This window comes from Lygodium microphyllum, chromosome 13 (genome assembly GCF_053477565.2).
Source record: "Lygodium microphyllum isolate KBCC chromosome 13, Lygodium_microphyllum_v1.1.10, whole genome shotgun sequence".
NCBI classification, from domain to species: domain Eukaryota; kingdom Viridiplantae; phylum Streptophyta; class Polypodiopsida; order Schizaeales; family Lygodiaceae; genus Lygodium; species Lygodium microphyllum.
The window spans coordinates 146,493,403-146,565,491 of NC_141147.1; the positions used below are offsets into that span (position 1 = coordinate 146,493,403).

The 72,089-nt window shown below is 42.2% G+C and overlaps 1 pseudogene; it reads left to right on the forward strand.

The window, feature by feature from the left end:
• The first annotated feature begins 13,210 nt into the window (after positions 1-13,210).
• Positions 13,211-44,597, forward strand: LOC148027317 (uncharacterized; annotated as a pseudogene).
• Positions 44,598-72,089: the final 27,492 nt, after the last annotated feature.

Sequence of the window (72,089 nt, forward strand, 5' to 3'; positions counted from 1 at the left end):
CCCCATCAAGTCCACCCTGCTTCTTCCCACGAACGACGTCATCTACCTCCAAGCCATTACGTCGCTGATGTCTGAGTTAGAAGCTTCTCTAGGAAGCTTCTAAGGGGCTTCCCTAAGCCCCCCTTCCCACCAATCACCCACAAGCCCATCCCGAGACTTTGAATAAGAGGAAGCTTATAAAGCCCACTTCCCACCAATCATCCCTACCCCTCGGTCTTTGAAGAGAAGAAGAGGGGCTTCCTTAAACCCCCTTCTCATTGAATCCCCCAATAAGCCCATCCCTAGCCAGGATTTTGAAGAGAAGGAGAGGAAGCTTATAAAGCCCTCTTTCCACCAATCATCCCTAGCTCGGGATTTTGAAAGAAGAAGAAGAAGAACTCTCAAGCCTCCATTTCCGCAAGGCCATTCACAAGAACACTTTCACGAACCCCCTCTTTTTCCGAAAGAAAGAAGTCCCAAGCTCCGAATCCTAAGGCCTTCCATAAGCCAAATTCCGCAAGTCGGTACTTCTATCAAGGATCCGTACTTCAAAGGAAATCTCCGCGTACGAGGGAAATGAGCAAAGATCTTAAGGCTACAAACCAAGGCAAGTAATTCATAATCCGCGAAGGCAAACCAGAAGCTGAAATCACAATGGCCCCTAAAAAGTCACAAGACACACCTACAGGAGGGTCATCTCCTAGTATTCATGTGGATATCTCATCGAGCCCACAAGTCTAGGTTTTCTTCCTATTTTTGATTTACGTAGAAGTATTGCAATTATGCATGGTTATTTCATGGAACTAGAATGCACTTATGCTTGTCAAATCCACCTAGCTAAATGCGATTGAAATAAATTGGCTATTTGAAATTTACTAGAAGTAACTCACGATATGAAGATTGGTCATTGGTACTTTCAATGGAATGAATGAAAAAACATAAGGTGTTTATGCATTTTAAGGCCTTATTAGCAAGTTGCTTTATTGGTGCATTTCAAAATGACGATCTAGAAAGCCTATTGCCTAGCTTTACAAGGTCAAAATTATTAAACCACACCTTTGATTAGGCATGGAAATATTAAATCGCATGTTACATTTTTAGACAAATCTTCTTTGTAATGATTCATTAAGGAAGTCATTATCAGCCGTAGGAAATAGCAAATCATGGAAAAGATTCTAAGGGTTGCATGAAATAGGTTAACTCTAGCTTCAATTGGCGTGAATCTCATTTAACTACGTAGTAGTTAGGAAAGGTTGTAGAATGCAAATTCATCGTATGAAGAACCTCATTCGTCAAGAGATGTAGTTAGGGAAAGGCTGCATGGTTCATTTAAGCATAAAATCTTAAAAACTTAGTGGCATGATTCATGAATGCAAGTCCTAGTAGGATCAATGGGAATTATACCGTAATTTAACATATGTTTTGGTCTTAACAAGAAAAGTTAGGGATTGTGAATCTAGTCATACGTAGAGGCAATGAATCATGTGCTTATGTGAATTGCGATGTAATGCAACTAGTTTTCCCCTTTTAAATCAAATTAACACCCCTAGGATTGGTTCGACCTTGTCGCAAGACAAGTAAACTGGATTACCTAAATCACCTAAACCGCAAAGGATTCGCGATGGTTAAATGGATACAATAAAATACTCCAAGTGGTAACTAGGGTTTAGCACGTTGAGGAGTTGACCTAGTTTCGCACTTGTTGCCAAGTCGAAACCCCCATACCCAAAGGTCCTACCCACATTCACAGAATGTAGGGACAATTGGACGCTCTTGTGAGGAATGATCTAGGGTTTCCACCCTAAGGATCGCTCGATCAAATGTTGAAACTCGGATTGAGATGGAAACCCTAGGACTAAATGTTGTGGGCCTAGTGCAATTGGAAATGGGTTGGATAAGAAGACACCCTAAACCTTTCTTCTTGTCTAATCATGATTCCGTGACGAGAAGACGCCGTTCAATGGGTGAAATGATCCCATGGAATAGATGCGACACTTGTGAAACAAGTTGCAACGTTGTATGATCTTGTGGTTTGATCACAAGAGAGTTGCCAATTTCTTGGAATGAGATTTGCAGATTCTTGCGCAAGTTTGACTTGCAAGAGGATGACTAGCCGTCCTGCTACAACACCTTTCTTGGGGAAACATTGCCAAGATAAGGGAATTAGGTATTTGCTTGGAAGCAAAGGATTAGTCAACAATTTGGAGCGACATGGTCACCAGGATTTACGTTAATGTATGAAACCTAAGGTATTGGTTAAGTTGGGTTAATAGGGTATGGCCCCAACCCAAGGACAAAAGGGAGAACAGACAAACCCTTGGGGATCTTGCCAAGTCCCAATTGATCCCGGATTGAATGTTGGGTGCATTCAGAGAGAAGAATTCACTCCTTAGCAATTGGCCAAATAAACAACCACTGGAATTGATTGTGCTTGTAACAGTTTAGAAAGCATTGTTTGCATTGTTTGCTCAAGGAACTAAAGGTTAGAAAGATATTTAATACTTCAGGTTGAAGGCCTGAAGGGAGAGGCAGTCTCAGTTACCCCTGACTGTCTGCCTGACCCTAACCAAGGGGGTTATTAGCCGCTCCCAGAACATGGACTGAACCCACCATGTGAGGTCTCTCCATTGAGCGCTACTTGGAGCAGGAGGATGCTTGGGTGCCAGGGGGCTGTGGCCATAAATCCCTCGCCTTCCAAGCCCTGCACAAGAGGTCAACGTGACTCGGGATTGGATCTCGAGCCCCGCATACTAGTCTACGGGTGGAATCTTGGATTAGTAATCCCTGTGGATTGCTAGACAGCCTTCGGGCAGATTATGGATAGCCTTCGGGCGCATTATGGATAGCCTTTGGGCAGATTATGGATGAGCCTGCAAGCTGGTCTTTATGGATGTATTCCAAAGATAAATAACATAACCTGTTGAAAAGGAACTTGTTTGACATTGTTTTTCTATGTCAAGTGCTAAGATTATGTGAAGGAACCAGTGTCTAACGAGCTAATTAAGGAAGTTGCTTGATGCATGTCCAACTAAATGTGGTAGGTAATTAAACAACTAAAGCAACCTTGAGGAAAGTGCACTGGATGTGGCCATGGGCCGTCCTACGGAGTGGTCTTGATTGGTCGGGAACTTTTCTCAATCGTAATGGATAGCAAAGAGATCTTCTCAATGGAAATGAACAGCAAAGGCACTGACCTAGAGTTTAGAAATCCTGATTTATGCTGTTTTAGGGGAACAGAATGGGACTATGCCTCATGGGCAGAGACGTCAAACCTTGCATCCCTCTCATTTCCCATTCTCCTTGAACCAAGTGCAGCATGAATCCACTTCGTCCCTAGCATTTCTGTGTAAAGTAGTTCGCTTGGGGTTCAGCGCTAGTTGCCATTTAGGAAAATGACCATTAGGGGAAACCCTGATTTAGGTCAGTCCTAACTGGGAACAGCCGGAATACTTCCGCTACGTGGCAGACGTGGAAAGTCCTAGACCGCAAACCCCGTAACATTCCATGGGAGTGCCGAGTGGAGCTTTCTAGACTCTCTTTCCAATGGACTGCTAAGACATGTCCTGGAAGGGAATAGGTGGATACGTTACAGTTGGTATTAGAGCGAACCAACAAAGGATCTGTCTTTATAAAAAATCTTAATAAGAAGAATTTAAGCAAATGTTGTTGTTAAGAACATTTCCTTACTTTTGACGTTGTCTTGCAGAATTATGAAGAATGAACAAGTTCTTAGTGTTCCAAGTCATGTTTATGACCGCGATGCATTCCCCAGATTATCAACAAAGGATCGATATGATGAACATCCTAGACTGTATTTATAATCCATTGCCTTTGTACATGGAACGGAGGTGGACGGGTGACTCAGGAATCTACTACATAGTTGCCCACCGATTTGCGTACCTTCGAACCAACCTAAAGAGGATCAAGTGGTTGGAGGACCTGAAGATCATGAAGCTATTCAATTTTTTTGAAGCTCACGTAAACATAACTTTACATGTCGAAGGTCGAAGGGCTGAGCTGAACTCATATGTATACGAGGAAGTGACCCGCATAATCCCCAGTGACAAGATCAAGGTGTTGGGATGCTACGAGAACAATGGGTACCAAAGGAAAGGATACCCTAACCTTCTGATGACTTATCCATTCCTGAAGATGCATGACCCGAAACCATACTATTATCCAGTTCTCATAGCTAAATGTAACACAACATTATTCTCCCCAAACTAATGTAACAGTTGCTCTATCATCCCAATAAATATTGTACTTTCGAAAGGGCTATGCCCATATAAATGAAATAAGACTTCTTTTCCCAAAAATCACTCTTTTTGTCAGATCTCAGGCATTTAGAACCCAATTCAGGCAAGGTAAGAGTCTAAGTTGTGGTTTTGGAACACTCTGGAAACGATGGTGGTGTCAGATTTTCCAAATTTTGATGAAAGAATATTTTGCAACTGATTTCAGGTCTGAGACAGCATGTATTTGTATGCCTATGGCTTATGTGATCCTTCTACTGATGTCTAATGATACCGGATCACTTGTGGATGTTATGCCTCTTATGTGAGACACATTTGGGCTGATTTAACTCAGTCATTGACTATTTTGAACAATCCCAGATCTATCCAAAATAGGGCAGCTACCTGTTACTTCAATTTTATGCTTACAAGTCTTGGCATTTGATGCCCGATTATGCCCGGTTGGTGCCTATACATACGGGTATGGTTTGCCTATGGATTTGAGATTGGATTGAGCACTGATTTGCTCAGTTTATAGAGGTTATATGCTGATGGAAACTTCAGGGCTGAAGCTATTTATGCTACAGTTGGGTTATGCCTATTGGTCACGGGGTGCTCTCAGCTACTCAGTATGATGTCATGATGTATTTGGACTATGCATACCACATGTCTTGTTTATGCTCTGGAATGCTTTTGAGCTTAGATTAGAGCTTGATTTAGGTTTGACTATCACTTCTTTGCAGCTAGCATTTCATCTATGACATGGTTTATGCCTAGGCTACCCAATACGGGTTATGATGTCTTGGTGAATGCTTTATGCTTTGGCTGTGGATGGCAGTTGTTTGAGCTCATCTCAACATTCATTTGAGTATTCCCTTGAGCAGTTGGACATTGACTTGGATTTCACCGTTACGACTTGACTTTTTCCATTATGACCTTGGATGCTATTGAGCGTGTCTTGGTTACCTGTGTTTGGTACTTTGACTTGGTTTGCTTGAGTTGTTGAGCTCATTTATTCACCTTTTGAGCCATTGGGAGCATCTTGTACGCTTGATCAACATTGAGCAGGAGGTTTATGCTATTTTGAGTATTTTACAGATACTTGAGATTTTCGGATTTCTTACACTTAAATGTTGCATGGTTCATGCACTAATATCTTGGAGTTGCTTTTGACCTGAGCTTAAACTTTGCAATCTTGTGAGTATACACTTATTGGTGTCTTGCTAGTGTTATGTATACTTTGCCCTATTGTCCAAGGGGTATGCCTACTCACACTGATGGATGCTTTGGTGACATATTTGGGTTTTGCTCAGGGTCTTGATTACTATTTGGTGCTAATTTATGCTCGTTTATGGCTAGTCATGTCTTGGCTATCATTTCTTGACTTGATGCAGTGATTTGGTCCGCAATTGCCTCTCACATTACCCTGCTGTCATTTATTACAGCAAGCATATAACTCCAGACTGACATGGATTTTTCATGCTGAAATATTTTGAAATGATGTACTTTCACTAGTATTTGGTGGGAAGTAGCTTTGGTTACACTTTTCTCACTATTTTGTCTCGATTTTGGTGATTCTTTGGTCATTTTTTGCAATAAACTCCAAGCAGTTTTGCACTATCTACAGTCTTTCAACCTGTATTATGGCAAGTTCATCCACTGATCATGCTATTTTCAACATCACTAAGCTTGATGATATGAATTAATCTTATTGGAAGAGCCAAATTTGTTGGTGCAGAAATCACAGATTAGACCATTGAGGTTGAGTGGGCATCCTCCTACAACTATGCCAGATGAGGAATGGCTTGAGCTTAATGAGTTATGCAAGTCCACTATTGTATTATCTCTCACAGAACAGGTTCATTACAATGTATTTGAGGAAGAACAGAGTGCATGGCAGTTGTGGGATAAAATCAAGAATCTCTATGATAAGAAAAGTTCAGCGAGTCAGGTGTATTGGCTGAAGCAGCTTATGGATTTGCGCATGAAGGAGAATGTGACTATGTCTGCTCACTTGAGCCAGTTCCATGCTATACTCAAGAACTTGACTTTGCAAGACATCACTTTTGCAGAGGATGTCACTCCTCTTTTCTTGCTTGGTACTCTTAATGAGTCATGGGATGTATTCCGCACTGCATTGTGTGCCTCTACTGCTACCTTGAAATTATCTGATGTTGAGAGTGATCTTCTGCAGGAAGAGGTTAACCGTAAGAATTTGGATGTCTCTCGTGTGTCGCATGCAATGACAGTTAGAGGCAAGTTTGATGGATATGGAAAGCATGGCAGTGGCAGTGGTCGTCGACGGGATTCTTAGAAATCTCGATCCAAGTCTCGTGGGAAGTCACGTAGCAAATCCCATGGTAGGAATGCAGATGTTACTTGTCACCATTGTGGGAAAAAGGGCCATATTAGGCCACAATGCCATGAACTGCGCAATGAAAGACACAAAGATAAGGGGAAAGACAAAGTGCAGGATAAGTCTTCTGAATGTAGCATAGTACCTGCAAAGTCTAGTGTTAAAATTGAAGAGATCAATGTTATGCAGCCGGAGGATGTTGATGATGATTATATCCTTGTAGCTTATTCTAGTGCTTTGCAGATGACGGAGATACACTCTATGTATGCACAGTGTTGGCTCTTGGACTTAGGTGCATCCTTTCATGTGACACCTTACAGAGAGTGGTTTCATTCATACCGTACTATTTCGGGTTCTGTGTGCTTGGGTGATGATAGCTCTCTTGATATTATGGGCATTGATGATGTTAGGCTACAATTTCCTTTTGGGAGCAATTTTGTTATGCAAGATGTACGTCATGTACTTGCTTTGACATGCAGTATCATGTCAGCTAGACAGCTTGATGATGCAGGTTATCATGTATCTTTTGGAGACTTTGCATGGAAGATCACTCGTGGCAGACTTGTGATTGCGAGAGGTGCCAAGGCTGGCAGCCTCTATCCCTTGATTGTATCTGCTTCTTCCCTTGATCATGTTTTGTTTGAGGGTTCTATCCCACATCTATCTCTTTAGCATGCCCGTTTGGGCCATATGTCTTTGAAGGGAATAAAAATGCTTTCTGGTTTGCAGTACTTACCACCCCTTGATTATGCATGTTTTGATTCATGTGAGCATTGTCTTTATGGCAAGCAGACTAGGTCTACGCATAAGAAGTGTGGTAGGCCACGCATGAGTGAGTCCTTGGCATTGGTACATTCGGATGTCTATGGGCCCATGCCTTGTCAGAGTCTATGGGTGGTGCCAAGTATTTTGTTACATTCATAGATGATTTTTCACGAAAAGTTTCGGTTTATCCCATTAAGCTGAAATCTAATGTCTTGGCTGTGTTTCAGAGATGGCTTGCATTGGGTATAGGCTAAAATGCCTAAGAACAAATAATGGGGGTGAGTATGTCTCACGTGCTTTTGAGTAGTTATGTGATGAGAGGGGTATTAAGCATCAGTTGATCACCCTCTACACCTCCCCCAGAATGGTTTGGCTTAGCGGATGAATAGAACCATCCAGGAGTGTGTACGCAGTATGCTTAGTCATGTAGGCCTACCACAAAGCTTTGGGCTGAGGCAGTTAGTACAATTGTGCATATCATAAATAGATCACCTTCTAGTGGTTTGGATTTCCAGGTTTCCGAGGAGGTATGGACTGGAAAACCTCCCTCTTATGCACATCTCCATGTCTTTGGATGTGAGGCATTTTGCCATGTGCCCAGGGACAAGAGAAGTAAGCTATATCCTAAGAGTGTCAAATGCATTTTCCTTGGTTATGGGGATGCAAGCAAGATGGGTTACCATCTCTCTGGGATCCATAGGTGCAGAAAGTCATCCGCAGTCATGATGTAGTCTTCCATGAAGACAAGATGCATAGGTAGCCTAAGAGAGTTGTTGAGATCTGCAGGGTCATAATTCAGGAGGAGACGAGAGCTCCCATACAGCCAGTTGGACAACCTATAGCTGTAGTAGATGCTCATGGTCAGGGTGTTGGACAGGCAGCTGGGCAGGCAGCAAAGCCTGCCATGAGGCAGTCTACTAGAGATAGACGTCCACCTGATAGATTTCATCCCTCGATGCATTATGTCTTGGTTACAGATGCAAGAGAGCCGTTCACTTATGATGAGGCTATGCAGAGGGGTGACAGCTTCACTCCTAGGAGAGGGCTATGCAGTCTGAGATAGACTCCTTGCATAGGAATGAGACTTGGGATTTGGTTTCCTTGCCTAAGGGCAAGAAGGCTTTGCCATGCAAGTGGGTGTACAAGCTGAAAAGTACCCCTGGACACCCCAAGCCGACATACAAGGCTAGATTGGTAGCAAAGGGTTTTAAGCAGAAGCATGGTGTGGACTTTGATGAGGTCTTTTCTCCTGTGGTTAAGATGACAACCCTCCTATGCTTAGTCTTGGCTTTGGTTGCTCAACTTGACTTGGATTTATACCAAATGGATGTCAAGACCGCTTTCTTACATGGGGACTTGCATGATGAGATTTATATGGAGCAGCTAAGGGCTTTGCAGAACCTGGCAAGGAGCACCTAGTGTGCAAATTGAAGAAAAGTCTTTATAGCTTGAAACAGGCACCTAGGGAGTGGTATCATAAGTTTGATGCCTTTATGCAGTCACAGGGCTACAGCAGGAGTGCTATGGATCCGTGTCTTTACACGAAGAAAGCTCATGATGGTTCTTTATTGATTTTGGTACTTTATGTGGATGATATACTGATAGCAGGGAAAGCTCATGATGAGCTAGATGCTCTTAAGTCTCAGCTCAAAAAGAGATTTGAGATTAAAGATTTGGGATAGGCCTCTCATATACTTGGTATGCACATTAAAACGACAGGCATCAAGGACTCCTCTACTTGTCACAGAGGAAAAATTTCATAAAGTCCTTGAGTGCTTCCACATGCAAGGCGTAAAGCGTATTGGCTGTCCATTGCCTTCTTATGTGAAGGTATCAGAGGCTGATTGTCCGCAGACAAATGAGCAGAGGGCCGAGATGGTCAAGATTCCCTATGCATCGGTAGTGGGCAGTCTTATGTATGCCATGATAGCCACTCGTTCAGATATCGCCTTTGCAGTTGGTGTTGTGGCACACTATATGGCTACACCTAGCAAGAAGCATTGGGATGTCGTGAAGGGTATCATGAGGTACCTAAAGGGCATTGTAGATCTGTGTATATGCTATGGCAGCTAGGATACAGGATTCGTGGGATACATTGACTCTGAGTATGCAAGAAATACAGATATTAGAAATTCCACTTCTGGCTATGTATTCACCTATGTTGGAGGTGCTGTTTCTTGGATGTCCAGGGTGTAGAAATGCACGACCCTTTCTACTACAGAGGCTGAGTATGTTGTAGCCACTGAGGCTTGTAAGGAGGCCATTTGGTTGGGTCGTTTGGTTGCTGACCTTGGTATTGATGCTATCCCTACACTACATTCGGATTCTATGAGTGCTATTCAGTTAGCCAAGAATCTGGTCTTCCATGCGAAGACAAAACACATTGAGGTGAGGTATCACTTCATATGTGGGGTCGTTGAGGAAGTTTGTTGATCTTGTCAAGAACTCGACTGACCAAAATGTTACAGATCTACTCACAAAAAGGCTCTTTAGAGAGTGCTTTGCCTTTCTCAGGAGGTTGATGGGCGTGGGATGAGATGAAGTATTTTCTCATCCTATTGTACATATGTACATGTTGTATTGTCTTTTTTCTTTTTCTTTTCACTCCTCACTAGGGCCGATTCCCCTTTAAGTGGGAGGTTGTTGGGGGTAAAGGCACCTCCGCCTAACTATTTATGTATTACTACACTCATAGTCACCACCATTGCACACTGCAGGTGGCGGGCGCCCGTCACCATCACTTTATTCTTTATTCTTTTAGTAACAGTTTGAATAGAGGAAGGCCCGATCACACATTGTGACTGTTGGAATTCCCATTTCTTGTCTCTCTCTTCCTTGCTCTTGCTCTCCCGCCATAGCTCTCGAGTGCAAGCTTCAATCCTTCTCACCTTTCAGTCCTTACAAAAGAACTTTCCTCTTGGAATCCCTAATGGTTTTGATATTTACTACTATGATTGACTATGAATTCCACACTTTAGGAATCTATTGCTACTCAACCATAGGCTTGATGGGTGCATTTTGAGCTTTTGGTCTCTACATCTTGTAGTTAGAGTAATCACCATGGACATGTTCTTTCCCACATCTTTGGTATTCAACGGTATGGTTTCCTTCATAATATCCTTGCATGTGATCTTTACATGTGTAGTAATACCTTGAGCACTCATGTAAGGAGTAATCAACATGATGGACATGATCTATGCCATGATGTTTGGTATCCAATGGTATGGTTTTCCTTTTCCTTACATGTGTAGTAACATCACACCATAAACATGGAAAAACACCAGAGGTTGTCACAAGAAAGGCTAAGTGTGGGTATCATAAACATGATGGACATCTAGAGGCTCTAACAAGGACCTCACAAAGTGTATAGAGGGTGTAGTACAAGGTCACAGAAAAGGTTATCTTTCTTGCCTTTGTACTTGTTGCCAACATATAATGCTTGTTCATCTTTAGAGGTGCTAGGTTCTTCCTTAGTTTTTAGCTTCTTTTCCTCCTCTAATAGTGATGCATGGATATCAACAAGCTTAGGGTTTGGCATATTGATTAGAGTTGTTGATACATTATTATATTCAGGAGGAAAAATTTTAAGTAGAACACCAATGCAAACATCTTCTTCCATTTTAATGTTGATTCCTGCAAGTTGGGTTAGAAGTCCTTCCATGTAATTTAGATGTGTGGCAAGTGATATGTTGGACTTCATTTCAAGCCTAAAAAATTCAATCAAGAGACCATACTTTGATGACTTAGACTGTGCACCAAATAAGGTGTCAAGTCTCTTCCATGTATCCTAAGAAGTATCACAGTTATCCACATGGTGGATATAGCTATCGTCTAGCTCCAGTTTGATAATGGCATGAGCCTTATCATCATTCTTTTGCCAAGTGACTACAAGGTTTGCATCACGAGGCTTCTTTTCTTTTCTAGTGGTAATAGCCCAAAGGCCCTTCTTCATCAAGATGAGTTTGATGCGGGTTTGCCAGGTGTGAAACGTGATTCCTTTGAAGCGAGCAGTTGGAGATCTTTGCCCATGTTAGATGGCTGGAGCAGTAGTAAATCAGCTCCAAAATTCTAAGATTTTGAGTAGCACAAGAGATAATCTTGAGTGTGCTAACAAGCACAAGTGCCAAAAAGCACTAAGTGATTAGTATCAAGAGAAACGAGCCAAATGCTTGGTAAATGCTCAGTAGGTCTTCTATTCCCCTCCTTGATTTGCTTTGCTGAACTGCTAATTGTAAACTCAAAGTGGTAGAACCTTGAGTAGGGTAGAAGAATGAGAAGGATAAGATGTAAGAGGTTTGATTTCTTTAAGACTTCAAAGGATCTTCAAGCACTTCCCCTCCTCAATGATTTGATGGCCCAAAGTTTGCTAAGACCTCTGTTTGAAGAAAATCTGAGTGAAAGATGTTAGTTTTTCCCAATGGGAGTGAAAGAAGAAGTGGAAAATGAGCTTATGATAGAGTGGCTATGGTAGACTGCTTCTAGGGTTTTAGACCCATCTGCATATTTGTTTGCAACGAGTTGCAAGAGAAGGAATTTGCCACAAAAATTAGTGGCCAAGGAGCTCAAGCCATGGGCTAAAATTTCCCTATGCTCAGCTGCAAGATTGCGCCCTGTAGCTCCGTCGCTAGCTGTATGACCAGACCGGGTGCAGATCTGTGTTGCAATGGAGAATGTTCCCAATGCCATACCAAAACAACACCAATGTTGAGATGTGGCATAACAGAATGCCATGCCCTGATCAAAAGAACACATTGAGAGAAGAAAGCATGATGTATTACAACCTCTAGAGTGAGAACAAGAGGCTCCAAGCAAGGTAGGTTCTGTAGGCTATGGCTACCATGGAAGGTCAAGTAGAGATAGGGATGGAGATGAAGTTAGATACTCACCCTGATCTTGGACTGAGCTAGAGAGGGGCTGAGAGAATAGAGAAGGAGCTATGCCAAGCCCATTGATACCATGTGAAAACATGGATCTAGGACATGGCTATAATAGAAGCTATGGAGGTTGAAAGAGGAAGAATGAACTCATGTAGACATTGAAATTGACAAGACAAATTGTCACACAAGTGAATTAGGTTCTGAGATTGAGACTTGGATTGATAAACATAATCTTGTGTGTGGACAATGACACAGACACTTTACTTGAAAGAAAAGAGTACCATCATTACATTAGAAAAGAGAGCAAGTACAATGCTTTATAGGAAACTGGATGGTAGCATTTCTCCTACTGTGCATATGGGATTCTAGTCATGAGCCCTCACTGCTCCTTACAAAGAGACTGAAGTAGGTGTGATTGCAAACATCTCAACCACCCCCACTGATACCATGTGAAAACATGGATCTATGACATGGCTATGATAGAATCTATGGAGGTTGAAAGAGGAAGAATGAACTCATGAAGACGTTGACATTGACAAGAAAAATTGTCACACAAGTGAATTAGGTTCCGAGATTGAGACTTGAACTGATAAACACAATCTTGTGTGTGGGCAATGACACAAACACTTTACTGGAAAGAAAAGAGTACTATCATTGCATTAGAAAATAGAGCAAGTACAATGCGTTATAGGAAACTGGATGGTAGCATTTCTCCTACTGTGCATATGGGATTCTAGTCTTGAGCCCTCACTGCTCCTTACAAAGAGACTGAAGTAGGTGTAATTGCAAACATCTCAACATAAGCTCATGAAGTCCATGGTACAATGTATAATTACATTGAATATATACTATCATTGCATGACTCTCTCTCTCTCTCTCTCTCTCTCTGTGTGGATGTGCAGTTTCAGGAGGAGGTGAAAAGTGGGAAACTTTCTTCATTGAAGGTGGTCTCTTTGACATTCAACAGGTCTATCGAGGGGGCTTTTTCCCCATGAGGCGACATGCCGCTCGAGCTCCATAACGTGGAGCTTCTAATTAGCCAAGCTATCAAGGAGGCGAAGAAAGATTTCAAGAAGGATGCAGATAATGCCTTGAACCAAGAAACCCGCCGGCTCCATGAGAGGATTCGACGACTGGAGGAGATGGTGAAGACACTCACGGAAGAGAAGAGGGATCTCAAAACCGACTTGGACAAGCTACAAACGGAAGTGTCACATCTACGAGAGGCAAGAGAGGATGCGGATTTCAAAGCGGACCTCCGAGAGGCTATCACGAAGGAATGCCGAGAGGACCTCCAGGTATGCATTAAAACCGAAGTTGAGGCTTCGAGAGAGGGATGGGAGGAAAAAATCAAAGCAAACATGAAGGAAGAATTAGAAGGGAATAAGGAGGGGTGGATTGAGGTAGTGAAGAAGAACATTAAAAAGGAGGTCCAGGAAGAAAATAAAAAGGAAGAGGTAGTCCAGGTTCAGGAGACCTTAGAGGAGGAGAGGCTCAGGAATGCGCGTAGACTGAACGTGCGTATTACCGGGCTCCCCGAAGGGGCCTCTTCGGAGGAGGACGCACGCGGGCTATGCACCCGACTAGGGTACACGAGCATGCCCTTTACTCAAGCATGGCGTGCAGGACGAGATACTACCAGGGTCAGAGCTCTGATATTACATATGAGCACACCGGAGGACAGAGCCGCTTTCTTTCGGACTGGGGATGACTGCGGATTTCGCTCCGAGGGATGACTAGGGCTCCCATCTTCATGGATGAGGACCTGACTTAGATGCAGATTGCACACAGACGAGCATGCATGCCACAGATACTCCAAGCACGTAGAGAAGGCCGTAAGGCCTTCTATCGAGATGGCCGGATTTTTATAGATGGACGCCCCACCAAATAGGGGGGCGTGGCCTATGAGACGGGGCAGAGGACTGTACAGGAGACCCCGATACGTGTGGCAGTTTGGAACTGCAACGGCTCTCTATGGTCATGACCGGACAGACTTGAGGAGATTTTACCTGACCATGATGTTATATGCCTCACAGAGATACATGAGAGCCCAGAGAGAGGGCTCCCACGCATTACAGGATTTGAGTGGGTATCTGCATACCGAGCTACTACTAGGCAGAGCACATCTAGGGGCTCAGGAGGGGTGGCAGTTCTATTCCATCAGGGGATACAGAGACATATCCAGTTAGTGAGACGAGATGAGGAGGCCAGTTACATATGGATCAGAGTGCAGATATGAGATGAGAGATGGATCTATATGTCAGTATGCTACTTTTCACCACGAGGGTCCAGATATGCTACTACGCAGGGTGATATTCAGGCCAGAGATTCCCCCTCCCCTTATTCACAACTCTCAGAGGACATTATTCTGTATTCTAGTTTGGGTGAGGTCTTCCTTATGGGGGACTTCAACGGGCGCACACAGAGCCGACAGTGTGAGAGTTTTGATATGGAGCAGCTAGAGATCATGAGAGCATTAGACCCTGAGGAGTTGGGGATCAGTAGGGAGTCAGCAGATATTGGGCCAGACGCCACAGGGTATGGAGGGCATTTACTTGAGCTTGGTAGTAGACATCATCTTGCTATTTATAACGGGATGGCACGATGCCCATATTCAAGAGATCTTACATGCTTCCCACATGGGGGGGCAAGAGTACTGTAGATTATCTGCTCGGACCGATCGATGGGATGCATACTATCGAGTCCTTTGGCCTTGGGAGACTTCCACTCGGTGCCGATCACACCTTTCTCAGTTTCTCACTCCTCACCTCATTACCATCACCACCTGCAGATATCATACCCCACATGCATACTACCATACACTTCACTCATGAGCTCTCACATGTTTACTCACAGCATCTGGAGGAGCACATCACGTCACTTGATCCATATGCACCCCTTGATACACTGACCACTGATATCACACGCATTCTGCATGATTCTGCTACACTCTGTTTTCCAAATCACACATACACGCATCCCCCTCGGACTGGTACCATGCCACAGAATAGGTGGTATGATGATGAGTGCAGAGATCTACGTCGACAGCTACGCGATTTGGAGGCCAGCGGAGAGATCACACACAGATAGGCGCAGAGACGCATGCACCGCTTGACCCGCCGTAAAAAGCGGGAATGGGAGGAGGAGAGATATTGGGATATATACCACCTTCTTATGAGCAAAGATTGTGCAGAGGCATGGAGGCAGATCAGAGAACCACGCTCACCCACAGCAATACATGACCATGCAGTATGGCATGGATACGCACAGAGTTTATATCATGTACCCGCACAGTCGCCGCTGATACCCACACCATGTACACCGAGACCAAGTATTTCATCATTTTTCACCACTAGTATGGTGAAACATGCGATCTCACGGTTACAGCATGGCTGCGCTCGAGACCAGTTTGATCTTCAGGCAGAGCATATTATATATGGCAGAGACACATTGGCTCCACTCATTGCTCACCTCTTCAACCGTGCATTGTCTGAGGGGTTCCCTGACTCGTGGACAGAGCATACCATTGTACCTATCCACAAGTCAGGGGATCCTATGGATCCTAACACATATAGGACCATCATGATTGGGCCAGTTTTGTCCAAACTTTATGGCATGGTGATGGAGGAGGAGCTCAGCACGCTGGCAGAGAGAGAGTGCATGCGCACACCCGGACAGGCAGGGTTCAGACGGGCATTTTCTACCATAGACCACATCTTCACTCTCCGTTGTCTGATCGACCAGACACGAGTGAAGAAACAGAGATTGTAATGTTGCTTTGTGGATTTCCACAAAGCCTTTGACACGGTTCCGAGAGAGAGTCTTTTCAGACGCCTACTTGATCTGGGGGTGGATGATGACATGATGTGGGGTATTTATGCACTATATGAGCGGGTTACTGGCAGAGTCAGATGTCCGGGAGGTATATCAGATCCCCTTGTGAGCACCATTGGTGTGAAGCAAGGATGCCCACTCTCACCGACTCTATTTGGGCTATACATTGATGAGATAGCAGAGTTTATTCAACAGCGAGCCGATGGAGGTATAGATCTCAGTGGAGCCACAGTTCATATCTTACTATATGCAGATGACATTGTGCTGGTCTCAGACTCAGCTCAGGGATTACAGCAGCATTTATTAGCATTGGATGATTTTTGCATACAGAGAGGCATGACAGTGAACCTTGGTAAAACCAAGGTTCTAATATTCCATACATCAGCCTAGATACGCAGACAGAGTATTTTCATGGTAGCAGGAGGGAGTATTGAGGTCACTGGATCATATGTATATTTGGGAGTCACCTTTACAGCAGCTTCAGGGACTTTCTCGATGACACAGGCAGCTCGTGACCGCCTCACTAGAGGATACTCAACATTGGCTCTTATGGAGCGACAATGTCATCAGGCACATTTCCAAGAGCCCCGCACCAAGGGGTGGCTCTATCTTTGATACTCTAGTCACTCCAGCACTGATGTATGGAGCAGGTATATGGGGGCCAGGCCTTGCCGATTATGTATGGACATTGATGAAGAGACCTCAGGTGATCATGATATCTAGATTGATTCGCAGCAAGGCCTCAATCCCACATGACATTGTGCGAGCAGAGCTTGCCACACCGCCCATGCTAGTCGAGGCATTATTTCAGACAATTTGCTTCCTACACAGATTTCAGGATATGGACAGAGATCGCATTGCATATAGAGCATATATGGCATCTCAGGAGATGGCTCGAGCGGGGGATACCACATCATGGTATGCACAGACTAGAGCTTGGTTTGACAGACATGGGCTGGACATTGATAGACTCCCACCTCTTCTATACGATACTCAAGCTCCCACTTACACCCTCTCTCTCTCTTTGAGGAATAGAGTCATCAGACAGGAGATATGGCATTTTATATACAGAGGACATGGGTCAGCCCTGCACAGCCACTGCCATCAAAGATGGCACATTATTATACACAGTTCTTGAGGACATCAGAGCAGGAATTCATAGAGATTCTGAGATATATGCAGATCTATATGCCACATCGATTGAGAGTTCTTATTGGACAGCTCAAGGTATCATCACATCAGCTTATGATTGAGAGTGGCAGAGCCAGTGGCATCCCGTGGGAGGAGAGGATATGCCCCCTTTGCAGATCAGAGGTGGAGAGTGGAAGCATTTTGTTCTCAGATGCCCGGCATACTCAGAGTTGAGATCTAGATACACATTGAGTAGCTCACTTCAGGGATGTATAAATGATATGGATCAGAGATCATTTGGCCGTTTTCTGGGAGAGGCATGTCAAGAATCACGTGGTGGAGGGGATTGCTCAAGATGCTGCGCCGAACACACACAGAATGCACAAGGAGAAGCTCACTCAAGAGACAAGAAGAGAGATGGAGGCCAAAACGTTTTCTTGCTGATTTCTTCTTCTTCTTCCACACCCTTCACAATGTACACAAAGTATAGATAAGATACAAGATAAAAAGGAAAGTGGCCTACTAAGTCAAGCAATGCATAACCGACTACACTAGTCGGCTGGCGCTATAACTATGCCAGCTATAAATAGGTGTAACAACCTAAATATAATAAGTAGTGAGTCAGTGGCCATGTGAGAGTCATAATGACCACCGACGTGCTAAGTGTAGACGTGTGGACCCATCTAACCAGGCGGTCCATCATCAATGTCCACATGTGTTGAGCTTGTCATCTCAACACTCCCCCTCAAACTCAACTGCATCTCTGCAACTCCAAGTAAGCTTCGAAACTTTTGAAGCTTCTCTGTACCCAATGCCTTCATGAAGATGTCAGCTATCTGATCTTGTGTGCTGACATACACCAAGTCAATCTCACCTGCTAGTACCTTCTCTCTCACAAAGTGGTAGTGTACCTCAATATGTTTTGTCCTGGCATGGAACACAGGGTTCCTAGCCAACTGTATACTGCTCATGTTGTCACAATAAATGACAACTGGACCTTCCACCTGCACATCCAAATCAACCAATAACTTTCGCAGCCATACTACCTCACATGCTGCAACAACAGCACCTCTATACTCAGCCTCTGTACTTAACAAAGCAACTGTAGATTGCTTTTTGCTGCTCCAAGCAACTGCTGCACTACCAAGAGAGAACATGTATCCGCTGGTAGATCTTCTATCCGACATACTACCAGCCCAATCTGCATCTATGTATCCAAACACATGTACGTCTGTACCTGCCTCATAGAAAAGTCCATAATGTAATGTGGACTTGACATATCTCAATATGCGTCTCACTACATCCAAGTGTGGTTTTCTAGGTACTTGCATAAATTGACTCACAAGACCAACAGCGTAGCTCAAGTCTGGCCTTGTAATAGTCATGTAAATCAAACTCCCCACTATCCTCCTGAACATAGTAGGGTCTTCTATCTCATCCCCAACATCAGCACTCAGCTTTACATTCTGCTCCAACGGGACTGAAAGTGGTTTGCATGCTGTCATACCATACTTGGACAACATATCCAAGCCATAGTGTCTTTGGGACAGCCATATACCATCATCACATCTGACCACCTCAATGCCAAGGAAGTACCTTAGCTCACCTAGATCCTTCATCTCAAACTTCATCTTCAAACAACCCTTGACTTCAGCAATCCCACTATCACTATCACCTGTAATAATCAAGTCATCAACATAGATGACTATGATGACCAAACCTGCATCTCCTTTTCTCACATAAAGTGAGTGATCAGCATCAGAAACATAAAAACCAATATTGACAAGATACTCTCTAATCTTGTCAGACCATGCTCTAGGTGCTTGCTTGAGCCCATAGAGTGCCTTCTTCAATTTGCACACATATGTGTGATGCTCTAAATCTTCATAACCTGCTGGCTGATCCATATACACTTCTTCCTGCAAATCACCATGCAAGAAGGCATTCTTTGCATCCATTTGCTGCAACCTCCAACCTTTGGCTGCTGCCAAAGCAATCACACATCTGACAGTTGCCATTCTAGCAACTGGACTGAAGGTTTCATCATAATCTATGCCATATGTCTGGGCATAGCCTTTTGCAACCAGCCTAGCTTTGTACCTGCTAATAGAACCATCTGCATTGTGCTTAATCTTATAAACCCACTTACATCCAATAGCTTTCTTTCCCTTCGGCAATGATACTAGATCCCAAGTCTTATTAGCCTCTAATGCAGCCATCTCCTCATCCATTGCTGCATCCTAATGAGCATGACCAACAGCCTTCTCAAAACATGTAGGCTCAACATCCTCAACTAGTTTCACCATATAAGCATAATGGTGAGCTGCATAACCTTCAAAACCAAATCTTTTAATAGGCTGCTAGACCTGCGTACCACTGGATCACTCAATGGAGTCTTTGCATCAGCCCGTGCTCTCTGCACACCTGGAGTTCTCACTAAAGGAATGCCAAGCTCATCATCTAAGCTCTCTGAGCCACTGGAGTCTCCATCAAGAACTGCATCAATGCCTTCTGACACTTTATTCTTTCCTTTGTCTTTACCTGTAGTGCTACTAGATGCACTTGAAGATGTAGAGGTACTCCTTAGTCTCCCAGACCAAGGACTACTAGATGATGTCTCTGGTCCACTAAGAGTCCGTGATTCTTGCTTTTCAGCCTGCACATGAGTGTCATGATCATCATCAACATCCAATGCATCACCACTAGATGCATACCAGCTGCTCATTTCATCAAAGATGACATCCCTGCTCACTCTGAACTCACATGTGACAGGGTTGTAACAGTGATACCCTTTCTGCTCTAAAGAGTATCCAATAAAGACACACTTTTCAACCTTTGGATCCAGTTTTTTCCGCAACTCATCTGGCACATGAACATACGCAATGCAGCCAAATACTTTCAAGTGTGAAATATCAGACTTCTTACCTGTAAAACATTCTTCGGGGGTCATACCATGAACTGCAGCTGTGGGAGTTCTGTTCATAATATAAACAGTAGTATGAACAGCCTCAGACCAAAAATGCTTAGGCATATTCTTTTCAGCCATCAAGGCGCATGCAACTTCTGCAATATGCCTGTTTTTCCTTTCTGCAACCCCGTTTTATAGTGGGGTATACCTGCCTGCATGTGAACTGTCTCTTTATCCCATGAGACTTCAGAAAATCACTGAACTCATTTGAGAGGTACTCTCCCCCTCCATGTGACCTCAGGCACTTTACTTTCAAGCCTGTTTCTCTTTCAACTGCAGCCTTGAAAGTTCTAAAGTGCTCAAATGCTTCACTCTTTTCCTTCATAAAATATACCCACAGCTTTCTAGAACAATCATCAATGAATGTGACAAAGTATGAACTGCCTCCAAGAGATACATTTTGTGTAGGCCCCCAAATGTCTATATGTACAACATTAAGAATATTTCTGCTTACATCTCTATCATGTGAAAAAGGTTGCCTTGCCTGCTTACCAAACTGACATGCTTCACATACCTTTTGAAATTCTGCAACTCTAAATGTAGGCAAACCTGTAACCAACCCTTTGGACTGCATTAGTTTCAGCCTTTGTACATTTGCATGTCCAATGCGTTTGTGCCAAATTTCAATGTCTGCAACAACACCTTTTCCTTTGGCATACATAGAAGCATTCATAGTAGGAATTCCGGCATCTAGAGTGAACATACGTCCAACTCTACTTCCCTTTGCTACCAACCTGCACTTGTCATTGAAGTCTTCTACAAAGCAGCCCTTTGCATTAAATCTGACTTGCAGCCCTTGCTCTACCATTTGACCGACTGACACCAAATTCTTTGTAATAGATGGCACATGTAATACATCTGAAAGACTCTTTGTCTTACCATCATGCAAGGACAAGGGAACTTTTCCAATGTGTGAAATTGGGTGGCATGAGTCATCACCCATCTGCACATAACCTGCATTCTGCAACTCCTGCATCTCTCCAAACCATTCTGCATGGCTGGTCATATGATTGGATGCACCTGAATCGACATACCAAACATCTTCATGTGTTCCCTTTCCTGCAACAGCATTCAGCATATGCTGCATAACAAACAAACGTTCATTTTTGTCTTCATTCTGTCGTGAAGACGATGCATAGTTTCCTTGCTGCAACTTACCACTCCGAATATCATCTTTCTTGGCATAACATTGGGCTTCAATATGACCTGTTTTGCCACAGTAGTGGCACACAATACCAGAGTTGTTAGAACCTCTGTTCTGCCATCCACCTCTTCCTCTAAAGCTCCCCCTGCCTCTAAAGTTACCACGACCTCCTGAAACTTGCATATCGCCAAATTGCTGATTCAATCTATTTTGTTGGTTATCACTACCACGTCCTGTACCACGGCCTCTTGAAGAGAACCTACCACGTCCCCTTCCTGAACTGGAGTAGAAAGCCTGGACTTGTTCACCACTTCTTTCAGATGTCTCACTCTGCATGTTGATTTCTTCAATGATCATTAGAGAGACCAACTCATCAAAATCTGGAAATGGCTTTCTGACATATACGGAAGTTACAAAAGACTTCCAAGCCTTTTCATTGTTAAGTCCACCCAAGGTAGATGACACCAAATCATCATCATCGGGCATTGCATCAATCGCTGCCAATGCATCTGCAATGCTCCTTACCTTCAATGCATACTCATTGATAGACATCTTCCCTTTCTTCAATGTATTCAACTCTTGCTTGAGTTGAATCTTTCGTGCCTTTGTATTTACAGAAAACATACTTTCAAGTATGGTCCAAGCTGCATATGCATTCTCTGCATTTCTAATGTGTCCCAACATATTATTGTCAATTACTGCAGACAACCAATACATGACCTTCTTGTCTTTTGCATTCCATTCCTTTCGTGCCTTTATCTCTTCTGCAGTTGGAGGATCACTCACCTCCGGCTCCTTTTCTTCACCTGAAACGAACTCGTAGAGGCCTTTTCCAATAAGAAAGTTCGTGACACGGAACTTCCATGAAGGGTATTTGTTCTTGTCAAGCTTCTCAATGATGGGGCTTCCACTGTTCTCTACCATTATCACAAGAATAATACCAAACAACAAGCAAATCTTCTGCAATCCTCGACCTGTAGTGCACAGCAATACACTAGACAGCCTTTTTCACTGTCTGCTCAACAAAACATGCAATCTGCAACCTGTTTGCAGATAAACCTCGTGTTTACTCACTGGTAAACACCTTTAATCTTACAGATCTGAAATCTGTAACCTGCGCACTCACTGTCGGTTGACACAGCTGAAGTCACACCGTACCCTGAAACTGCTGTCCGCAACTTGCGGCTCTAAAACGGGCCCTAAAACAGCCTCAAATGCCCAAAATAACTGCGGGAAAGCCGTAAATGGTTTATCTACAGAATATACAGTGCTCTTTGCGCACACCAAATCTCACTGCAATCTGAGATTTTTGCTCTGCCCTGCTTCCGGTGCCTCCACAGGCACTATCCAAGAGAAAGAGTGGAAGGATGGGAGAGCTTCTTACCCGTGGCTTGCTTGCTCGAACCTTGCTTCTTCCCCTTTGCTTCAACCTTCGAAATCAGCCTCTCTCAGTGGTGCGGCTCTGATACCATGTCAAGAATCGCGTGGTGGAAGGGATTGCTCAAGATGCTGCGCCAAACACACACAGAATGCACAAGGAGAAGCTCACTCAAGAGACAAGAAGAGAGATGGAGGCCAAAACGTTTTCTTGCTGATTTCTTCTTCTTCTTCCACACCCTTCACAATGTACACAAAGTATAGATAAGATACAAGATAAAAAGGAAAGTGGCCTACTAAGTCAAACAATGCATAACCGACTACACTAGTCGACTGGCGCTATAACTATGCCAGCTATAAATAGGTGTAACAACCTGAATATAATACGTAGTGAGTCAGTGGCCATGTGAGAGTCATAATGACCACCGACGTGCTAAGTGTAGACGTGTGGACCCATCTAACCAGGCGGTCCATCATCAATGTCCACATGTGTTGAGCTTGTCATCTCAACAAGGCATGGCACATCAGAGAGCAGAGCACACAGTGGGTCCTAGTCAGAGAGGGGCCCACCCAGACGACTATTACACAGTTCTTTCAGACAGACAGAGTGAGAGCTACTGTACCAGCCTCCAGTCAAACCTCCGAGCTCACACTAGAGCAGGCTGAGGACCAGCGTACCTGACGTTGCACGAGGATCCGTGGGTTTCGGACCCCACAGCCACACCGACAGGAGATCCGAAGGATTCTTAATCTACATCGATAGCAGACTGAGATCCAATGACACTCGACACATTGGATCTCAGATCTCTAATTTGCTCTTTCTCCACCGCCGATGTACCACATCCTGTATCCAAGAGGGATCACCTGCTATTAGCGACTTCGACGACTGCTACTACATCCCAGGATAATATATCTCCCTGCATCTGTTACATATACACATCACACCACTTTATCACAGCTGACAGTTGTTCCCCTATCACAGCCGACATTTGTTCCCCTTTTGTAGCCATTATTTGGAGTACCAGAGCTACATACGCACATACACATACACGACACTTATCACACTCACAACACCGTATTTTCAGTTTCCAATTTTTAGCTTTTCATTCATCACTTTTATTTTGGATAGCTGGACCTCATCAGTTGTATCACAGTTTGTCTCATAGGCCAGTTTTGGTCTTTAGAAGACGTTAATATAACTTTCTTTCTTTCTTTCTTTTCTCTCTCTCTCTCTCTCTCTCTCTCTCTCTCTCTCTCTCTCTCTCTCTCTCTCTCTCGCTCTGTGGAGCCCCAAGAGGAACACCAAGGAAAAGGGAATTCTCTTGCAAGAAAATCTATCTTGTAACATCACAAGCTTTTATTTCATTCTTTTGATCATCAAAACAAAGAAAACAGCAACTCTTCACACAGCATCATAGTAGATATCTCCCACGGATTTGATAGAATCAAACCATAATCTTCAACATCTTCATAGAATTCTTCAATATAACAAAGAACATAAAGGGATACACCACCTTTGAATGGAGATCAATCACATAGTATTCATCTTCAATATATTCATATGTTAACCCTCAAACGAATGAAGGTGGAAAATCGGGAAAAGCTAAAGCAGAAGACAAAGACAAAGGCCAAGGCAAAGAGAAATGGAAGACAAAGACACGCAAAGAGAAGAGTCCTAAATAAGGGAGAAAGGCGCACAAGGAAAAGTGCAAGTCAAAACTTTTGTAAAAGAGTGCAAGCGCATCATGGTTTAATTCAAGGAGTGCCGGGCTCTCACGTGCAATTTGTAAATGACGAGCGGTGGAAAGGAAGCTAGGAAGATAGAAGGACAAGGGGAAAAAGGGCCTAGGCTATGGCCGGCCATGTAAAAAAGGGGAAAAGGGAATGACCGCCCAAAAGGGATTTAGGGTTTTGTATATAAAGTTGAAAAGTGAATGAGAAGCTCATTCTTGTGTGTGGCCAAAAGTAGCTCTCTTATTATTATTATTATTCTTCTTCTTCTTCTTCTTCTTCTTCTTGCTTGCTTGAGCTTGTGCTTGAGAGAGGGAGTGTGAGAGTGTGAGGGAGTGAGTGTGTGAGAGTAAGGGATCGAGGAGGAGAAGCTCTCCATCTTCTCCTCTCTTCTTCTCTTCTCTTCTCTTCTCTTGTCTTGCTCGCAGCAATGGAGCTTGAGGATGGAGCTTGCTTGAAGCTTGCACTTGGATCGTGGAGCTACCGGAGTGCGTGGAAGAGGAGGTAACTCGAACAGCACGGAGGTAAGCTCACTACACCCATAAGGTAGGCATTGCGCGTCGGTTATGTGAGAGGTAGCCATTAGTGCTCGGCTTGGAACACTTGAAACAATAAGCGGTCCGTGGGTCTTGGAGGTTGAGTGAAAGCTCCCTTTATTTTGGTTCTGTTGCCGGGACCAACGGATTCAAGCCTTGAGTGCTTGCGCGCTTCAAATCGAGCATTGGAGTAGGGTTTTCCCCGAACCGGTGCTTGAAGTAGATATGTAGGAAGCGAGGGAGTTTGAAGAGGTATTCGATCTCCTTAGCAAGTAGGTTTTTGGTTTTTTGGATTTGGAAAAGCATGTTGGATTAGTGTAGATGACTGCTTGTGATTTGTATACATTTAGGGTAGGAAAAAACAAAGAAAAAAGAAGCAAACAATAGGATTTTCTATTGCTGTATAACAGGCTGAAATAGGAAAATAGGGGCACAGATCCTTGGAGTGCAGCTCGATTCGAGCACCATAGTGATTCCAGGCATGTCTGGCACTTCTTGGTAGTATTTTGTATCTATTTGGAAGGTGCTGGATGATTTGGTGGAGTAGACGTTGACCTAGAGACATCGCGCACAACTCACGGGCCGCCGTTCACGCCATCAAACCAGGTCATCCGAGTCCCAGAATCAGGCCACCCAGGATCGGACCAGTCCATAATCAGACCACTCAGAATCGGACCAGGCCGTCCGAGTCCCAAAATCAGACCAGGTCATCCGAGTCTCAAAATCGAACCAGTCACAGAATCAGACCAGAATTGGACCAGGCCATCCGAGTCCCAGAATCAGACCAGTTCAGAATCAGACCAGTCCGGTCCGACTACTAGAATCGGACCACCCTGTCCGATCCGATTCGTAGGATCGTAGCACTTTTTCGATCCGACTCCCAGAATTAGACGTGACCAAAATCTGACCACTGAGCCAATCGGACCAACCCAAAATCGGATGTCCGATTTTGATAATCGGACTCTTGAAAATGAGACAGGTATCTAGAACACAAATTTTGAGACATCTAAACCCCAAGATTAACCCCAAAGGCTACGTAGAGCTGAAGGCACATCACAGATCCATCACTGGGCTAAAATTTAGAGCACGTAGCTCAAAATTTGGCTATAAACAGTCCTCCAAAGTGTGCATGGCTTTTATAAACAGTCCTCCAAAGTGTGCATGTCCCCTCCGCACCTTCCCCAAGTAGGCTGGAGAGAAAACGCGTGCCGTGACGGGTCCTCCAAATTGGACCCTAGAGTAACCAACTTCCTCGACAACTCCAGCACTTTCAAAGTGCCTAAAGCCTAGGCTAATGGAGTTAAACTCAAGGGAGTTGGCTGAAGAGCTAGACTCTTCGAAAAGGGAGGTAGTTGTGCTCTCTCAACCTAGTGAGGCTATTCAGCAGGCCAAGGCCATGTCCCTTAAAGACACACTAAAGAAAGATAATGTTGAGGCCCAACCAAGCACATCAACAGTTGACCTAGTCCAGGGTCCTGAGTCATTGAGAGATGCACCTTCACTGACCAAGAAAAAGAGGAGAAAACATCGAAAACAACAGCAGCTACAGGTGGTTGTGGACCCCAAGAGCATTGAGACGAAGAGCGTCGGAGAGCCGATGAATAAAGCATCGAGTCCATCCACCAACGAACCTATTAATGCCTCTCCTAATAGCGATGAACCCTCAGACACATCCGTGTGCTCTGAAAAACCAAAGCAACCGTTGCCATCAACAGTTGCTTGCAACACTCTATCCACTTACAATAGAACTTACATTGATCAATTAAGAGTGGATACAACGCTGTCACAACAGGGTGACAAGGTCATACCAGTCACATCTGAGAATAACCATGACAAAATAGCAGCAAAACCTCAAGAGAAACGTGAGAACCCCAAGAGCATAAGAAATCCTAGCGTTGACCAATCTTGCTCATCTAGGCCTGAGCCCCCAGCTATGCTAAAGCCCAAGCAAACTCCTAGAACCTTGCATGAGATGGCAACCGAGCAAGCCCTCGCTGAACATAGAAGTGTCGCAGAATGCTTAAGTGAGTTGGATGCTAAGCTCAAAGTGTTCGCACATATCTACGTCCTTGCAGACATGGGCCATGCCCTAAGGAGCAGCTTGAAGAATACTTGCCATTCCCCTTATCTTGGAAGGAGCAAGAACATCTTGACGAGCACTATAACAAGCTCTTACATGAACGCATGCAACTCATCTCTGACGAGGAGGCTAACAAACTGCACTTAACTGTCACGTTCAATGAAGTGCTTTGCCGACCGAATCTCGTAGACATAGAGCAACTAAAGTGATTCTCAAAGGGCCGAAGTCAATTTGAGCAGCGTTGGTGTGAAAACCCCGTTGCAATGGCTGAACTAGGAGCTCAAATCATGATAGTCTCAGAGGAGCGATTGGCCAAATGGCGGTCTCAAAGAGACCCAACCAACCTATGTGGCACCAACATCCCTTCGAGTGGTGCTGAATGACATTCGGGGTGCGGACTTAGCTGGAACTAGCCTAGAGAGCCCTCTACTTGATAAGGTTCTCACTGAGGAGGAGTTACATGTTGCCAGTAGACTCCGACAAGGGTCCATGCTGCTCGATGTGGCAAAATATCTATTGGTGCTGAGTAAGCTACCACGAGTGCTAGATGCGTGTGCCACGCTCCAGTACAATCCCGAGTTCTACAATTGGTTCTTATCCTCGTGAAGTGACATGGATTCATAAATATGTATATAAATAAACACTGATTCTTGTGTCACCTTGTATAAACAATAGCAACACACACAAGCAATGATGGACAAGCGCAGGGACAAGAGTTGGGTCTGACAGGCTAAGTTCCTTAAGTCCTCCTCTGATCACACATTTAAAAGTCGTGTGACCATCCCCACCTCCAAGTGAAGGGCATGCAACCCACATTACCACCATAGGAAGCCTTGACCAACAACATTGATGATGTAGACAGGGTGCAGTCCCTTTCTATACACCTTCTTCCCTTTTTGGTCTATCCTTCCAAGGATGTGCCCTATCCCACTCCATGACAACCAGTCCACACAACTTAGCATAAGCCAATATCTGCTAATGGCTAGAGGCAAAACGAACATTGTCATGGGGGCCATCCCTCTGCATCAAACACTGCATGCCTTACCCCTCCCCTTCTTATCATATGCGCTTGATAAACCACACTAAAATCCCTTCCATGCGAACAATTGTATCCTGTATCAAGGTCTAACCCTTGGATTGCATCTTGCAGGCTTCCAGACAGAACACATGGAGAACCATGGACATCTGACATGCAAAGACGCTCTTCACAGACGATGGGAGCATGTGGCACGTGCCCCTCCACCGGAGCGCTATGTGCCCACCCTCAAGAGGTATGCCAAGAAGCGAGGCCCTAAGCCACACCATCCCGGACGAAGGCCAAAGAATCCTCGAGTAAAGAAAGTCGAGACTCAAAGAAACGTGCAACACCTGGCAACGTCAATGGGGGTTTGTGCGACCTTAACAAGTAATGGGATAGGTATCATGGCATTTTGAAAAAATTATTTAACATGATTGCATGGGTTCAGTGTACTTAACGCAAGCAAGAATATACTCTCACGAAGTGACAAGTGGATGTAGAATGACACAAGTCAAGGTCTAGAGGCGTTTAATATCCAAGTCACCACAAGACCACCAACCCCACAAAGAACCATTATGGAGGAAGTGACAGGAATACCAGGAAACCAAAGCCATGACGGAAACACCATTGGATGAGAACCCAAGGACACCTCTGCAAAAAAAATACATATTACAACTGAGCATTGCCAAAGCATAATCGTTGATTACCCCCTCCTTCTTGGCCAAAATCTATGTTTGGGCAGGAACCACGCTCTCAACAAGGGCAAACGTCTCTTCATTATCCATGATTCAATTCGCAAGATGCTCTATCCTTGTCCATGCATAGCTCAACCCAAGTGCTATCTCAATTGTTCGATGTCTCACATGTTACAAAGAGGTTTGCAAAATCTCAAGTGTATCTCTTCATCTCAACAATAGTTCCTCTAGCATCAAGGCTGGTGACACAATCATCTTTGTAATATCCATTCTTCATTGCCTTTGGATCCCAACATTTCTCAAATCCAAATGAAAGGCTAACAGCCTCAAAGTATGGCATTGATTGTATTCATTTTTTCCACCACAAAAAAAAAACAAAACAAAAAGAAAAAATAAAAATAAAATAAAATAAAATAAAATAAAAAGAAAAACACACACACAATCACAGCACTGCACCTAGGGGTCCTCAAATTAGGTACGTCCAGTGACCTTGGTCTACTCGCTCCGTTCCTAATCCCCTAGCCCTTTGTACATCCCCCACAATTGTTCAGAGCACATCAAGGGTAGGATATACCTCGGGAGCTCGCCTCGCCTATGGTTAGACCTGTCACCCTGAACCACTTGCACAATTCTTTTGCACTTATCTCAATGCCATTACAATCAACAGTGGTAAGCAAGGCATGAAAGACAATGGAAAAGTACACCATACTTTTCAAGCACTACAAGTAGTCACTAGCTACCAAGAGCTAGACATCAAGGAGCTCAATTACGCTACATGGCCTTGACAAGACCATAATGATGTCTCAAGCAATCTTCAAGTGTACTCCCTGTCTTCATCGATAAAATCTTCCATCAACTTAGCCCCTTGCTTCACTGACCCATTGCTATACAATGCACCAGGCCGACTGTCTTCTAACTAAGTAATATCTAAGTATGCACAAGCACTCACATAATACCTGCACCGAAGTATATACACAGTTTGGGTCCTCAAGTGCAGGACAATACTCTCAGCTTGCTTAGAGGACCTGTCTCCCAAACTAATTGCATCATGTCTTGTGCACAATAGAGAAGAATAGCACTACCCTTAGGGAGAGACCACATGAGAGGTTTTCACTTGCAGGTGTTGAAGACTCCAATGAAAGTTTCGTTCACTCTCATCAACACCCAACTCTGAATTCTTATCCCTTACCATCCGACAAGCCCGCAAAGAATCGTCATGAGCAGAATCCCCAACAAACCAACACTTGTGGTGGCCATCAATGCAATCCCCAACACAGAATAGCCCTACCACCAACTCCAACAACCTTTCACCAGCCACCTTGGCCACCAACAGGTCCCTTAGGACCTTCTTCCACACCACCACCAACACTCCTCCACAAAAACCATAGACGTCCTTGTCACCCACGTCTTCAGTGCATGCTACAGCCTGCTACCTAAACGGTGAGTGCCATGGGACTGGCCCTCGTCTAGGAGGGGGTAATGTTAACCCTCAAACAAACGAAGGTGGAAAATCCGAAAAAGCTAAAGCAGAAGACAAAGACAAAGGCCAAGGCAAAGAGAAATGGAAGACAAAGACACACAAGGAGAAGAGTCCTAAATAAGGGAGAAAGGTGCACAAGGAACAATGCAAAGTCAAAACTTTTGTAAAGAGTGCAAGCGCATCATGGTTTAATTCAAGGAGCGCCGGGCTCTCACCCGTGCAATTTGTAAATGTAGACGGGCGGTGGAAAGGAAGCTAGGAAGATAGAAGGACAAGGGGAAAAACGGCCTAGGCTACGGCCGGCCATGTAAAAAAGGAAAAAAGGGGATGACCGCCCAAAAGGGATTTAGGGTTTTGTATATAAAGTTGAAAAGTGAATGAGAAGCTCATTCTTGTGTGTGGCCAAAAGTAGCTCTCTTCTTCTTCTTCTTCTTCTTCTTCTTCTTGCTTACTTGAGCTTGTGCTTGAGAGAGGGAGTGTGAGAGTGTGAGGGAGTGAGTGTGTGAGGGTGAGGGATCGAGGAGGAGAAGCTCTCCAGCTTCTCCTCTCTTCTTCTCTTCTCTTCTCTTCTCTTGTCTTGCTCGCAGCAATGGAGCTTGGAGCATGGAGCTTGAGGATGGAGCTTGCTTGAAGCTTGCACTTGGATCATGGAGCTACCGGAGTGCGCGGAAGAGGAGGTAACTCGAACGGTACGGAGGTAAGCTCACTACACCCGTAAGGTAGGCATTGTGCATCGGTTATGTGAGAGATAGCCATTAGTGCTCGGCTTGGAACGCTTGAAACAATAAGCGATCCGTGGGTCTTGGCGGTTGAGTGAAAGCCCCCTTCATCATAGTTCTCTCTCTCAATCTCTCATATACAGTTACACTATTTTGAAATAATTGACTATGTCTGACTCTCTCTCTCTCTCTCTCTCTCTCTCAATAGTACATCATCTCCTCACTAAAATACTCAATAATCACTCACAAAAATCCTTCTTAGGTCATGGATGCACCTCCCAAGAGGTATGTCTAATATGAAGAGTCACCAGAGCCACTAAAGTGTCTTTTCACAGCTCACTACTATCACTGTCACTTAGTCTTCTCTTCAATCTTCAGCAGCTACTTCTTCCACTTGTTTTAGCTCTTTTGAACTTAGATTCATTATTTCCAAAGGTTAGAAAACTTTCCCAAAGTCACACATACATTCTACAAAACACTTACAGAAGGTCTACAGAACAGTTATAGTACACCACTAGAGCAGCTACAATACAGTTATAGTACAGAGACAGAGTAGAGACAGAGGCTCTACAGAGGGTCTACAGAAGGTCATCAAAGCCTCATAAATCATACTCAAATCATTCCATACTATCAAAAACTATTTAATAATCTTTCAAAAGATCTCAATCTTCATCAATCATCAATCCATGCTTCATACAGAAGAAAATCAAAACAAAACAAAAGCTATACAGAAGGTATATATAACTAATCAAAAGCTCAACAGAACCTACCAGAACATCACAGAGCTTCATATCTTCACTGAGAATCATCATGAACTTCCAAAACATAATCAATATCATGCAAAAAACTCTCAAATACTTCCATTAACAACCATACATCACTCTAAATCCATCAGAAATCAATCATTCAGACCTCAAAAACAACAAAAATCAGTCAAAAATTCAGTCTTTTTCCACTCTCAACATATCACCACGCTTAGAAAGAAAGCATCCTCATGACCTAAGGAAAAGAAGAATATAAGTTCATTAAAGAGCTCGATTTTATCTTCTATCAGATCTTCAATAATCTTGCTTACCCACAACCCCAACTTATCACCTGTATCTGATAGAAAATACTACTAAAGAAAAACTTTCATAATTCATTAACTCTTCTGATTAATCATTTAAAAAATTATAACAAATTTGTAAAGGTTATGAGAGGTTCTCTTTAGCTTTCCACCATAGGCTTTTCATCCACCATCAATAGCTTGAAAAGAGCTCTCAAACAAATTATTCTCAATCAGCACGAACTCATCACATATAATTATTACAACACACACACAAACACTAACACAACCATCTGAATGACACTTCCAAAAAGAGATATATATCATTAAGAATCATCCAAGATACATTGCAAAGGCATCAATGAAGATGATCCCTTTTGAAGGCTTGGTGGTTTCGAAAACGATCCATGGAGAAGGATTCATCTACAAATGTCTTTGGAGGATTTTGAAAGAACTACAGGCAGCACATACTTTCTAGCAAAACAAGGTATTTGCTAGGGAGACATAGGGCATGAAAATACAGAATATCCAACTGGTGGGAGTCAATGTTTACATTGACATTCATATAAAGTTTTGGAATGGCCTTTTGATCATTATGGGAATGCCTATGCATGTATGCTAGATACCAAGAAAAATGAGCTGTCAATCTCACCAAAGGATCTAGAGATTGTGAATATTGATGAGCAAAATGAAGGTAGTTTTGGTATGCTTGATTGGCAGTTGTCCAATCTCTGGGAATTATTGGCTAGTTTATCTAGGGTCTCATAAGAGAATCAGTCCAGCTCCATCCTCTTCTTCTGGGAATCTGTTGATCAAACCCTTCATATTCACTAACCAACTGAGGGGGTTGAGAGATAGAACTGGCAAGAGATGGAAGTGAAATAAGTAAAAGAGGATGAACAGATGGGTAGGCAAAATCATAAAAGGAGGAATAAGTTAAAGAATGAGTGGCTGAAAATTTTAGGGAATCAGTTAGGAAATGTGTTAATTAATAAATAGAAAAGGTAGAAGGTACATGGATAGATGGAGAAGGGCATGGTGGAGAAGGGAAAAAAACTCTATCTTCGATAAAAGAAAAATATGTAAATATTGGAATTTGAGGAAAAGATTGAGGTTGGAAAAGAAGGGGTAATATTGCTATTGAAGTGGTTTGATAGAGAGAAAGATAGATATCATAACAGTGAGCCATTTGTTGATAATACAACAGGCTAGGAATAGATGGACCTAAGATAGATCTTCTCTGATAGGCATAAAAAAAGGTTGAATCAAGTGGATGGTTTTTGGAAAGGTGAGCTAAGAGATCCACCCTCAGTTGGTTAGTGCTATGTACATAGGTAGAAGCTGTGTTCTGACGTTGATTCAAGACCACAGAATCAATCATTGAGTGCCAAGAATTATCAGGGCAAGTAGCCACTTTTGAGGAGTAACTCTGGAACATGTCATCTATTCGCAACTCCAAATAGTTGACATATAAAATAGCTTGTAAAACCACGTCTCCCACATACCAGGCCATATCTACTTTATTTGGAATCAACAGATCTCCCCGTAGATACATATATGACAGCAACATGGTATTCGTCGTCATAGAATCTTCAAACACCAGACGGACCACTTCTGTCAACAACTCAAGCGACTTGCCCCACTCCAACCATCCTCTAGAAGAGGAAGATCCATCGTTGAAAGCTTCATGTAAAAGGCCAACTTCTGCAATTGATAGTGGATAAAGAAAGAATGGTCCGAAGGAACATACTCCTGGAAATGCTCAAATGTAGACCATAGCAGATCCATCCTGGACTGCAATTGTTCCACTTTATCTTGGAATAAAGGACACAAGGTAGCCTGTCTCTAGACAACTGCTAAAGTCCTGCTTTGAGAGAAGAGGGATCATAGGAACATTGGGGCTTGGAGGAACAGACCGTGACTACGTCAGTTGGTCTTGCAACTACTTGATTTGGAAAGCTTGTGATTCCACTGTGTCAGTAACAGCCTGTAAGGTTGAAAGTTTTACATCTAAGAGAGTGTGAAACTCTTGCGCTTCTTTGGACATCCTCTCTTTCTCCTCTGAGATTTTAGTGACCTCGGATTGAGCTTCTGTTAACTCAATCTTCAAAGAAGATATCTCTTCTCTTTAGGTCTCAATCATTTGGGTTTGTTGCTCCATCTGCTTAAACAGATCTGCCAGTGTGTCTTTAGCAGAGGCTAATTATGATGTTGCCTTATACAACTGGTCTTTGGACTGCATCAGTTCTTCATTAAAAAAAAGCATACAGCTGTTGAACACAGGCTGTCACTGAAAGTTCAATTGAACTCTCGATGTCTTTATAGAGGAATGGAATGGCATCTCCCAACACTAAACTATTCAGTGAAGGGACTGATATGTCTAAGGAACCCTCTCTATGTTCATTGAACAGGTTCTTACATGTGAGATAAGCAGGAAGGTCACTGCCAGATGTAACAGGAATTGTAACTGAAGGAAGAACTGAAGGAGCTTTATCTGCCACCCGCTTCAAGCGCTTTTGCTGAATGACCAGGGGAGGAGGAGAATTCAGATCCTCTATATCAATAGGTTCTAACTCTTCTGAAGGTGGAGGGGGAGGTACTGGATCAGATGGAGGAGGTGGTAGCACACCCTTCTTTAAAACTGAGTATTTTAAGAAAGCATACAGGTAGGATCCATAGGTAACATTTGTGACATTGCCCCTGGTTACTTTGACGAAATGTTGATCCATCTTTGTGAGTAGGTAAGTGCTCCAATCAATAGCTACTCCTTTTAACACCATCCTCGAAGCTGTAAAGAGCTCTTTGGACAAGTAATGGGATGGTGTTTTTGCAGGCATAAACCTATCTTGGAGAAACTAGCAGACCAACTTCCACACAGGATTAGTGATCATGGAAAAAGAGACTCCTGAAGTGTTGATCACTTTCTTGACATCCATAATTTTCTTGGTCTGCTTTTGTAACAGCTTGAAAATCTCATCGTTAGAGAATAGCTATCTAGCTGTAACAAAGGGCTCTCCTTTGTAGGGAAGAGACAGAGCCTCCCTAACCCTCGGGGTGTTAGTGGCATGGAAGTACCATGGACCAGTCCCGACTTCTTGCTGTATGAGGCAAGGAACTCATCACACATGGATGGATCTTTTGGAATCAAGGGGAAGGAAGCATCCACGAAAGTCGCAAGGCCTGCTTTCGCTATAGGCTCAGAAGTGAGTAGGGAAGAGTAATCCCTACTAACCAGTAGGACATACTAGATAAGAGGAGGAGCGTGAGGCACCATTCAGATGGAAAACGCACACACCACAACGTAGACAGTCACAAACAATGCCTGCAAAACAACCAAAGGGCTATCAAAAAGAAATCAAGCCAAAAAGAAGGACACTCATATAGACATAGACATAACTAACCCATGTACCACCCTAGACAATACACATTTAAGAAAAAATTCGGCATGACCTCGACACATATGCGACCGAAAACTTTGTGCGATGCAACAATCAGGCACCCAAATCCCCGTATCAGAAAAGAAAAAAAGAACTTCACACCACATCCGTAATTGTAACACATAGACAAATCAGACTATCGGAAAAATGTACATCAAGACTTGACCATAACCTGGACCATCAGTGTCAACTAAAAGACTTTTACGCGCCCATCCCACGAAGCGTGTTTATTAAAAAGGGGGAAAAAAGTGCAGTGAAGGGGAAGTATGTTGATGAAGGGTTTATTTTAAGAAATTATTAACAATGGGTGACATTTTATTAGGTTATAAACCTTAATAAGAAAACAGCGGTTCCTTCTTAAAATTTAAATTACAAATTATTATGGTGAAATGGTGCTTTAGCGCAACTTGGACTATGATTCCCAGACTGGGTCTCTAAATGCAAATTCCTTAATTAAAAATCAACAATGATGTGGAACACTTTTTTGCCAACACGTACTTCTTCGTGATGGCTAGTTCATTTTTATTAACAGTTAAGGTGCCTCTGAAGCACACGTAGCGCATGCAAAGTGAACGACTGGTTGATTTTTAAATTTATTAAATTGTGTGTTTAGCACGAATGCTCGTGAAAAATGTGGGTGAATAAAGTTTATTTGAAAAACTAATTATTGTTAAGGGGGTAATGAAAATAAATAAATCTCAAAAAATAAATGCTTGGTAGGAGTATATATACAATGGCCTGAAGGTGCACGGAGGAGTCCCCCAAGAGCAATGAATCCAATCAAACAAAATCAAAGACCACTGACTGAACAAAACAAATAAAACTCCTTAGTATATTTGTTGATTTTTATTTTATTTTTAATTTTTCTTTATTTTATATTGTTGGTTTATATTTATTGTTTGGTTTAGTTTACTTGTTTTTATTTTTTGTTGTTTTTTAATAATAATAATAATAATAATTAAATCAAGATATATAGCACATGGATATTTAATGAAGGAAAAAAATTAAATTTCAGCCATATAGAACATGCCCACAATTTGTGTTAATTCAACCAAGATTTTCAAATGGTTTGTAGGATTTAAAATGAATTTTTATGATGGTTTTAGTGCTTCAAAAAATATTTTTACCTTTTAAGAAAATATTTTTTTAAGTAAGAAATTAGTTTTAAAAAAGGGTAGAGGGATGTGTGGAATTTTTTGAGGGTTTTTTGAATTTATTTCTGTATTTTTACTAATTTTAAATGAATTTTATCCATTTTTCAAGGAATTTCGAATGAATTTTCAAATTGGTAATTTTGTATTTTTTTATTTTTTATTTAAATTTTCACCTTACAAATATTTCAAAAAATTACAAAAGTAGAGGAAAATTTTTAGAATTTTTTTTGTAATTTTTCTAAGTTTAAATAAATTTTTGAAATTAACTAAATCAATTAAATGATGTAAATCAGGTTAGTTGGGAAAGTAAGGTCAAGTTAAGTCAAGTTAGTTTAGGTAAGTTAATTAAGTCAGGATAAGTCAAGTCTGATCTAGGTAGGTTAGTCAAGGGTGATTAGGTTAGGCTGAGTTAGTATAGGCTAGTTAGGTCAATTAAGTGAGTCTAGGTTAGTTAGTCAAGTTAAGGTAGTTAGTCAAATCCTAACTAACCAAGGTTCAGTTAGTAAAGGTGTCCAGGCGGCGGCACGACGGAGGCCAAAGGTCGCGGTGGCGGGTGGGGCTAGAGGAGAGGTGGTCGATAGCAAGGACAGCGCAACAACGAGTGTCCGAGGGTAGGGGCGGCAATGGCAGCGGTGTCCAACAGGTGGTGTGGTCGTCAATGGGCGTCCGACAGTGCTAGAGGGCGACACAGGGGGTTGAGGCGACACACAACGCTGCAGGGGAGGACCGCGGCGACACACGACGTTGTAGAGGGGGAGAAGAGAAGGAGGAGGAGAAAGAGGAGAAAGAAAAAAAAGAAAGGGAAGGAGAAGAAAGGAAGGAGGAAGGGAAGGAGGACAGAGGAAGGGGAGCTGGTGGCTATGGAGGAAGAAGGAGTAGGGAGGGAGGGGCGCAAAACGCAACGGACAGGTAGGGAAATTTTTTTTTAAAAGAAAAAATAAAAATAATGCATTTTCTTGATTTAGTGCTTCTTTCTTTTCTTCTTCTTTTTTGTTTCCCTTTTGTTTTTCTCTTTTTTTTTCTCTCTTTTTTTTTTCTTAGTTTTTTCTTTATGCTTGGTTTTCTTTCTGTTCTTTTGGTTTTTTTTAAATTATGTGTGTTTTAATTATTTTGGTTTTGTTTTGTTTTTAGTTTTTATTTTATTTTTTTAAATTTTTAATTTGAGATATTGTTATTTTTATTCTCTCTTTTTTTTAAAAAAATATTTTTTCATTTTTATTTATTTAATTTTTCTTCTATTGTTGTGTTTGTGTTTTTTTTAATAATGAAAAAAGAAAAATAAAAGAAATAATAAAATGGAAGAACACATCCCCGACCCGTGCGCATGCGCGGGTAGGGGTAAAAAATTTTTGCAATGACGGGGTCAAATGGGCAGGGATGGGAACGCGTTAGCCACGGACGCTGCGGGGCATCCCAAGGCGTGTAAAACCAAGAACAGGCGCGTTCACGCATGAGGTGAGAAACATGGTTAACGGGAAAAATGAAGAAAAATTAATAAAATCCAAACCGTTTGTCGGATCAAAAATCCATAAAAATGAAAAATGGGCCGAGAGACGAGGAGAAAATGTTGAAAATCAGGGTGTTCACATGGGAAAAACGTAAAAAAAAACCCGAAAACACATGCGGGCATTCATATCGAAAAATCCGCGCATCGGAACGAAGTGCAAAAAGAAGGAAAATAGTGAAGAATGTGTCCGACAACCCTATCATGAGAAAACACTGTTCCGATCAAGATAGGACGCGTTCACATGGCAAAAATCCCAAAAATGGGCCTAAAAATAGACTCGAAAATTAATATGAAAAAAATCGTGCGTCGAAATAGCAGGCAGTAAAAAGAAACAATGTCAAAAAAAAAAGAATTCACAGTACTAGTGCATCAAAACATAGTTTAGGAGAAATTAGGAAGGGTTTACGTGGAAAAACACAAAAAATGCATCTAAAAACACTCGAAAAAATTAATAACTTAAAATCTGACATTCAAAAAAGAGGGGGGAAAAAAAAAGTGGAGGAAAGGCTGGAAGGACACGGCTGTCAAATTATATTGGAATTATGGTGAAAATAGGGCAGGTTCACATGGAAAAATGTGAAAAATAGGCACAAAAAATGCCCCAAAGCCCGCAAAAATTAATACCGTATGAACCATGCATCGGAATGACATGGAATAAAAATGAAAAATGTCAGGGACAATGGGTAGGACAAGGCTGGTGCATCAGATCAGGGTTCCGAAGCAATAATGACGCGTTCACATGAAAAACTGTCCAATTTATGAAAATTACTTCAAAAATTAATAACTTGAGAATTGTCTATCGGAACAGGGGTTGGCAAAAAGGAAAAATAGGCAATTCAAAGGGACGAACAGGGCTATAAGGTTATATTGATTTTCGATGAACGTAGGGTACATTCTCATGAAAGAAGTGCAAAACCAAGAATAAGGATAAATGATCAAGAAACAACCCCAAGGACAGGGTGAAATAGAACGGAAGGGTGGGGAAGGGACCCCATTAGGGTAAAATGAAATCACAACATAGATGCATGATTAGAACAGGGCGTATGCATGGGGGTATGCAACATAGACGCGCAGGGACACGTCCCCACACTTAAGACATTAACAGGAAGGGTAAACCAAACTTCAAGGACTTAGTACCCCACATCTAACAGGAAGGGTAAACCAAACTTCAAGGACTTAGTACCCGACGTCAGACCAACCACAGACGTCCCCACACTTAAAACATGACCAGTACTAAGAAACAGAAGGTGTAGGGTTAGAAAAACTTGGCCCATATTGCCGAGAAGGAATGTCGACTATCAAGGTTGCGTCTGGAGGCGTTGTTGGCTGCAGGAGGTAACAAGGTATCTTCACAGTACTCATCCCACGTCCTTTGTGTGGCAGGGACCACGCGGCAACACCCAGGGAGGTAGCTGGTTGAAGGAATCACAAGAAATTCATCGATGGCGAGGGATATTGCACTCAACTCACGATCACTCAAATGGATTGAAAGAGCAGGCACTCGCTCCATAACTAATGTCACTCGAGGAAATCAAGATGAAACCCATAGCTCACACCCGGTTTAGGAATCGACAAAGAAATGATACAGAGGGAGTATGCCAGGGTGCACAATTGATGGTGCATTAGTGCGTCCAACCCGGTTGGCATAGGTGCAAGGAGAAAGGCCAGGGAGCCTTGCAGTGCAGTGTATAGAATAGAGTGACATGTCCTGTGCTGATGGCAGAAACCCAACCCGTGGATGCATAGGGAAACGGGAACGTACCTGACTCCAAAGGTCGTAATGTTCCTCAATCCTCACCTCTCGATAATTGATTGAAAAAACACCAGTCACACTCAGCCCACCCTCTGTCTCACGCTTTGTTGAAAGATAGAGAGGGCATCCCTTTCCTGAAACCCATTGATGTAATCCTCACTGTCACTTGTGCAGAGGTTGTATGCCTTGTGTGCTTTTGATGGTGCAACAGTGCATCCCGCCATGTGCCGGCATACAGTGTAAGAAGGAAGGCCAGGAAGCCTTATGGTGCAGTGCACAGGAACAGATCGTGCTTTGTGCATTGAGAGGCCCATTCCGTGCGTACAACACTCCGTTCACACATCTTCACCTCTCATTTGATTTAAAGGGAAAGACTAGTCACTCCCCCCCACCCTCTGTTTCACGCTCACTGATATATACAAAGGGCAACCCATATTCACATCCCCATCCTGTTAGGATGAAAGCTCACATTACTCAAAGGGTTGGTGATGAAGATCATGTCGGTTGTTGTTATCATGAGGATCTTGAGGACGGGGCATACACAGGGAGGCAGCCTACAAATCTCATACTTCAATGATTTGTAAGAAGAGTCGTTTGTTAAGATGGGCAGACGGATTGATATTGCAAAGATAGGGCACCAAGGGAGGTGGCTTCAAATTACTTGCTGAAGAGGTTCTGCTGGTGAGTCAACTATCCTGAACTGCGGGGTGTTACCACTTTTTCCACAGTCAGCTTCTCGTCCAAGGGTATTTCCACTTTTTCTTGGAACGAGGCTTGTTATGACAAGGAATTTCTTCCTTTTCTCCCATAAGAGTTTCATTTTCTTTTCTTTTTTTCTTTTGCTTTTTCTTTTCTCTCTCTTTTTTTTCTTTTGTTTTCTTTTTCCTTTTTTTTCTTTTCTTTTTCTTTCTTGTATTTTTTTTCTTAAGAAAGAGAATGGTAGAAATACCATATATCAGGACCAACCTCGCCACTGTTGTTGGATCAGACGAGACGAGAACAATGTCGGGTTGAGATGGTTCTGCAAGGGGGTATCAGAACGAGACTGCCTCATGAGGAGAATCATAAGGGCTATCAGAAGTATGGCAAGAAGGATAGTGCGATGCCCAAAAGGAAAGGGGTAGATCGACTATGATTGTCAAGATTCCCAGGGAGGGAAGTACTTCTTCAGGTAATAGCCATTGATCAGGAAAGGATCATCAGAGGCATCAACAGTCTGCACCTAAACAGAGCCATTAAGATTGACGGCCAGTACCTTGTACGGGCCCATCTACCGTTATTGAAGCTTGCCATGAAACTTGCCAAATCTTGAATCATAGGCTAGAATAAGATCACCTTTTTTGAACTCCTTGTGCTTGATGAAGCTATCATGATAGGCCTTGTATCCCACTTGAGTGGTTTCCATGCACTGTAAGTCCATCCACTGTATCTCATCCAAGCATTCCAAGTGCAGGAGACGGCGTTGTAGTGACTCATTATCTCCCAAGCGTTCTTTAATTGCCACTCGCAAAGAGGGCAATTCTAGCTCAACAAGGAAGACAGCTCTATACCATACACTAGCTGGAAAGGGGTCTGTCCTGTAGCTGCCTTATGGGAGGTTTTGTACTCCCAGAGGGCCTCTCTAATTCGATCATTCTAGTCGCGACGATGTGCACCAATCGTTCTTGTCAGAATCGAGCAAAGGATGCGATTGGTGACTTCAACTTGGCCATTGGCTCTAGGGTAATAAGGAGTGGACTTGCAATGGCGGATCTTATACAGTTCCGTCAGCTCCTCCATAATTTTGTTAAGGAAATGAGTACCTCTGTCACTCACCAGTTCGAGGGGACTGCCAAAATGGGTGATAATATTCTCATACAAGAATAGGGCTACACTATTACCATCATCATGCTTCAAGGCTTTAGCTTCACACCACTTTGTGACATAATCCGTACATACTAAGATGTATCTGTTCTGCTTCCATCTGGTGGGTGGATCAATGGGATCCACAAAATCAATCCCCCACTTCTCGAACAGCTTTAGGGAAAGAATGGGTTGCAGTGGCATGGCACTTGTTTTGGTGGGTTTCCCCATTCTTTGACAAGCATCACATCTCTTACAGTAATCATATGCATCCTTGTGGAGGGTCGGCCACTAGTATCCTGCTAACAGAGCCTTCCTGGCTGTCGCTTCTCTTGCAAAGTGTCCACCACAAGGTTCGTCATGGCACGCTTTCAATACTATGCCGATTTCATCTCCTGCAACACATCTTCGCAGCACTTCATCTTTGCCTTTCTTGTACAATGCACCGCCTAGCAAGGTGTAGGGGGCTGACTCTAACAGAAGCTTCTTTTTCTCATGGCTTGAGATGCCAGGAGGATAGTGTTGAGTTGCTAGGAGGTTGGCTATGTATGCATACCAAGGAGTAACTATTTCAACTAGAAACAAGGAAGCGTCAGGAAGGTCTAGATCATCTTGTTCCTCTTCTTCTGTTTGAGGGATTTGTGATAGATTATCAGCTATAGGACATGGGAACAGCCAGGCTTAGTGACTACTTCGAAGTCGAACTCCTGAAATAAGAGCAACCATCTCATCAGTCGTCTTTTAACATCTGCTTTGTTTATCAGGAAGGATAGGGCTTCATGATCCATATAGAACTTGAAATGTGTTGACAATAGATAATGTCGAAACTCTCTAGTGCAAACACCATTGCCAAGCACTCAAGCTCTGTCACACTGTATAGTTTTGTTCCCTATCAGTGATCTTTCAGCTTGCATAGTATATTGGTTGATCTAATTTAGAGGGGCCCTTTTGACATAAGACAGCATCTAGCCCTTCAACTAATGCATCTGTGTGCACATGGAACTCCTTCGTCCAATCAGGAGGCTGCAAAATAGGTGCTTGGATCAAGCATTGTTTTAGGGTATTAAAGGCCTCTTCACATTCATCAGTCCAATGGAAATCAGCTTCTTTCCTTAGGAGCTTGTGCAGAGGGGCTGCCTTAGTTTCAAAATGTGCAATAAATCTTCTGTAATAGCCCACATGGCCAAGAAATCCTCTCAATTGCTTGAGGTTTGTTGGTGCTGTTAAGGCGGAAATCTTTTCAATCTTTGCCAGGTCTGTTGCAATTCCTTGCACAGAGACAATATGGCCTAGAAGAACTCACGAGGAGACGCCAAAGACACATTTGTTGGGGTTGAGAGAAATCCCATACTCTCGGAATCTGTCAAAACATTGCTCTAGGTGTCCCCAGTGCTATCAGATCAAACTATAGACACAAAAGTCATCAAGATACACCTCAATGAAATTATGCAAATGATTCTGGAAGGCAGCCATCATTACTCATTGGAAGGTGGTAGGAGCATTACAGAGCCCAAATAGCATCACTTTGTAGGCATAGGTCCCCCATTCTGTGGTGAAGGTTATTTTGGATTGGTCCTCTTCTGCGATTTGGACTTGGTTATATCCACTGAATCCATCCAAGAGGGAATAAAGCTCATGGCCTGCCACTGTGTCCAACAGTTGGTCTGTAAAGGGGATAGGAAAATGATCCTTCTTCGTCTTCAAATTGAGCTTTCAAAAGTCGACACATATTCGGAGTTTCATGTTCTTCTTGGGTACTACCACAATGGGCAAAACCCATTCACTGTTAGCCACGGGACAAATGAACTCTGCTTCAAGAAATTTCAATAATTCGGCCTCACCAGAGCGGAGTAATTAGGATTCATCCGTCTTTGTCTTTGCCTTACAGGTTTGGCATCGGGCTCTAGGTCAATGTGATGTTGGCATGCTGTGGGATCAATCCCCTTTAGGTCTTTATATGACCAAGCAAAAACATCTAAGTTCTCCTTTAGTAGTTCTCGCAGGACCACTAGTTTTTCTTCTGGAAGATTGAGACCCACTTTCAGGTGACGTTCAATACCGTCAGCATCCAAGAATGTTACTTGTCTTTCACCTTCCACTTTGTGGATAAATGTCCCATGGATTGCTTTTGGATAGAGGTCTAACTCTTTCAAGAGAGTAGCATCCTCATCTAATGTTCCACTAGAACCAGTGTCCTCCTTCTGAACAAATGACTCATTTGTCTGTTTAAGTTGTTGGAAGGGGATCAAAGCTTTGTTTGCTTCGGTGTGAGTAGTGATTTCTTCTGGACTTAGGGATTCATCTTCAGAAGATGCATCCAAGAATGTCACATAGCACGGACCTTCTAGAGGCCGTGGCTCTGGGGGCTTTGGCTTCTCTTGACAAGGGGCATCATCATCATCTTTTCTCTGGACTGAATGATCAGGGTGGCAGGAGCCACTGGTGTACTTAATTTTTATGCTTTTAATCCATTGCTTATACAGATTCTGCATAGTTTGTGGTCCATTGATCAACCTAAATAGAACCATCGTCATTCCATCCAGTACCCTGAGATATTTGGCCTCTAAGGTCTCTGTAGGGACATCAACAAGATCATCCTCTGTTAGAGGGAATTCTTCATCTGCACTTTCATAACCTGCTTCGTTTTCTTCCTCATCATTTTCCACCTCTTCCTCTGGAGGCTCTATCTGTGCTTCTGTAGAGGCTCTGTAGGAGAAGAACAGATTTTCTGCCTTTGCATCTGCTTCTACTTCTATTACAGCTTGTGACTCTGCTTCTGGCTCTGGCTCTGTATCTGCTCTGCCTCTATATTGTCTCTACTTTGTAACTGTATTATCTCTGCTCTGTCTTTGCAACTGTCATATGTAACAGGAAGAACAGTACATCCATGCTTCTATTTCACTGTCAGAGGTGATTTCCGAAGTTAAGTCTAGTTGAGGCAGGAGGTATTCACCCATGGACAAGGATTTTACATCCCGTGGCAGTTGGCTTACAATGCCCACTATTAGGGACTATGCCTCTATTTTTGTAGGAAAGATCTGCTTAACAACTTCTTCATCTCTTGATGTACCATCTGTTACCTCATTGGAGGAGTTAGTTATGACTTCAATGGATGTGGATCCATTGTCTTTTTGTGATCCATACAGCTTTAACACCACTTTGTTGGGTCCTCTGTCTAGGATTAGGGTTCCTTTGAACCAATCCGTCCTAGCTCTTGCTTCAAAAAGCCAAGGTCTTCCCAATAGCAGAGGGTACAAGGTCCCATAAGAATTTGGTTTGACCACTAGATATGTGAGTCAATAGTCTCTTCCTGCAAGGGTTGTTTTTACATATGATGGAAGGATGTCTAACGGTTTGACTCTGCTTTGGTCTGCCAATCTGATAAGCCACTATGTAGGTTGAATTCCTTGCAACCCTAAGTCCTTCATTATGACATCTGTCATTATGTTTACTAATGAGCCTCCATCAATCAATGCATCTAAAATAAAGCATCCTTCTATCCATACACTAATCTCTGGGGTTCTAGGATCTAGGAAGGGATTAGCCACATCTACTTCCTTTACAGGCTCCGGGGCCTTATTGGTCTTGGTTGCTGTTGAAGGAGAAATCCTTAGTCTACGTCTTCTTGTCAAGATGCTTTTAAATTTCTTTCGGCAGCTAGAAGACAACATCAACAAATGTCAGAATGTTAAGTTTGGTTTAAAAGTGTCTAGGTCTTTGACCAAGTCATAATCTTTGATGGGATCCACAGGCTTCTCCAACCGGCTGGGGAATGGGGCTACATCCATTTTCATCTTTCCTTTTTCTTCTAGTAATTGTAGCATTGGCACTTCTTCTGTTTCTGGAAGTGCTTCTATATCTTCTATCTCCTGGGCCTCCGCTCCTATCTCTCGAACTATCTTTGTAGCTCTCTGTGGCGCTACAGTGCTCTATACTATACTATTCTGTTCTATACTACTCTGTCCCTCTATTGGTAGGTTGAACTTCACAGTCTTGGCAGGAGAGTTATTTTCATCCTGAACCACTGGTTCCTTCTTCTTTGTGCGCATAATAGTAGCAACTTCCAACTCTACCAAATTGGAGGCAAGCTCTTGTACCTTCTGTTGGCTATCAGTGGCATTGACCTTTACAGGGCTGGACTGGGACAGTCCTTTGCAGTGTGGCCTTCTTTGCATCGGCTGCATAAGGGCTTGTAATCCACAGATCGTCTAGGGTTTGGACAATTCGGGGAGATATGTCACTTTTCTCCATACCTATAACATTCCACCTCTTATCTCGACCACTATCGTCCTCTGTAACTTTGAGAGGGAAACCTCCTTGGACCAAAATTAGGACCAAATTTCCTAGACTTTGGTCCAATATCCTATCTTGTCATTTTAGATTCTAGCAAGTTGAATCTTGCATTTTCATCCTTTTGTCTTCGTTCATGCATCTCTTTCAGAGAGCAAATATCCTCTGTATGGTTCTTCTGCAAAAACAGTAGGAACACAAGGCTCCAAGAATGGTTGGTTTTTGGATACATTCAGTGGCTAAATGTCCCACTTGATGGCACTTTTCACACCATGTATTAGAGCGCATCACATCTCTTCCAACTCCTGCAGGAGTGAATATATTGGCGGTATTCACCTTGAGCGTCTGTAGCTGCTCTGTAATCACATCCAGAAGCTCTTTCTTAATACTTGCAACTGAGTTGGATAAGTAGTCCTTCAGATTTTAACCTCTTGAAGTGCTTGTAGTAGGGTTTTGGGAAGCGTCTGTAATTACTGTATAAACTGGTTGGGTAGATCCAGAAGGTACTCTGTTCTGACTCTGATTCCGAGCTCCTATTGAGACTTGGGGTTATTAATTCTAGTTGGTAGGATTCCATTGTTGTTGAGTCACCATGAAGGAATTGTTTGAGGCCACTGTTGTTGTGGTTGTTTGAGGCACTGTTGTCTGCGATGACCACACTGGATTAGGTGCATTATACTGTGACACTGCTTGCATCTAGGGATAGGGGTAGGGAAATGTCCCTGGGACTACATTTGGTGGATATACCATTCTAGGCATGGGAGGAGGTAAGAATCCTCTTCCTGGAGTCATTGACAACCTTACTTCAACTTCATCATACAATCTTGCACCTTCCAATCCAGCTTGCAGATTGACTGGTCTTCTCAATTCCACGAACTTGCGAACTTCTGGTTGTAGGCTCCTAAGAAACACTCCTTTTTGGAATCCTTCGTCCAAATGATGGTTAGTCCATCTCTGCAGGATGGATTCCATTCGTGAGACATAAGCTTCTACTCTTTCTCCAGAGGACTAACTTAGGTTCATGAACTCCTGTCGCATTCGCTCTTCAAAACCTTCACGCCTGAATTGAGTGCAGAAGGCCAACTTCAAGTCATCCCATGTGCCAAAAGTTCCTACTGCTTGTCTCTCATACCGCTGAAACGTCGCGCCCTTGAAAGTGGCGGGGAATATTGCTAACCAATGCTCAGGGGTTCTAACGTTGTTAGCCACACATGCTACCATAAATTCTGCTACATGAAGATCAAGGTCTTCATTGTACTCTCCCTTAAAAACTGGCAATGGGACTACATTTGCTAGCCTGTCATCAATATTTCCAAGACGGATCTGACTAGGAAGGGGACCTTGAGTCACCATGGGGACTTCTGTAAAGAGTGCTTTTAGGGTGTCAAAGGAGGCTTCTCTTCTACGAGCTCGTTCTCAGCTTTGATTTTTGTCTTCTCTCTTCTCACGTACCTTTGGACTCGTTCTAACTCTTGCCTCTTTATTGCATCATTCATCAGGGGGTTGGCTTCAACCAGTTGGTCTGGACTCAACAGGATAGTATCAGAGGAGACTTCAGTCTTTGAGGGATTCTCTGGCCAACATCACTTCTACTTCCTTCTTTTCAACATCTCTCAATTCAGCTTTCAAACCACTACAGAGGGGAAGATATTCTGTTCTGAAAATATCAAAACTCATTCTTTTTAGGATTGTTGTTGCGTCATTATAATAATGCCAGATTCTAAGGGTTTCAATAGTATATGTTGTGAAAAACACTCTGTCCACCAACTTCCAGTGGGTTGCTAATTGGACAAATAGAAGATTATCAGTGCACCAAACATCCCAAGTATCTTGCTGTTGAGCATCCATGAACAGATTCCAACTTTTTTCCTTCTTGTCTTCGTGAACCTCCATAGACCAAGACTCCTAAAGCTTCTTCACAATCTCCCACTTGATGATGTCTCGAAACTTCTCAATGAATGCCAAATCTTCCATAAATTTTCATTCTCTCTATTTCTGCTCTTCAGTTTGTTCCCAAACAGTTTGCCACCAAGATGCAAGTTTTTGTTGCTTCAACAGGAAGAGGAAACAGTTCACCACATAGAGCATGCATCATGATGGTGACATGTTTCCGCCATTGTGGGATAAAATTCTTGTGAAAAGTGGCTTTGATAATGAGAATTTTCAACTCTTCAGTGGAAGAATGAACTTTGCAAACTTCCATTGAATTCTCCTCTTCTTAGCAATGACATTTCCTTCATTTTCAGCCTCTTCTAGTGCTTGTTGATGGCAAGATTCCCTGGCTGTGCACCAAAAACATGGAGCCCCAAGAGGAACACCAAGGAAAAGGGAATTCTCTTGCAAGAAAATCTATCTTGTAACATCAACAAGATTTTATTTCATTCTTTTGATCATCAAAACAAAGAAAACAGCAATTCTTCACGTAGCATCATAGTAGATTTCTCCCACAGATTTGATAGAATCAACCATAATCTTCAACATCTTTATAGAATTCTTCAATATAACAAAGAAAATAAAGGGATACACCACCTTTGAATGGAAATCAATCACATAGTATTCATCTTCAATGTATTCATAGTTCTCTCTCTCAATCTCTCATATACAATTACACTATTTTGATAGAATTGACTATATCTGACTCTCTCTCCCTCTCTCTCTCAATAGTACATCATCTCCTCACTACAATACTCAATAATCACTCACAAAAATCCTTCTTAGGTTATGGATGCACCTCCCAAGAGGTATGTCTGATATGAAGAGTCACCAGAGCCACTACAGTATCTTTTCACAGCTCACTACTGTCATTGTCACTTAGTCTTCTCTTCAGTCTTCGGCAGCTACTTCTTCCACTTGTTTTAGCTCTTTTGAACCTAGATTCATCCTTTCCAAAGGTTAGAAAACTTTCCCAAAGTCACACATACATTCAACAAAACACTTATAGAAGGTCTACAGAACAGTTACAGTACAGCACCATAGTAGCTACAATACAGTTACAGTACAAAGACAGAGCAGAGACAGAGGCTCTACAGAGGGTCTACAGAAGGTCATCAGAACCTCATAAATCATACTCAAATCATTCCATACTATCAAAAAATATTTAATAAGCTTTCAAAAGATCTCAATCTTTATCAATCATCAATCCATGCTTCATACAAAAGAAAATCAGAACAAAACAAAAGGTATACAGAACCAATCAGAAGCTCAACGGAACCTACCAAAACATCACAGAGCTTCATATCTCCACTGAGAATCATCATGAACTTCCAAAACATAATCAATATCATCTAAAACACTCTCAAATACTTCCATTAACAACCATACATCACTCTAAATCCATCAAAAATCAATCATTCAAACCTCAAAAATAACAAAATTAGACAAAAATTCAGTCTTTTTCCACTCTCAACACACACGCACACATACTCTGTGTGTGTGTGTGTGTGTGTGTTTCTCTCTTTCTTTATGTATGTCTCTCTTTCACTCTCTCTATATACATGTGTATATGTAAGTACAACGTGCTCTCTCAATCTATCTATTTGTGTGTGTGTACGTGTGCGTGCATGTGCGTGTGCGCACATGTGTGTGTGTGTGTGTGTGTGTGTGTGTGTGTGTGTGTGTGTGTGTGCATGTGCGTGCATGCACGCATGTGTGTGTGTGTGTGCATGCTCTCTTTGTTTCTCTCTCCCTCACACACACACACTCCCTCTCTCTTTATAGGGGGTAAAGTGTAATGGTATATGTGATGGCTCCAAATATATCCCAAGCCCAATGCCTACCTGGGGATGGAACCCTCAACCCACAAGTTTTTAACTGGACTACATCCTCATAAAAAATTGGAGTGTGCATGAATTGTGATGCCATCATCAAATTGATAGGGCTTTTTGAAGCTTTAGGGACATACGGGAGTGGTAAAGGTATGATTTTTGAAGGTGTGGTCTAAAGCTATGAGGGTGTAAGGTGCGGTGTAAGGGTAATGTTATTAGCAAATCCTATACAGTGTAAAGTGTAATAGTATATGTTGAGAGTGGAAAAAGACTGAATTTTTGACTGTTTTTGTTGTTTTTGAGGTCTGAATGATTGATTTTTGATGGATTTAGAGTGATGTATGGTTGTTAAAGGAAGTATTTGAGATTTTTTTGGATGATATTGATTATGTTTTGTAAATTTATGATTATTCTTAGTGGAGATATGAGGTTTTGTGATGTTCTAATAGGTTCTGATTGGTTCTTTATACCTTCCGTATCGCTTCTGTTTTGTTCTGATTGTCTTCTATATGAAGCATGGATTGATGATTAATAAAGATTGAGATCTTTTGAAAACTTATTGAATAGTTTTTTATAGTTTAGAATGGTTTGAGTATGAGTTATGAGGTTCTAATGACCTTCTATTGAGTCTCTATCTCTGGTCTGTCTCTGTACTGTAGCTGTACTATAGCTATTCTGGTAATATACTGTAACTGTTCTGTAGACCTTCTGTAAGTGTTCTGTAGAATATATGTGTGAATTTGGGAAAGTTTTCTAACCTTTGGAAAGGATGAATCTAAGTTCAAAAGAGCTAAAACAAGTGGAAGAAGCAACTGCTGAAGACTAAAGAGAAGACTAAGTGACACTGACAATAGTGAGCTGTGAAAAGACACTGTAGTGGCTCTGGTGACTCTTCATATTAGACATACCTCTTGGGAGGTGCATCCACGACCTAAGAAGGATTATTGAGGGAGAGAGAGAGAGAGAGCAAGAGATAGTCAATTTTATCAAAACAGTGTAATTGTATATGAGAGATTGAGAGAGAGAACTATGAAGACATTGAAGATGAATAATATGTGATTAATTTCCATTCAAAGATGGTGCATTATTTTTTGTTCTTTGTTCTATTGATAGATTCTATGAAGATGTTGAAGATTATGGTTGATTCTATCAAATCTGTGGGAGAAATCTACTATGATGCTGCGTGAAGAATTGTTGTTTTCTTTGTTTTGATGATCAAAAGAATGAAATAAAAGCTTCTTGATGTTACAAGATAGATTTTCATGCAAGAGAATTCCCTTTTCCTTGGTGTTCCTCTTGGGGCTCCATGTTTTTGGTGCGCAGCCGGGGAATCTTGCCATCAACAAGCACTAGAAGAGGCTGAAAATGAAGAAAATGTCATTGCCAAGAAGAGGAGAATTCAATGGAAGTTTGGAAAGTTCCTTCTTCCACTGAAGAGTTGGAAATTCTCATTATCAAAGCCACTTTCCACAAGAAGTTCATCCCACAATGGCAGAAACATATCACCATCATGATGCATGCTCTATGTGGTGGACTGTTTCCTCTTCTTGTTGAAGTAGCAGAAACTTGCATCTTGGTGGCAAACTGTTTGGGAACAAATTGAAGAGCAGAAACAGAGAGAATGACAATTTATGGAAGATTTGGCATTCATTGAGAAGTTTCCAAACATCATCAAGTGGGAGATTGTGAAGAAGCTTCAAGAGTCTTGGTCTCTGGAGGTTCACGAAGACAAGAAGGAAAAAAGTTGGAATCTGTTTGTGGATGCTCAACAGCAAGATACATGGGATGCTTGGTGCACTGATAATCTTCTGTTTGTCCAATTAGCAACCCACTGGAAGTCGTAGACATAGTGTTTTTCACAACATACATTGTTGAAACCCTCAGAAGCTAGCATTATTATAATGACACAACAACAATCTTAAGAAGAATGAGTTTTGATACTTTCAGAACAGAATATCTTCCCCTCTGTAGTGGTTTGAAAGCTGAATTCAGAGATATTGAAAAGAAGGAAGTAGATGAGATGTTGGCCAGAGAATCCATAAGAGACCGAAGCCCTCTCTGATACTATCCTGTTGAGTCCGGACTAACTGGTTGAAGCCAACCCCCTAATGAATGATGCAATAAAGAGGCAAGCGTTAGAATGAGTCCAGAGGTACGTGAGAAGAGAGAAGACAAAAATCAAAGCTGAGAACGAGCTCGCAGCCAGCAGAAGCCTCCTTTGACACCCTAAAAGCACTCTTTAGAGAAGTCCCCATGGCGACTCAAGGTCCCCTTCCTAGTCAGATTCGTCCTGGAAATATTGATGATAGGCTAGCAAATGTAGTCTCATTGCCAGTTTTTAAGGGAGAGTACAATGAAAATCCTGATCTTCATGTAGCAGAATTTATGGTAGCATGTGTGGTTAACAATGCCAGAACCCTTGAGCATTGGTTAGCAATATTCCCCACCACTTTCAAGGGCGCGACGTTTTAGCAATATGAGAGACAAGCAGCAGGAACTTTTGGCACATGGAACGACCTGAAGTTGGCCTTCCTCACTAAATTCAAGTGTAAAGGTTTTGAAGAGCAGATGTGAGAGGAGTTCATGAACCTAAGTCAGTCCTCTGGAGAAAGAGTAGAAGCTTATGTCTCGCGAATGGAATCCATCCTAAAGAGATGGACTAACCATCATTTGGATGAAGGCATCCAGAAAGGAGTGTTTCTTAGGGGCCTACAACCAGAGGTTCGCAAGTTTGTAGAATTGAGAAGACCAGTCACTCTGCAAGCTGTAGTGGAAGGTGCAAGATTGTATGATAAAGTTGAAGCAAGGCTGACAATGACTCCAGGAAGAGGATTCTTACCTTCTCCCATGCCTGGAATTGTATACCCACCAAATGCAGTCTCAAGGACAATTCCCTACCCCTATCCCTAGATGCAAGCAGTGCCTAGTATAATGCACCTAATCCAATGTGGTCACCGCAGACAACAGTGCCTCAAATGATGGTTCAACCACAACAACATTGGCCTCAAAAAATTCTTCCAATGGCGACTCAACAATAATAAAATCCTACCAACTGGAATCAACAACCCCAAGTCTCAACAGGAGCTCTGAATCAAAGTCAGAACAGAGACCTTCTGGATCGACCCAACAGTTTATGCAATAATTACCGAAGCTTCCCCAAACTCTATTACAAGCACTTCAAGAGGTGAAAATCTAAAGGACTACTTATCCAACTCAGTTGCAAGTATCAAGAAAGAGCTTTTGAATGTGATTACAGAGCAGCTACAGATGCTGAAGGTGAATACCGCCAATATATCTACTCCTGCGGGAGCTGGAAGAGATGTGATGCGCTCTAATACATGGTGTGAAAAGTGTCATCAAGCGGGACATTTAGCCACTGAATGTACCTGAAAACCAACCATTCCTGGAGCCTTATGTTCCTACTATTTGCGGAAGAACCATACAGAGGATATTTGCTCTCTGAAAGAGATGCATGAACAAAGACAGGAAAATGCAAGATTCAACTTGTTGGAATCCAAAATGACAACACATGATATTGGACCAAAGCCTAGGGAATTTGGTCCTAATTTTGGTCCAAGGAGGTTTCCCTCTCAAAGTTATAGAGGACGACTCAGAGGTGGAATGTTATAGGTGTGGAGAAAAGGGACATATCTCCCCAAATTGTCCAAACCCTAGACGATCTGTGGATTACAAGCCCTTGTGCAATCGATGCAAAGGAGAAGGCCACACTGCAAAGGACTATCCCAGTCCAGCCCCTGTAAAGGCCAACGCCACTAATAGCCAACAGAAGGTACAAGAGCCTGCTTCCAATCTGGTCGAGTTGGAAGTTTCCACTGTGATGCATACAAAGAAGAAGGAACCAGTGGTTTAGAATGAAAATAATTCTCCTACCAAGTCTGTGAAGTTCAACCTACCTACAGAGGGACAAAGCAGTACAGAACATAACAGTGCAGTATAGAGCACTACAGTGCCACAGAGACAGTCCCAGAGACAGGACCAAAGGCCCAGGAGATAGAAGATACATAAGCACTTCCAGAAACAGAAGAAGTATTGATGCAGCAATTATTAGCAGAAAAAGAAAAAATGAAAATGGATGTAGCCCCATTTCCAAGCTGGCTGGAAAAACCTGTGGATCCTATCAAAGATTATGACTTGGTCAAAGACCTAGACACTTTTGAACCAAACCTAACATTCCAACAGTTGCTGATGCTGTCTCCCAGCTATCGAAAGAAATTCAAAAGCAACTTGACAAGAAGGCGTGGACTAAGGATCGCTCCTTCAACATCGACCAAGACCAATAAGGCCCCGAAGCCTGTAAAGGAAGTAGATGTGGCTAATGCCTTTCTAGATGCTAGAACCCCAGAGATTAGTGTATGGATAGAAGGATGCTTCATTTTAGATGCATTGATTGATGGAGGCTCATCAATAAACATAATGACGAATGTCACAATGAAGGATTTAGGGTTGCAAGGAATTCAACCTACACATTGGCTTATTAGATTGGCAGACCAAAGCAGAGTCAAACCGTTGGGCATCCTCCCATGCGTAAAAACAACCCTTGTAGGAAGAGACTATTGGATGACATATTTGGTGGTCAAAAACCAAATTCTTATTGGACCTCATACCCTCTACTGTTGGAAAGACCTTGGCTTTTCGAAGCAAGAGCCAGGATGGATTGATTCAAAGGAACCCTAATCCTAGGCAGAGGACCCAATAAAGCGGTATTGAAGCTGTATGGATCGCAAAAAGGCAATAGATCCACATCCATTGAAGTCATATCTGACTCCTCTAACAAGGTAACAGATGGTACATCAAGAGAGGAAGAGGCTGTTAAGAAAATCTTTCCTAAGAAAATAGAGGCACAGTCCCTAACAGTGGGCACTGTAAGCCAACTGCCACAAGATATAAAATCCTTGTCCATGGATGAATACCTCGTGCCTCAACTAGAATCAACTTTTGAAATCATCTCTGATAGTGAAATAGAAGCATGGATGTATTGTTCTCCTTGTTACATGACAGTTGCCTCGCAGAGACAAAGCAGAGATAGTACAGAGACAGTATAGTTACAGAGCAGAGACAGTATAGAGGCAGAGCAGATATAGAGTGGCTACAGAATAGAGACAGAGTGGATACAGAGATAGTTACAGAGACAGTATAACAGATACAATGCCAGAGCCAGAGCTAGAGGTAGAAGCAGATTCAGAACTAGTGATAGAAGCAGAAGCAGATGTAGAGGCAGAAGATCTGTTCTTCTCCTACAGAGCTACTACATAAGCGGAGACAGAGCCTCCAAAGGAAGAGGATGAAAATGATGAGGAAGAAAATGAAGTAGGTTATGAAAGTGCAAATGAATAATTCTCTCTAATAGAGGATGATCTTGTTGATATCCCTACAGAGACCTCAGAGACCAAATATCTCAGGGTACTGCATGAAATGACCATGGTGCCGTTTGGGTTGATCAATGGACCACAAAGTATGCAGAATCTATATAAGCAATGGATTAAAAGCATAAAAATTAAGTTCATCAGTGGCTCTTGTTGCCCTGACTGTTCAGTCCAGAGAAAAGATGATGATAATGCCCCCTACCAATAGAAGCTAGAGCCGCCAGAGTCCCAGCCTCTAGCAGGTCTGTGCTATGTGACATTCCTAGACGCATCCTCTGAAGATGAATCCCTCAGTCCAGAAGCAATCACTACTTACACAAAAGCAAATAAAGTTATGATACCCTTCCAATAACCTAAACAGATGAATGAGTCATGTGTTCAGAAGGAGGACACTGGTTCTAGTGGAACATCAGACGAGGATACTACTCTCTTAAAAGAGTAACCCCGAAGTAATCCGTGGGACATTTATTCGTAAAGTGGAAGGTGAAAGACAAGTAACATTCTTGGATGCTGACGCTACTAAACGTCACTTGAAAGTGGGTCTTAATCTTCCAAAAGAAGAATTAGTGATCTTGTGAGACCTACTCAGGGAGAACTTAGATGTGTTTGCTTGGTCATATAAAGACTTAAAGGGGATTGATCCCACAGTATGCCAACATCACATTGATCTAGAGCTTGATGCCAAACCTGTAAGGCAAAGACAAAGGCGTATGAATCCTAATTATTCTGCTCTAGTGAAGGCCGAATTATTGAAACTTCTCGAAGCAAAGTTCATCTATCCCATGGCTAACAGTGAATGGGTTTCGCCCATTATGGTAGTACCCAAGAAGAACGGGAAACTTTGAATATGTGTCGACTTTCAAAAGCTCAATTAGAAGATGAAGAAGGATCATTTCCCTATCCCTTTTACAGACCAACTGTTAGGTACAGTGGCAGGCCATGAGCTATATTCCCTCTTGGATGGATTTAGTGGATATAACCAAGTCCAAATCGCAGAAGAGGACTAATCCAAAACAACCTTCACCATAGAATGGGGGACCTATGCCTATAGAGTGATGCCAATTGGGCTTTGTAATGCTCTTGCCACCTTCCAACGAGTAACGATGGATGCCTTCTAGAATCATTTGCATGATTTCATTGAGATGTATCTTGATGATTTTTGTGTCTATAGTTTGATCCGAGAGCACTGGGACACCTAGAGCAATGTTTTAACAGATGCCGAGATTATGGGATTTCTCTCAACCCCGACAAATGTGTCTTTGGCATCTCCTCAGGAGTTCTTTTAGGCCATATTGTCTCTGTGTAAGGAATTACAACAAACCCAACAAACCCGGCAAAGATTGAAAAGATTGCCGCCTTAACATCACCAACAAACCTCAAGCAATTGAGAGGATTTCTTGGCCATGTGGGCTATTATAGAACATTTATTGCACATTTTGTAACCAAGGCAGCCCCTCTACACAAGCTCCTAAGGAAAGAAGCCAATTTCCTTTGGAGTGATGACTATGAAGAAGCCTTTAATACCCTAAAACAGTGCATGATCCAAGCACCTATTTTACAACCTCCCGATTGGACGAAGGAGTTGCATGTGCACACAAATGCATTAGTTGAAGGGCTAGGTGTTGTCCTATGTCAAAAGGGCCCCTCTAAATTAGATCAACCGATATATTATGCAAGCCCAAAGGTCAATGATAGGGAATGGAACTATACAGTGACAGAGCTTAAGTGCTTGGCAATGGTGTTTGCACTGGAGAAGTTTCGACACTATCTATTGTCAACGCATTTCAAGGTCTATGTGGATCATGAAGCCCTGTCCTTTCTGATAAAAAAAGCAGATGTTAAAGGACGACTGATGAGATGGTTTCTCTTATTCCAGGAGTTCGACTTTGAAGTAGTCACTAAGCCTCTGGTCGTTCCCATGTCCTAGTAGTCGATCATTTATCACGAACAGAAGAAGAGGAACGAGATGATCCAAACCTTCCTGATGCTTCTTTGTTTCTAGTTGAAACAGTTACTCCCTGGTATGCAGACATAGCCAATCTCCTGGCAACTCAACAATATCCTCCTGGCATCTCAAGTCGTGAGAAGAAGAAGCTTCTTTAAGATTCAACCCCCTACACTTTGTTAGGCGGTGCACTATATAAGAAAGACAAAGATGAAGTGTTGCGAAGATGTGTTGTAGGAGATGAAATCGGCATAGTATTGAAAGCATGCCATGACGAACCATGTGGTGGACACTTTGTAGGAGAAGCGACAGCCAGGAAGGCTATGTTAGCAGGATACTGGTGGGGCCGACCCTCCACAAGGATGCATATGATTACTATAAGAGATGTGATGCTTGTCAGCGAATGCGGAAACCCACCAAAACAAGTGCCATGCCAGTGCAACCTATTCTTCCCCTAAAGCCGTTCGAGAAGTGGGGGATTGATTTTGTGGGTCCCATTGATCCACCTACCAGACGGAAGCAGAACATATACATCTTAGTATGTACAGATTATGTCACAAAGTGGTGTGAAACTAAAGCCTTGAAGTGGGATGATGGTAATAGCGTCACCTTGTTCATGTATGAGAATATTATCACCCGTTTTGGCAGTCCCCTTGAGCTGGTGAGTGACAGAGGTATTCATTTCCTTAACAAAATTATGGAGGAGCTGACGGAACTCTATAAGATCCGCCATCGCAAGTCCACTCCCTATTACCCCAGAGCCAATGGCTAAGTTGAAGTCACCAATCGCACCCTCTGCTCAATTCTAACGAGAACGATTGTTGCACATCGTCGCGATTGGGACGATCGACTTACAGAGGCCCTCTAGGCGTATAGAACCTCTCATAAGGTAGCAACATGACAGACCCCTTTCCAGCTAGTGTATGGTACAGAAGTTGTCTTCCCTGTTGAGCTGGAATTGCCCTCTTTGTGAGTGGCAGTTAAAGAACGCTTGGGAAATAGTGAGTCACTTCAACGTCATCTCCTGCACTTGGAATGCTTGGATGAGATATGGCGGATGGCCCTATAGTGCATGGAAACCACTCAAGCTCGACGCAAGGCCTATCATGACAGTTTTATCAAGCACAAGGAGTTCAAAGAAGGTGACCTTGTTCTAGCCTATGATTCGAGATTTGGCAAGTTTCCTGGCAAGCTTCAACAACAGTGGATGGGCCCATACAAGGTACTTGCTGTCAATCCTAGCGGCTCTGTTCATGTGTAGACCATTGATGCCTTTGATGATCCTTTCCTCATCAATGGCTATCGCCTGAAGAAGTATTTTCCTATCTTGACAATCACAGTCGACCTACCCCTTTCCTTTTGGGCATTGCACTGTCCTTCTTGTTGTGCTTCTGATAGCCATTATGATTCTCCTCATGAGGCGGTCTCATTCTTCTAACCCCTCGCAGAAACATCTTAACCCGACCTTGTTCTCTTCTCATCTGATCCAACAATGGTGGCAAGGTTGGTCCTGACATATGGTATTTCTACCATTCTCTTTCTTAAATTTTTTATTAAAAAAACAAACAAAAGAAAAAAAAAGAGAAAAGAAAAAGAAAAACAAAAGGAAAAGAAAAAAAAACAAACAAATTGTTATGGGAGAAAAGGAAGAAATTTCCTGTCATAACAGGCCTCGTTCCAAGAAAAGGTGGAAACACCCTTGGGCGAGAAGCTGATTGTGGAAAAGGTGGTAACACCCGCAGTTCAGAATAGCTGACTCACCAGTAGAACCTCGTTAGAAAATAATTTGAAGCCACCTCCCTTGGTGCGCTGTCTTTGCAATATCAGTCTGTTTGCCCTTCTTAACAGACAACTCTTCTTACAAGTCATTGAAGTATGAGATTTGTTGGATGCCTCCCTGGGTACGCCTCCTCCTCAAGATCCTGATGACACCAACAGCCGACATGATCTTCATCACCAACACCTAGAGTGATGTGAGCTTTCATCCTAACAGGATGGGGACGTGAGTATGGGCTACCCTCTGTATCTAACAAAGAGTGAGACAGAGGGTGGGGTGAGTGACCAGTATTTTCCTTCAAATCAAATGAGAGGTGAGATGTGTGACAGAGTGTTGCACGCACGAGATGGGTCTCTCAATGCACAAAGCATGATCTATTTCTGTGCACTGCACTATAAGGCTCCTTGGCCTTCCTTCTTGCATTGTATGCCGGCACAGGGCAGGATGCACAGTTGCACCATCAAATGCGCACCAGGCATACAACCTCTGCACAAGCGACCGTGAGGATTACATCGATGGGTTTTAGGAACGAGATGTCCTCTCTATCTTTCAACCGAGTGTGAGACAGAGGGTAGGTTGAGTGTGACTGGTGTTTCTTCAATCAATTACCGAGAGGTGAGGATTGAGGGACGTTACGACCTTTGGAGTCAAGTACGTTCCCATTTCCCTATGCACCTACGGGCTGGGTTTCTTCCATCAGCACATGACACATCACTCTGTTCTATACACTGCATTACAAGGCTCCCTGGCCTTTCTGCTTGCATCTATGCCAGACGGATTGGATACACTGATGCACCATCAATTGTGCACCCTGGCATACTCTTTATACACCATTCCTTTGTCGATTTCTAAACTGGGTGTGAGCTCTGGGATTTCATCCTTATTTCCTCAAGTGATGTTAGTAATGGGGTGAGTGACTGCTCTTTCAATCCATTTGAATGATCGTGAGTTGAGTGCAATATCCCTTGCTATCAATGAATTTCCTGTAATTCCTTCGACCAGCTACCTCCCTGGGTGCTATCGCATGGTCCCTGCCACGAAGGACGAAAGACGTGTGATGTGTTGATACTTTGTTATCTCTTGCACAATCGACACAACAACACCAGACGCAACCTCGACAGTCGACATTCCTTCTCGGTAATATGGGCCAAGTTTTTCTAACCATACAACTTCTGTTTCTCAGTACCGGTTATGTCTTAAGTGTGGGGACGTTTGTGGTGGGTCTGATGTGTGGTACTCAGTCCTTGATGTTTAGTTTAACCTTTCTACTGAGGTCTTAAGTGTGGGGACGTTTGTGGTTGGTCTGATGTGTGGTACTCAGTCCTTGATGTTTGGTTTAACCTTCCTGTTGAGGTCTTAAGTGTGGGGACGCGTCCATGCGCGTCCATGTTGCATACCCCTATGCGTATACACTGTTCTAATCATGCATCTATTCCCTGGCTTTATTTTATCCTGATGGGGTCCCTTCCCCACCCTTACGTTCTATTTCACCCTGTCCTAGGGATTGTTCCTTGACCGTTTGCCCTTATTCTTGGTTTGGTGCTTCTTTCATACGAACAAACCTTACGTTCACCGGAATCCCAATTCAATCTTACAGCCCTATTCATCCCTTTGAGCTGCTTATTTTTCCTTTTTACCAACCCCTGTTCCGACAGACGGTTTTCAAGTTATTAATTTTAAAAGTAATTTTCGTCAATTTGACAGTTTTCCATGTGAACGCGTCATTACTGCTTCAGAACCCTGATCTGATGAGTCAAGCCTATCGTACCCATTTCCCTTAACATTATTCCTTTTTACTCTGTGTCCTTTCGATATGCGGTTCATCCGTTATTAATTTTTACGGGTTTCGGTCTTTTTCGTACCTATTTTTCACAATTTTCCATGTGAACCTGTCTATTTTCACCAGAATTCCAGTTTGATTTAACAGCTGTGTCCTGCCAGCCTTCCCCCCGCTTTTTTCTTTTTCCTCCCCCTCTTCCGACCATTGGATTTCTAGTTATTAATTTTTCCGAGTGTTTTTTAATACATTTTTCGTGTTTTTTCCACGTGAACCCTTCCTCATTTCCCCCAAACTGAGTTTTGATGCCCCACCTGTGAATCCATTTTTTCCAAACATTTTTTCTTTTTACTGTCCTCTATTCGGACGCACGGTTCTTCCCGTATTAATTTTCGAGTCCATTTTCGGGCCCATTTTTGGGGTTTTTCCCATGTGAATGTGTCCTACCTCGCTCGAAACCATGTTTTCTCATAATAGGATTGTCGGACACATTGTTTTGCACACTTTTTCTTCTTTCTACACTTCGTTCTGATACGCGGATTTTTCGATATTAATGCCCGTATGTGTTTTCGGGTTGTTTTTTGTGTTTTTTCCATGTGAACACCCTGAATTTGTCCCGGAACCCGTGTCGCATGTTTCCAACATTTTCCCCTCGTCTCCGGGCCCATTTTTCCTTTTTACAAATTTTTGATCCGACAAACGGTTTGGATTTTATTAATTTTTATTCATTTTTCCTGTTAACCACGTTTCTCGCCTCGCGTGTGAATGCGCTTGTTTTTGGTTTTACACACCTCGGGATGCCCCGTGGCATCCGTGGCTCTCGCATCCCCATCCCGTCCCTGTCCCTGCCCCGTCCCCGTCCGCATCCCCATCCCCGTCTCCCCCGTTCTTTTATTTTATTATTTTATTTTTCTTTTTTTTTCATTATTTAAAATAAAAAACAAAAAAAATAAACTACACACACAATTTAAAAAAACAAATAAAATAAAACAAGGAAAAAACAAACACACTAAAATCACACATGAAACACAAAAGACAAGAAAAAGAAAAAAAATTAAGAAAATTAAAAAAATTAAAAAAACATACCTGCCCGTTGCGAATCGCTTTCTTCTCCCCCTTCTTCTTCTCCTTCCACTTCTTCTTTTCCCTCCTTCTTCTCCCCTTCCTCTCCTGCTCCTTCTTCTTTCTTCCTCCCCCTCCTTCTTTTCTTTCTTTTCCTTCTTCTTCCCTCCCCCACTCCTGTCAGTCGCCCGCTGTGCTGCTCCCTCCACCTCCTCTCCCTCCTTGGCGCTCCCTCCTCGTCCTCTCCCTCCTCCGTCTGGGCGCCACCCTCAACTGTAAGAAGATGAGAATAAGGAATTAGTGTAAATAATATTGATATTATGCCATGTCACACTGACATTTGTATAAAAGGAGAGTATATGTAAATTTACACATCTTTTTAACACATTAATACAATTACAGACTTTCTCCCCCTTCTTGCTCACAACTTCTATGGCTTCCCCATCTTTCCTGTCTTTCTCTCTCCTCGTCACTCTTCTTCTCTCTCTTCCTACAGTCTTTCTCTCTCTTCTGTAGTATTCTCTCTCATCTTTCTCTCTCCCTGGTTCTCTCTCTGACAGCAAGACCTGAATCAAATGCTTATGCTTATGGCCAGCATCTATATACTAATAGTACACTTGAATCAAATGCTTATGCTTATGGACAACATGTATATGCTGATGGTACACACTACGATCTACATGCATCTTATGAATATGAACAACAACAACATGCAAATGAATATGAGCAGTATGCAAGTACATCTGGACAACATGTTAATGCTTATAAATATGATGTACCATATCATAATGCAGAGTATCATTCCATTGAACCTTGGCAGCAGAATGGCTATTATGGTCAACATGCTTATGCTTATGAGCATCCACCTCTTCAAGAAAAAGATTTGGATAATGAACAACATGATCAACAAGAGGATGAGCAAGAAGACCAAGAAGATATACGAGCCCAAGAAGATGTACAAGAAGGGAACAATGAAGAGCAAGATGTACAAGCTGATGGTATCTTCGTTGATGAATCACATGAAACACTTCAGATGTAGATGGTCATGCTGAAGGTTTTAGACTCTTAGAGAAACCTCATGATGATATTTTTGGGCATCAGTTTACACTTAATCAAGGTCTACAACAGCCATTGAATGCATTTGATAATGAGTACCTTGATTATGGTTATGATGATTGGCACATGTCTGATGATGATATAATACACGATTTGGGCATACATGAATATGAAGATGGCATTGTGCTTCCCTATGATCCAGGGGATTATGGATGTGATCATGGATTTGATCTTATGAAAGTTGATCCAATGCATGGCAAACGATACAACTTTTCCTTTTGATCCGGGTGGCTACAGGCTGATTTTGACTACTATTGAATATTAGGTAATCTTTTCTTTTATCACTTGTAATGTTGTACAGAGTAGTACTCTACAGTTCCCTACTTGCCTATACCAATAAGTCCGATATTTGTTTTTGAGGACAAAAAGCTTCATCTTGAGTGGGGATGTATTGTAAGAAGATGAGAATAAGGAATTAGTGTAAATAATATTGATATTATGCCATGTCACATTGACATTGGTATAAAAGGAGAGGATATGTAATTTTGCACATCTTTTTGACACATTAATACAATTACAGACTTTCTCTCCCTTCTTGCTCACAGCTTCTATGGCTTCCCCATCTTTCCTATCTTTCTCTCTCTAAATCTAGTCTTTCTCTCTCCTCGTCACTCTTCTTCTCTCTTCTTGCAATCTTTCTCTCTCTTCTACAGTCTTCTCTCTCCTCTTTCTCTCTCCTTGGTTCTCTCTCTCTGACATCGACACCCTCTCCTCCTGTCGCAGTTCCCCCGCCACCCTCGACACCCTCTCCTTCTATCGCGCTGCCCCGCCTGTGGTTCCCCCGCCACCACCGACTCCACCCCCTCTTTTTCCTCCTCCCCCTCTTCTTCTCCACCCCCTCTTTTTCCTCCTCCCCCTCTCCTCCTCCTCCTCCTCCTCCTCCTCCTCCTCCTCCTCCTCCTCCTCCTCCTCCTCCTCCTCCTCCTCCCACCATCTAACTCAAGCCAGGTTAGCAACTAACCTACGTTTAGTTAAACTACCTTACATTTAGTTACACTAACCTATGTTTAGTTAAAACTCACCTAGCTTAAGTTCAACTAACCTCACTTTAGTTAGATTAACTCAAATTGGGTTAACTTAATCCTACTCCAATTAACCTACCTAATTGTAGTTAGTGACTAACCTAACTAGGGTTAGGTTCTCACTAGCCTAACTAGGGTTAGGTTCCAACTAACCTAACTAGGGTTAGGTTTTCACTAACCTAATTGTAGTTAGTCTGACTAACCTAACTCAAGTTAGTTCCACCCCCACTAACCTACCCTAGGTTAGTTAGTCTAACCCTGGTTAGTGAACTTGCCTAGACTAACTTAACTTGACTAACTTGCCTAACTTGGCTAACTGACTCTAGACTAACCTAATTGACCTAACTAACCTAATCAACCCTGACTAACCTAACTAGCTCAGACTTGACTTACCCTGACTTATCTAGACTAACTTGACTTAGTTGACTTGACTTGACTTTACTTACCCAACTAACCCGATTTACATCATTTAATTACTTTAGATAATTTAAAAAATTCATTTAAATTAAAAAAAACATTAAAAAAATGCTAAAAATTTCCCCATATTTTTACCATTTTTCAAAATATTTGTCAGGTGGAAATTCAAATCAACAAAATTACAAAAAATAAAACATTTGAAAATTCATTCAAAATTACCTAAAAATGAATAAAATTCATTTAAAATTAGTAAAATATGGAAATTAAAACAAAAAAAATCTAGAAATTTCCATCCATCCCCCTGACGTTTTTTACACTAATTTTTCACTTCAATATATTTTCATACCAAGTAAAAATATTCTTTGGAAAAAAAATAAAAACCCTAATTTTAATCACTTGTGGATATTTCCTAAATGATTGAAATTTTATTTTTTTCCTTCATCACATATCCATGTGCTATATATCTTGATTTAATTATTATTGTTTAAAAACAATAACAAAAAAAAAAACAAACACAAACAATAATTTATACAAAAAAAACAACAACAAACAAAACAAACCAAAAACAAATAATAAAACAGATAAACCAAACCACATAATCAATACAAAACAAACAAAATACAACATCAACATAAACAATTAAAAATACATTAAAAGTAAACAAGCCCACTAAGGTGTTTTCTTTTTTGTTCAGTCAGTGGTCTTTGATTTTCTCTGACTGGATTCATTGCTTTTGGGGGAATCTTCTGTGCGCCTTCAGGCCATTGCATACACACCCCTACCAGGTATTTATTTTGTGAGCTTTATTTATTTTCATTCCCCCTTAATCACAATTAATTGCTACAATGAACTATCTATTCACCCACATTTTTCATGCGCATTCGCGCTATACACACAATTTAATAATTTAAAAATCAACCAGTCGTTCACTTTACACGTTCTACGTGCGCTTAAGAGGCATCTTAATTGTTAATAAAAATAAACTAGTCGTCACGAAAAAGCACGCGTTGGAAAAAAGTGCTCCACATCACTATTAATTTTTAATTAAGGAATTTGCATTTAGAAACCTAGTTTGGCAATCGTAGTTCGGGCTACGATAACGCATCGTTTCACCATAATAAATTGTAATTAAAATTTTAAGAAGAAACCGCCATTGTCTTATTAAGGTTTATAACCTAATAAAATATCACCCATTGTTAATAATTTCTTAAAATGAACCCTTCATTAAAATAATTCCCCCTCACTGCACTTTTTTTTCCCTTTTTAATAAACAGACTTCATGGGATGTGCGCGTAAAAGTCTTTTAGTTGACACTGATAGTCAAGGTTATGGTCAAGTCTTGATGTACATTTTTATGGTATTCTGATTTGTCTATGTGTGACGATTACGGGTGAGGTGTGTAGTTCTTTCTTTCTTGCCTGATACGGGGATTTTGGGTGCTTGTTTGTTGCATCGCATTAAGTTTTTGGTCGCATATGTATAAAGGTCATGTCGATTTTTTTGTAAAGGCTGTGTATTGTCTGGGGTAGTAAATGGGTTAGTTACATCTATGTTAGTATGAGTGTCATTCTTTTGGATTGATTCTTTTTTTATAGCCCTTTGGTTTTTTTGTAGGCATTCTTTGTGACTGTCTGTGTTGGTGTGTGTGTTTACCATCTGAATGGTGCCTCACGCTCCTCCTCATATCCAGTATGTTCCACTGGTTAGTAGAGATTACTATTCCCTACTCACTTTTGAGCCTATCGCGAAAGCAGGACTCGCGACTTTCATGGCTGCTTCCTTCCCCTTGATTCTAGAAGATCCATCCATGTGTGATGAGTTCCTTGCCTCATAAAGCAAGAAGTCGGGACTGATCCATGGTGCTTCCATGACATTGACACCTCGAGGGTTAGGGAAGGCTCTGTCTCTTCCCTACAAAGGAGAGCCCTTTGTTACAACTCGACAACTATTCTCTAATGATGAGATTTTGAAGCTGTTACAGAAATAGACCAAGAAAATTCTGGATGTTAAGAAACTGATCAACACTTCAGGAGTCTCATTTTCCATGATCACTGATCCTGTGTGGAAACTGGTCTTCCAGTTCCTCCAAGACAGGTTTATGCCTACCAAGACACCATCCCATTACTTGTCCAAAGAGCTCTTTATAGCTTCCACGATGGTATTAAAAGGAGTAGTTATTGATTGGAGCACTTACCTACTCACAAAGATGGATCAACATTTCCTTAAAGTAACTAGGGGCAATGTCACAAATATCACCTATGGATCCTACATGTCTGCTTTCTTGACATACTCAGGCCTAAAAAAGGGTGTGCCTCCACCTCCTCCATATGATCCAGTACCTCCTCCACCACCTTCAGACGAGTTAGAACCTATTGATATAGAGGATCTGGATTCTCCTCCTCCCCTGGTCATTCAGCAAAAACGCTTGAAATGGGTGGCAGATAAAGCTCCTTCAATTCTTCCTTCAGTTACAATTCCTGCTACATCTGGCAGTGAGCTTCCTGCTTATCTCACATGTAACAACCTATTCAGAGCACATAGAGAGGGTTCCTTGGACATATCAGTCCCTTCACTGAAAAGTTTAGTGTCGGGAGATGCCATTCCATTCCTCTATAAAGACATCCAGAGTTTAATTGAACTTTCCGTGATGACAGCCTGTGTTCAACAACTGTATGCTTCATTTTATGAAGAACTGATGCACTCCAAAGACCATTTGCATAAGGCAACATCAGAGTTAGCCTCTACCAAAGACACACTGGCTGATCTGTTTAAGTAGATGGAGCAACAAACCCAAATGATTGAGACCTAAAGAGAATAGATATCTTCTTTGAAGATTCAATTAACAGAAGCTCAATCAGAGGTCACTAGAATCTCAAAGGAGAAGGAGAACCTGTCCAAAGAAGTCCAAGAGTTTCAAACTCTTTTAGATGCAAAACTTTCAGCCTTACAGACTGCTAATGACACAGTGGAATCACAAGCTTCCCAAATCAAGCAGTTGCAAGACCAACTGGCACAGTCACGGTCTATTTCTCCAAGCCCTATTGTTCCTATGATCCCTTCTCTCTCAAAGCATGACTTGGCAGTTCTCCAGAGATAGACTACCTTGTGTCCTTTATTCCAAGATAAAGTGGAACGATTGCAGTCCAGGATGGATCTGCTATGGTCTACATTTAAGCATTTCCAGGAATATGTTCTTCCGGACCATTCTTTCTTTGTCCACTATCAATTGCAAAAGTTGGCCTTTTACATGAAGCTTTCAACGATGGATCTTCCTATTCTAGAGGATGGTTGGAGTGGAGCTTGGTCTCCTGAGTTACTCACAGAAGTGGTCCATATGGTGTTTGAAGATTCTTTGACGACGGATACCATGTTGCTATCATATATGTATCTACATGGAGATCAGTTGATTCCAGATGAAGTAGATATGGCCTGGTATGTGGGAGATGTGGTTTTACAAGCTGTTTTATATGTCAACTATTTGGAGCTGCAAATAGATGACATGTTCGAGAGTTACTCCTCAAAAGTGGCTACTTGCCCTGATAATTCCTGGCACTCAATGATTGATTCCATGGTCTTGAATCAACGGTAGAACATAGCTTCTCACCTTTCCAAAAACAATCCATTTGATTCAACCTTTTTTTATGCCTATTAGAGAAGATCTATCTTAGGTCCCTCTGTTCCTAGCCTACTGTACTACCAACAAATGGCTCACCGTTATGATACCTATTTTTCCCTTTATCAAACCAATTCAATAGCAATCTTACCCCTTCTTTTCCAACCTCAATATTTTCCTCAAATTCCAATATTTACATATTGTTCTTTTATCGAAGATAGAGTTTTTTCCCCTTCTCCACCATACCCTTCTCCATCCATCCATGTACCTTCTACCTTTCCTATTTATCAATTAACACCTTTCCTAACTGATTCCCTAAAATTTTCAGCAACTCCTTCTTTAACTTATTTCTCCTTTTATGATTTTTCCTACCCCTCTCTTCATCCACTTTTACTTATTCCACTTCCATCTCCTACCACTTCTATTTCTCAACCCCCTCAGTTGGTTAGTGAATATGAAGGGTTTGATCAGCAGATTACAAGAAGAAGAGGATGGAGCTTGGCTGATTCTCTTACAGGACCTCGGATAAACTGGCCAATAATTCCAGGGGATTGGACAACTGCCAGTTAAGCATACCAGAACTATCTTCATTTTGCTCACCAATATTCACAATCTCTAGATCCTTCTATGAGATTGACATCTCATTTTTCTTGGTATCTAGCATACATGCATAGGCATTCCCATAATGATCAAAAGGCCATTCCAAAACTTTGTATGAATGTCAATGTGAATATTGACTCCCACCAGTTGGATGTCCTGTACTATCATGCCCTATCTCTCCACACAGTCATTCAGTGCTCCTTCACTACGCTTTCTCTTGTGAGAGGATGTAGGTTATCGCATTGTTCACGATGCATTGTTTGTGAGACCTCATAAGTTGATTTTACACTACAAGTTGAAATTTTTGCTCATTTTATTTTCTTAAACTCAATGTGCTTGAATTCTATGGAACATGAACATTGCATAATCCATTCATGTACAACTTTTAATAAAGTTCTTATTTTCCAAGCAATAGCACCCATTTGACATTTTACATGTCAAATCTAGCTATCTAGCATCTTTCTACAATTCGTCGTAGGTCTAACATATGTATTCTTGAAGTTAAAACCTAGTTCATTTGGACATTTTTGTTTGTCCTTTGCATCATATTAGCTTAATATAGAAATATCCTACATATATGCTTTGTTCCCCACACTCTATTGTAAGTGAGATACTTTTCATTCCACACCTAACTGGGATGCTTCTTCCTTCCAGGTTACATTCATTGAAGGGTGTCCAAGTCTCAAGTGGATTGAAGAATCAATATCTCAACCATATGACAAAAAATTTTCCTGTAGTCCCAAAACTCTATATGATATTTTTATTAACTAATTTACGTATACTTGGGCCTTTATGTACTCTATTGGTTAAACATCAACTTTATATCCGCAATGTCAAAGTCAAGTGTGAGTGATTCAAGCCAAATAGAATTTCTTTTATTTATCCAGCATAATCAAGATGTCAAAATCAAGTTTGTGCACTTTAGAATTGCTTCTCTTTGGTCTAGCATGACAACATACCAAACTTAGCAGTAGCTTTTAGATTGGATCTAAACCCTTTATGCTAGACACTTTTGAATTTGTGAGATCTACTATTGTAGTTGTTTTCTTTAATAGCATTCCCAAGTGCCTGAAACTAAGACACATGCTAGATTGAATGTAATAGAAATTTGACTTTTTTTCAGATTCTTTAGTGATAAAGTGCTTTAAGGTAATTTGAACTTGTTAAATGAACATTCATTTGAGGAGAACACATAAATGAAAGTAAGTCTTTAAATTAGATATTTTAGACAGTTCACTATAGCTCAGAGTACTAGATTGAAGAGTCTAAGAGATCTAATTTGTAGCAATTAAATCTCTTAAGTGACCAAGGTCAAGCCCAGTCTTCACTATAGACTTTGAAGCCAACTTGTGTCAAAAAATAATAATAATTTGCATTTTGGGATTGGAGGAGTGATTACAAATAACAAAAATATTATATGGGTTTTAAAAAAGTAAAACAATTCACAACAAGCTTAAATAACAACTTATCTATTCTTAATGTAAGATTTGATTGAAGATTCTAACTGAAAGTTATTTATCACAATTACTAGGTGATTATAAAGTGGCGGTTGTGTGGGTTCAATTACCTTAATTAAATCTTTTTAAACACTTAAAAATGGCCACCACCTATACTAAACTGTCCTTGTGTCTATCCATCAACACCAACATCATCCTCAAGATCATCCTCATGTTTGCTATCATCATAAAAAAAGCTTGCCACATGTTGAAAGATGCAATCACATAGCCGAAATGCCATGACAATGATCCCTCAAAGTGCACTGAAACCAATGATGAAGAAAAGTAAAGCATACGCACATATGAGCAAAGTGGGCTGGATAATTGGGCAACTCAAAGGCTATAGAAAGCCTATTGCTTATAAGATTAGCACCATTGATCACTTCAAAGTTGCATTGTTGAAAAGAGAGAGTGTGGTCATAGAGAGAGAGAGAGAGAGAGAGAGAGAGAGAGAGAGAGAGAGAGAGTGTGTGTGTGTGTGAAATATAATAAGATAGAAAGAGGAGAGAGAAAGAAAGAAAGAAAGTTATATTAACGTCTTCTAAAGACCAAAACTGGCCTATGAGACAAACTGTGATACAACTGATGAGGTCCAGCTATCCAAAATAAAAGTGCTGAATGAAAAGCTAAAAACTGGAAACTGAAAATACGGTGCTGTGACTGTGATAAGTGTCGTGTATGTGTATGTGCGTATGTAGCTCTTGTACTCCAGATAATGGCTACAAAAGGGGAACAAATGTTGGCTGTGATAGGGGAACAACTGTCGGCTGTGATAAAGTGGTGCGATGTGTATATGTAACAGATGTAGGGAGATATACTATCCTGGGATGTAGTAGCAGTCGTCGAAGTCGCTAATAGCAGGTGATCCCTCCTGGATGCAGGATGTGGTACATCGGCCGTGGAGAAAGAGCAAACTGGAGAACTGAGATCCAATGTGTCGAGTGTCGTCAGATCTCAGCCTGCTGTCGATGTAGATCAAGAATCCTCCGGATCTCCTATCGGTGTGGCTGTGGGGTCCGAAACCCACGGATCCTCGTGCGGCATCGGGTACGTTGGTCCTCAGCCTGCTGTAGTGTGAGCCCGGAGGTCTGGCTAGAGGCTGGTATAGTAGCTCTCACTCTGTCTGTCTCAAAGAACTGTGTAATAGTCGTCTGGGTGGGCCCCTCTCTGACTGGGACCCGTTGTGTGCTCTGCTCTCTGATGTGCCATGCCTCTCCCGGAAAATGGCCAAATGATCTCTGATCCATATCAGTCATACATCCCTAAAGTGAGCTGCTCAATGTGTATCTAGATCTCAACTCTGAGTATGCCGAGCATCTGAGAACAAAATGCTCCTCACTCTCCACCTCTGATCTACAAAGGGGGCATATCCTCTGCTCCTGTGGGATGCCATTGGCTCTGCCACTCTCAATCATAAGCTGATGTGATGATACCCTGAGCTGTCCAATAAGAACTCTCAATCGATGTGGCATATAGATCTGCATATATCTCGGAATCTCTATGAATCCCTGCTTTGATATGCTCAAGAACTGTGTATAATAATGTGCCATCTTCGATGGCAGTGGTTGTGCAGGGTTGACCCATGTCCTTTGTATATAAATATGCCATATCTCCTGTCTGATGACTCTTTTCCTCTCAAAGAGAGAGAGGGTGTAAGTGGGAGCCTGAGTATCATATAGAAGAGGTGGGAGTCTATCAATGTCCAGCCCATGTTTGTCAAACCAAGCTCTAGTCTGTGCATACCATGATGTGGTATCCCCCGCTCGAGCCATCTCTTGAGATGCCATATATGCTCTGTATGCAATGCGATCTTTGTCCATATCCTGAAATCTGTATAGGAAGTAGTCTGTTTGAAATAATGCCTCGACTAGCATGGGCGGTGTGGCAAGCTCTACTCGCACAATGTCATGTGGGACTGAGGCCTTGCTGCGAATCAATCTAGATATCATGATCACCTGAGGTCTCTCCATCAATGTCCATACATAATCGGCAAGGCCTGGCCCCCATATAGCTGCTCCATATATCAGTGCTGGAGTGACTAGAGTATCAAAGAGCCACCCCTTGGTGCGGGGCTCCTGGAAATGTGCCTGATGACACTGTCGCTCCATAAGAGCCAATGCTGAGTATCCTCTAGTGAGGCGGTCATGGGCTGCCTGTGTCATCGAG